The 72,089-nt window shown below is 37.8% G+C and overlaps 2 protein-coding genes and 1 pseudogene across 5 annotated transcripts; 1 reads left to right on the top strand and 2 right to left on the bottom strand.

Moving 5' to 3' along the window:
• Window positions 1–29,352: 29,352 nt before the first annotated feature.
• On the bottom strand, window positions 29,353–32,790 carry LOC113287671 (neuroguidin-like). 3 transcript variants are annotated; one of them, XM_026536488.1, is made up of 9 exons: window positions 32,645–32,790; window positions 31,785–31,848; window positions 31,574–31,661; window positions 31,292–31,471; window positions 30,577–30,756; window positions 30,308–30,478; window positions 30,040–30,194; window positions 29,790–29,916; window positions 29,353–29,714 (listed from the first exon to the last, which is right to left on the bottom strand). In XM_026536488.1, exons 2-9 carry the CDS (start codon window positions 31,829–31,831, stop codon window positions 29,703–29,705), a joined length of 960 nt encoding a protein of 319 aa, XP_026392273.1. In that variant the 5' UTR covers window positions 31,832–31,848; window positions 32,645–32,790; the 3' UTR covers window positions 29,353–29,702. The 3 variants fall into 3 exon arrangements, with proteins under 3 accessions (XP_026392273.1, XP_026392272.1, XP_026392274.1); XM_026536487.1 differs by having other exon boundaries at window positions 31,785–31,854; window positions 32,645–32,763; XM_026536489.1 differs by lacking the exon at window positions 31,785–31,848 and having other exon boundaries at window positions 32,645–32,706.
• Window positions 32,791–32,883: 93 nt separating this feature from the next.
• Window positions 32,884–35,878, top strand: LOC113287670 (probable polyol transporter 4). Of its 2 annotated transcripts, XR_003330233.1 has the most exons (3): window positions 32,884–33,445; window positions 33,790–35,343; window positions 35,553–35,878. XR_003330233.1 is itself a non-coding variant. In XM_026536486.1 (2 exons), exons 1-2 carry the CDS (start codon window positions 33,235–33,237, stop codon window positions 35,148–35,150), a joined length of 1,572 nt encoding a protein of 523 aa, XP_026392271.1. In that variant the 5' UTR covers window positions 32,884–33,234; the 3' UTR covers window positions 35,151–35,413. The 2 variants fall into 2 exon arrangements, 1 of the variants encoding a protein (XP_026392271.1); XM_026536486.1 differs by lacking the exon at window positions 35,553–35,878 and having other exon boundaries at window positions 33,790–35,413.
• On the bottom strand, window positions 35,577–37,396 carry LOC113287672 (annotated as a pseudogene).
• Between the last annotated feature and the right edge of the window lie 34,693 nt (window positions 37,397–72,089).

The raw sequence follows: 72,089 nt of genomic DNA, 5'->3' as shown, positions 1-72,089 counted from the left end.
GATACATGAAAAATATTACCCCTTAGCCCGGCTAGTGTGCCCTCAAAAGGGAGGCCAACCCAACATGAGACATGGGGACTAAAGCCCAAGTCCGCCAAGAAAGTATCCACAAGATGGAAAGGACAAGGGAGGAATTAAGAGGAAAGAAAGAGGTTTTATTAGAGAATGAATGGCATTAGAAGTAATTAAAGGAGTTTAGGATACATGGCATGATGTCATAAAAGGAAGGGGCTTTTGGAAAGTCTATATGAAGAAGGATAAGGTACAATGGAAGGACAACTCTCTCTCTTACAATTCTTGGTAAAGTGAGGTCACTTGGCTAGCTAGGACGGGTAGAACCTCAAACCTAAATACACCTCTCAACATTTGGCGACCACAACTGGAGGCTCGTGCCTAGCTAACCATGACACGCATAGGAGGCGCTAACCCTGGTACAGTAGAGAATCAAGTAACTGACTGACCCATCAATTGGTAGGAAGTAGCATAGAGGATGACAACGAGGAAGAAACACCGATCCAAGCGTTATCAAACGACCGACAGGATATGGGTCCCAAAACAGAGAGGCGACAACAACACAAGGAAAAAACACGCAAGTAACCCAACCTCCAAAACCCATATCGCCAACTCTGCAAAACATGCAAAAGGAACTAAAAGAGCGTTCACGCAGAAGGCGGGAGCTTGAAGACTGGATCGCACAAGAAGTAATAGCAGGATAAGACACTCCTAGAGAAAAGACAAAGGGAGAGGAGTACAAAAGACGATGAGACAATGGAGATGTCACATGAAGAAATGGCGAGGTACTTGGAGAAAAATTATCATGTGGTGAAACAAGACAATCACTATCGCGTAAGTAGCCCATATCTGATGGATATCCGAAAATAACAATACCCCGAAGACTATACATATCCAAAATTCAAGACATATGACGGACAGGGAAAAACCCGAGAACATCTTAGACGATTCCTATAAGCAATGATTGATAGGGCCTTCGATGGAAAATTATGCCTAAAAGAATTTGCTAAATCGCTCATAGGCACGACATTCACTTGGTATGACAACCTGAAGGCATAAAGTGTAGATTCTTGGTAAACCATGTCCACGCTCTTTCTTCGGAAATTCTACTCAGCTAAGAGGAAAATCACGATGATAGATTTAAGCAAGAATGAACGGCGTATGGGGGAAGAAATAGGAAAGTATATCTTACGGTTCCGGCGCCTGGCGCTAGACTGTCATGAAGAAATTAATGAGGAGACACTCGTTGAAATTTGTGTAAGAGGAATGATCCCAGCCTTCAAGGGGAATTTGATCAACTTCAGATTCCAAACCTCTGTCGAGCTAGAGGAAGAAGCCGAAAGGATCGCCGACTGTGTAGAAGAAATACACACAGAATCTACTTGGCCCCATACTGTCAGTGTCGTATCCGAGGGATCGCGCAACGTAAGACCCAACACTAACAGAGAAAGAAGAGATCAATTCCGAGCTAGCGAAGGGGGCCAATGAAGGAACAGAGGGATTAGACGCGATTTTAACCCACCGCCTCCTCTTCCTTGCAGTAAAGAGCGCGCAATCGACTTGCTAAACCAGTGGGTCATCAGAGGAGAAATCCAACTCCCCCCGACGGAAGTCGACGTCAACAAGATTGATCAGAACTCTGCCAGGTACTTCCACTATCATCGAATACTAGGACACCCAACAGAATAATGTCTTGCTATAAGAAGTATATTTGAACGTAAGCGTGCCTCTGGAGAACTCGGGCCAGCCAAGCAGACAATCGAGCATGACCCTTTCCCTCGCCACTGATGTGAAATAAAGGAAAATAGGGAGAATGTGAATGGTAACACCAAAATTGTAAACAACCTCTTTTGTGGTAAGAACGATTTTCCCTGTCAACAACGAGTAGATATCTACAAAAGGTCTCAGGTCAGCCAAGGGCGCCTGATTGACTGACAACTTTACAAAAGGTCTCAGGTAAGACAAGGGCGCCTGATTGACTCGCCTGATTGACTGACAAATCTAAAAAATGTGTCAGGTCAACCAAGGGAACCTGATTGACTGATAAATCTACAAAAGGTCTCAGGTCAGCCAAGGGTGCCTGATCGACTGACAAATCTACAAAAAGTCTCAGGTCAGCCAAGGGCGCCTGATTGACTCATAAATTTACAAAAGGTCTCAGGTCAGCCAAGGGCGCCTGATCGACTGAAAAATCTACAAAAGGTCTCAGGTCATCCAAGGGCGCCTGATCGACTGACAAATTTACAAAAGGTCTCAGGTCAACCAAGGGCGCCTGATCAAATGACAAATCTACAAAAGGTCTCAGGTCATCCAAGGGCGCCTAATCGACTGACAAATCTACAAAAGGTCTCAGGTCATCCAAGGATGCCCGATTGACTGACAAATCTACAAAAAGTCTCAGGTCAGCCAAAGGCGCCTGATTGACTGAAAAATCTACAAAAGGTCTCAGGTCAGCCAAAGGTGCCTGACTGACAAATCTACCAAAGGACTCAGGAAATCCAAAGGCGCTCTATTTGACCGACAAATTCAAGAATAGGATACCAAGGGTAATCTACCCTTTCAATAAAAAGAGGGGGGGCGCGTTTCACTAACGCCAACCCCACCCGATACCCTCTCCATAAAAAGAGGGGGGAGTAGGCACGTTTCACTAACGTCCACCCCACCCGATACCCTCTCAGTTAAAAAAAGAAGGAGAGTAGGCGCGTCTAATCAACACCCGTCCACGCCACACTTCTCAATATAAAAAAATCATGAAGAAAGGGATAGGCATAGTCGACCAACACCCCCAAGAGAAATGGACGTGTTTGATCAAACGGCTGCCTACCTCATACATCCGTGAAGAGCAAAATAAGAGGATTATGAAGAAGAGAATAAGGAAAAACATCAAAATTAAACTAATAATTAACAACCACCATGTCAATATCCCAAAACAACAATACTGAATAAAACAAACAACAAGTCCATAAAACAAAGTTCAACCCAACCAAAGGAAGACAAGAGAACACGAAGGAAGCGTTTTAAACCAGCTAAAGCTTAGACAACTGCTGACGCTTTCCCTCAAGCTCCGCGCGAACAGAGGCTTCCGAGGTTTCGGCTCGTAGCACCTCGTCATTGGATACCCCAACATCAGCAAGCAGTTGATTCAACACTTTCTTCTTACTGAAAGTCTCCTCAGAACGCATGTACAGCTCATCCTCCAGCTCAGAAATTTGACCCACAAGCCGTACACGAGGGTCATTACGACCCTTCACCTTTTCCAACAATTCTGCCAACCAAGTTATAGGAAATTAAACATAGAGAGCGGACTGCACAGTGGCCTCCCAGTTATGCATCGTTGTAGCATCGTCAAGATCATCCCCTACACGGGTGAGTTTATCAGCGACCTCCAAGAGATTCCTAGTCATGTAATATAGAACGCGAACGTCCAGCAGAACCGCCTTTGCCATATGACCACCACCACGCTCCACAACGTCTCTATAAGTAGCGGAAAAAACGGTCGGAACTGTTAGAGCATTGCTCGGTCGAACTCGCATGTGTTGCTATCTCAAGCATGTTTGTCAATATTAGTGATCAAAACTATATGTCTTGATTTCTAGTTTACTTATGACTAAGTCTCGGCCTAGGATAATTAAGTGTAGTTGTACTTCAGACTCCATGGCGATCATCTTACGAAGACGAAGAACTACTCGAGGAACATGTGGAACTTCATCCGACTAAAAGGTATATGGAGACTTGATCTTATCTATCACTCAAAAGTCTATTTTATCTCCTACTCTTGAGACAAAGTCGTATAACTATGATAGTTTTCATAATACACATTTATTATTTCGAGCCGAGTTTACTCGCCTATCTTTTTCTCAAAATACGTGTTGGTAAGCTTTCGCTTTAACCATTTTCATCTTTACCCGTGACGAAAGTCATGATGATGTTTCAATATTGAAAATAGCTTTGATGACGATAGTCGTGAATAAAGATTGTTATAACATTATAGAAGAATGTTTCAATCATTGGAATGTAGAGTTGAGATTACCATCTATGGATATAAGCATATACAGTGTGTTCGCACATTAGTATATAAATCCATGTGCCGGAAACCTAGTGCGTGCATATGTGTGCATGCGGTATTAGTGAAGGAGACAGGTTGAGTACGTGTACCCGTACGCGTACCAGCGGAAGTTTTCATACCGAAAATTTCTGCTGAGTTTGTAGTTTGCAAACTAGTAAACCAGTCAGCTTAGGTACGCATACCCGTACGCGTACCCACAGAAGTTTTCATACCCGAAAATTTCTGCTGAGTTTGGAAACCAAAGCCAACTCAAACCTGATATCTAAGGTACGCATACCCGTACGCGTACCCAAGCTGGTTATTTCTCAAATCGGTAGTTCATGAACTTAAAACAATAAATTATAAGGAATGCAATTTTTGCAAACCGTGGGTATATTGTTCATGAATTGATTCAAGTGGATCAATCCGATTTTGTTTCAATTGTGTCTATGAATAAAGAGCTAACAATTGAACAACTCTATCAACTAGTTCTTATGAGTCATTTGAACTAGTTATGAGAAAGATGAATACGGTTAATATGAAAGTGCTCATATGGCTAACCATTGGTTAACTATTTTTGAACCAACTAAGTGGACACGTTTAGGTACGGCTACTCAAACCTAAATGAATACATTTCATTTGTATGTGACAAGCTAAGTTTCTATCTAACGGTTGAAAGATATATTAGCTTGGTTGAATCAGGTTTTTCATCTAAAGGTGAATATTGAATGCTTTGTTACCAAGGTAACTTAGATTGCAAACCCTGATTTGAAAACTATATAAAGGAGACATCTAACAATTGGAAAAAACTAATCCCCACACCTCCTATGTGATACTAGTTAGTTTGCTAGAGTCGATTCTCCTTTAACCTTAGGTTTCTTCTCGAGACCCTGTAGGTTAACGACTGAAAGACTTCATTGGGATTGTGAAGCCAGACGAAACTACTTCTCTTGAAGTTGAGCGATATGATCTTGCCATTTTCTATCGTACGAGTTCAATTGACTTGAGATTATATCTCCGATAGGGCAAGATAAAAAGAAATCACAAACATCTTCGTCTCATCATTTGTGATTCCACAATATCTAGTTTCGATACCATACGATTGGCAGGCCCGGATTGGTGTATAAAATGAAGAGCAAAGATAAAGATGGCAGGGCCTGCGGTTATACCGCAAGTGCACGGTGTCGATTGTAGTATGTGTGTGCAAATACGGGTCACTCCACAGGGACTAGGGTGTGTGTTGAAATCTTCCTAAGCTAAAGTTATCTAAACAAGTAACTAAGTGGCAGTGAGATAGTGAACCAAGGAATAACTGTGAAACAATGGCATTGAGCCAAAGGCAGTGAACTAGTGTAGTGAATAAAAGAAGATGAAAGTAAACAGTTGTGGGAACACTACTAGGGTTTTTGAATCCACCACCTAATCTTAGCTAAGTAATTCAGTTACGGTGATGTTCTTGTCCCTTGTAATGGATGTTGGACAAGATACAAGTCTGCCATTTATCCAGGGTGATCTGAAGATGGATAATTAATCACAATTGAAGTGTTTATCCTAAGCATTAATTGTCTGATTAAAGCACAACTAATCAAATAATAAATCTATTCATTTAAGCTTGAATTGCAGCACAGCAACATAGAAGTATTCCAACTACCTGGGTTGCATATAACAAACAAGGTGAAAGTAATATGTTGTAGTACAAAGATTAAATCTACCCTTAAGCAATTAAGCACAGCAAGAACACTGCCATGAACATGAATCAAATTAGCAGAAGATTAAGGGTTTAATCTCCACCCCAGCAAACCAAATTAGAACATGCTGAACATAATTAACATTTGAAATTGAAATTAACTGAATTAAGAACTATAATTGAAATTCACAGAACATGGATAATTGAGGAACTGGCTAGTCCAGTCCTCTTGGTGGTGCACTGGCTAGTCCAGGCATGCCTCAATTCGTCACCCAAGCATTCAATTTATACATGCAAGCTCAAAAAATCAAAAAACCCCAAATCAGTGAAACTAGGGTTTCACCAAATACGAAATTCACTCACCTAACTCTCTGATTTCTTCTCTTTCGTCGACCCATGCTTCCATATCTTCTTCTCTATCTTCCCATACCTTTGATTTCTTCTCTAACTAACCTATATCATCAACCCCTAAAACTAGGGTTTCAGAGAGAAAGAAAGATCGAGAGGTTGATGTAATAGGTAGGTAGAGTGATGGGTTTGGTTGTTATACATGGTGGGTATGGTGGTGATTGAGGTGGAGTTGGTGGGGGAGCAAGTGGTAGTGATGGCGACAGTGCAGTGGAGTTGGTGGAGGCGCTGTGAAGAAGAAGAAGGAGGAGACGAAGAAAACCCGATATAATGAATTAGGTGTTGTTTGTTTTGGGAAAATATGTTAGGGTTCTAAGGTGTGTATCGGGAACATCAAGATTTGATGTCTTGCAAAGCTGAGCCGTGGGATAACATCTTCTGGAACGGATCTAACGGCGATATGGAGACAGATCATGAGCGACCGTTGGATGCAAAAATACAACGAAACTGACGGCTCAAGATCGAGTAAGGTGCTGTGGTGTGAAGCGGTTGTAGCAAATTTGATGTACTGGCGATGAAGCGACCGTTGGATTCAGATGAGGATCCAATCTGACGGCTACAGGAGAAGTGGTTGTGAATTTGGGTTTTGGTGTGGGAGATAAGTTGGGCTTGGGGTAATTCCGAGCCCATTTCTTCTTTAAGATCAATTTCCTCCTTGTTGAGCCCATTTCTAACCTTTTGGTCTTGCGCACAACATTCTTCACAGCTTCCTTGCGTAATTCTTCTCGGCTTCCACCACTTTTCTGCTCTTTTCGCTCCGTAATTCCATCCAAACTTTATTTAGTACCTAAAAATGCAAAATTAATTAATAAAAATATTTATTCTTGAAAACAAAGAAAATACAGAATATGGGATAAAATGTAGAATTAATGCACAAAAGATGAGTTAATTGCCAAGAAAAATATAAAGAAATATGCACTTTTTAGCACTCATCAACGATTTAGATTATTGTGAGGTGATTGATAATACTAGGTTGTTCTTCGGGAATATAAGTCCGATTTATCAATTAGTTCCTGTGCACCTTGATTTATCAAAAGACGAAACAAAAACTCATAGGTTTATCTGTGGGAGATAGATTTATCTATCATCATATACTTTTCTGTGTGATATAGATTTGTTTATTAAATTCTTCGACTTTGGATCGTAGTAACTCTTATATGTGGGTGAGATCAGCTAAGGGAATCTTGTACGTAGTATCCTGCTGGGATCAGAGACGTAAGGAGCACAACTGTACCTTGAATCAGTGTGAGATTTATTGGGGTTCAACCACAGTCCAAACCGAAGTTAGTTTGTAGTAGGCTAGTGTCTGTAGCGGCTTAATACAGTGTGGTGTTCAATCTGGACTAGGTCCCGGGGTTTTTATGCATTTGCGGTTTCCTCGTTAACAAAATTTCTGGTGTCTGTGTTATTTCTATTCCGCATTATATTTTGTTATATAATTGAAATATCACAGGTTGTGCGTTACGATCAATCAATTAGAATATCCAAACTTTGGTTGTTGATTTAAATTGATTGACACTTGAATATTGTTCTTTGGTACCATCCAAGTTATCTCTCTAGTATTTGATAAAGATTCGTAGATTTCTATTTGCTTGAGTATAGATGAAATCGAGAGAACGAGATATTAACTCTTTGATATACTTTTATCTAGATTGAGTCTGACTGTCTAGTTGATTCTCTAGAAAGTATATTAGAGTTAGTCCATACAGATTGCTAATCGAAATATTGGGTGATGTTGTTGTACCCCCGCATTTTCAATTGGTATTAGAGCAGGTAAACAGGTTTAAAGACCTTGCAAGTCTGTGTTTGTAGCGATCTGACTCTATGGACAAAGGTGCTATCTCTATTAACGTACCACCAGTCTTCGACGACTCTAATTACTTATGGTGGAAAATTGTTATGCGAGATTTTCTTCAAGAACGTGATTTTCAATCATGGGTATATGTTGTTAATGGATATGATGCTCCCGTTGTGGCAATAGGTAATTCTACCGTTCTAAAGAATATTGGCGAATACGATGTTGCTGAGATACTTGCTGCAAAGCAAAACTTCGACGGTTTGAATGCCATCATACATGCCATTACCCCAAATCTTCAGCACCATGTGTCAAATTACACTAGGTTTAAAGATGCGTGGGATATCTTGGAAACCGTATTCGAAGGTAATACTAGTGAAAAGGAAGTCAGGCTTCAAAAGCTTAATTCCGATTGGGAAAACCTTCGTATGGAAGATGAAGATTCATTTGATGAGTTTAATCACAAAATGTCTGAAATTGTTAATGCATATTTTGCATTGGGTAAGACTATTCCTGAAAAGGACATTGTGATGAAAATTCTCAGATTGTTGCCATCTAGATACGACTATAATAAGCATTCCATCGTTGAGGGAAATAACCTTGATAATCTCTCCAAAAATACGCTGGTTGGGAAGCTTAATATCTTTGATCACGAGCATTCATCCAAATCTAATGATGTTGCGTTCAAAGCACTAAAAGATACAAAATTACTTGATAAAAGTAAAAATGTGTATATCTTTGAAGATGGTCACTCTGAGACGGATGCATCATATGAAGATCTTGACAAATCAGTCTAGATGATCACAAGACAGTTTAGAGATCTTCTGTTGAAGAGAAGTAATAGATAAGCCAAAAGCATCAGTCAAACCTCATAATCGTATTCCTCCTAAAAACAGGGACACAGATGAAACTGGTGACGAGGATATGCCTCAGTGCTTTAAGTGTAAAGGTTTTGGTCATTTTGCAAACGAGTGCCCAAACCGTAGAAAATACATTGGGAACAAAGGTCTTGCTGCGACAGTTGATGAGATGTCTGACAATTATGATTCTGGTGAAGACAAAAAATCAAGTGTTGCTCTTCTATGTGAAAATATTTATTTTGATAATTGTATCAATACATACATCAATCTTGATAATATTTTAGAAGAGAGCCCAATCAAGATGGAAGAATCAATTGACCCTTCTTTTGGAAACCCTTTGTTTAATGTTTCAGGATCTACCTTGTGCCTAGCAGCTTGCATTTCAAAGGCTCCTGAACGATCTTTTGCGTTGACATGATCCTATTGTTCTCTCAAGGGACATGAGTTTTCAAAGTGTTTCAAATACAAACACAAGATGATTTATGTCAACAAGCTTCAACGAAGAGCAGATTGTCTAGCCACCAAGCTTAAACTCGCGGAGAAAACAGCTGAGGTATGTAAGATCTTATCTTCATCGAAGAGATTAGTTTCCAAAGATAGATATAGGACATTAGAGAAGAAAACATGGTCTAAACATATGGAAAGGCAGGATTCCATGAATTTCAACCAAAAGGGTCATGGTGGACAAATTGTTGGTCACCACAACACAACTTGATTGTGTTGTCATGTGCATCTTGTCTCATGTCCCTGTTCAAAAGAGACAAGATTTTGCACACCTCTGGATTTAAAAATATTTTTTTTAGCTTTGTGTTGATTGGTTTTTGGAATTCCTCCATATCACTGTTGATATTGGAAGAGACTGTTTTGTCAAAAGAAGAGGGTTATTATCGACAATTCTACTCTTTATAGGGTTGTGAGTTGAACGTGTACGAACCTGTTTAAAGGTTTCAAAACCCTACATTCCTTTTTCCTTCTCTGATACTTCTTATATCTTAAGACTGCTTGTTGAGGTTTGATTGTGAACTCCTCTCACAAAACTGTGATTTCATGGATACTCCAAGCACCATGTCTTCTGATGGGAAAGATATCAATATGATTGTTAAGCCATCAATCACTGAAAAAGATAAATCTCAATTGCCTCCAACTTTAAAAAGAAAAAGAAGGAATGCGAGGAAGCCAAGAGCTGTTCCTTCAAACTCTCAGAAGTTTTCTGATGTTCTTGAAGAGTTGAAGCTGGCAAGAAAAGAGATTCAGCAAATAAAGGCGTGTGTCTTAAGATCATTGGAAATTCAGAAGGCCCTGGTTCGACATCATCAGCCAAGAAGTTTTATTGGTATTGACTCCTTCCTCCATGAACCATATGTTTCAATGGCTGTTGACGACAAGGAGTTCGGGGATGACAAAGAATTTTTCAAAGATCTTAATGTCTAGTAAAACTTCTTAAGAGAATTTTTATTCTTGTTTTTTTGCTTAAGAAGGATAACTAGGGTTTGGAATAGCCATTATTGTGAGTACACATAGCTATGTCCAACGTTTTCATCTTCATGTTTTTAGATTTATTTGTTTAAATTTTAAAGTTGGTCTGGAAGATGATTTTTGCAGTATTAATCTTTATGGTTTTATATATTGCAATATGTTATGGGATATGTGTGTTTGCGTCTGTGAACTATTATTGTCCCTTACGATGTCAAAAGTTATCTCATTTATATGTCAATATGCATGTATTGATACAAGATCGATGAACTTTTGACAAACAAAAGTTAATCCTATTATGTCAATTCTTTGATGGAAGGTAGGTTAGAATCTTTGTTTACAAGGATTATGTCTATTGTATGTCATTGTGCAAATAATGATGGAAAATAGAATGAATCCTTGTATATTCCGCAGTATTCATCTTCCCTGATCCATATTTTATGTATATATTGTGCGGCTCCATAATTCTTCTTGTGTGAGCATTTCCAATTAAACTAATCATAGATTCGTTTGTGGTTATTTTGGTTGCGTATTCCGATTAAATAAATCATGGGTTCTCTTGTGATTAGTTTAATTGATAATTTTTGGATAACAAAATCATTTTGTGGTTTTTGATGTCCAAAGAAATCCTTTTTTTTCATAAAAGTAAGGTCGCTCTTGTTGTTCTTTCGGGAATGACATCAAATGGGGGAGAGTTCTTTTGAACTTGCACTTAATTTCCATATATTTGTGGGGAGTGCGGCTGCAGAATATTTGAAGAGTTATCTTGTATCTTTATAAACTCCGTGATGAATGCATTTAGCTTCGGCTTTATGATTGCATCTAAACAAAGTTGATATGTACTTTTTTTTGTTCTTGAAATGTCTCCATGAAAATTTTATTAGGATCCTGTTTTCATACCTTTGCAAATTTTATTGAAAAAAAAGGGGAGAATTAATATGTAGTTCACACTACAAATACATATGGTTTTCGGATCATTATGTAAGGGGGAGTGGTTTTCATGTTGAGACGAAGTATTGAATAAGGGGGAGTGATACATATCACCATAATATTGTTGTCGAAGTTGTGATATGAGAACTTTGATGCTGTGTAATAATACTATGACATTGTATAACAATGATTGAGAGCTTATGTTTTCTCATTTTTATGGCTACGGATCTTCAATAACTATGATGCTGAACTGAACATCTAGGGAATCATGGGAGTACTTGGAAAAGACGAAGTTTTCGAGTAATGTTGAAGCACCAAGGAGATCAAGCATGTGGACGAGAAGCTACAAAGTTTTATCTATTTTGTAATCCATATGTATTGATAGTTTTGTCATTAAAATTGACAAGGGGGAGATTGTTAGAGCATTGCTCGGTCGAACTCGCATGCGTTTCTATCTCAAGCATGTTTTTCAATATTAGTGATCAAAACTATATGTCTTGATTTCTAGTTTACCTATGACTAAGTCTCGGTCTAGGATAGTTAAGTGTAATTGAACTTCAGAATCCATGGAGATCATCTTACGAAGACGAAGAACTACTCGAGGAACAGGTGGAACTTCATCCGACTAAAAGGTATGTGGAGACTTGAACTTATATATCACTCAAAAGTCTATTCTATCTCCAACTCTTGAGACAAAAGTCGTATAAGTATGATAGTTTTCATACATACACATTTGCTATTTCGAGCCGAGTTTACTCGCCTATCTTTTTCTCGAAATACGTGTTGGTAAGCTTTCTCTTTAACCATTTTCATCTTTACCCATGACTAAAGTCATGATGACGTTTCAATCTTGAAAATAGCTTTCATGACGATAGTCGTGAATAACGATTGTTATAACATAATAGAAGAATGTTTCAATGATTGAAATGTAGAGTTGAGATTACCATATATGGATATAAGCATATATAGTGTGTTCGCACATTAGTGTATAAATCCATGTGCCGGAAACCAAGTGCGTGCATATGTGTGCATGCGGTATTGGTGAAGGAGACAGGTTGAGTACGCGTACCCGTACCCATACACGTACCGGCAGAAGTTTTCGGCTGAGTTTGTAGTTTGCAAACTAGTAAACCAGTCACCTTAGGTACGTATACCCGTACGCGTACCCAGGAAGTATTCATACCCGAAAATTTCTGCTGAGTTTGGAAACCAAAGCCAACTAAAACCCGGTATCTACGGTACGCGTACCCAAGATGGTTATTTATCAAATTGGTAGTTCATGAACTTAAAACAGTAAATTATAAGGAATACAATCTTTGCAAACAGTGGGTATATTGTTCATGAATTGATTCAAGTGGATCAATCCGATTTTGTTTCAATTGTGTCTATGAATAAAGACCTAAGCAATTGAACAACTCTATCAACTAGTTCTTATGAGTCATTTGAACTAGTTATGAGAAAGATGAATACGGTTAATATGAAAGTGCTCATATGGCTAACCAATGGTTAACTATTTGTGAACCAACTAAGTGTACACGTTTAGGTACGGTTACTCAAACCTAAATGAATACATTTCATTTCTATGTGACAAGCTAAGTTTCTATCTAACGGTTGAAAGATATTAGCTTGGTTGAATCAGTTTTTCATCTAAAGGTGAATATTGAATGCTTTGTTACCAAGGTAACTTAGATTGCAAACCCTGATTTGAAAACTATATAAAGGAGACATCTAGCAATTGGAAAAAACTAATCCCCACACCTCCTTTGTGATACTAGTTAGTTTACTAGAGTCGATTCTCCTTTAACCTTAGGTTTCTTCTCGAGACCCTGTAGGTTAACGACTGAAAGACTTCATTGGGATTGTGAAGCCAGACGAAACTACTTCTCTTGTAGCTGAGCGATCTGATCTTGACATTTTCTATCGTACGAGTTCAATTGACTTGAGATTATATCTCCGATAGGGAAAGATAAAAAGAAATCACAAACATCTTCGTCTCATCGTTTGTGATTCCACAATATCTAGTTTCGCTACCATACGATTTAGATTATTGTGAAGTGATTGATAATACTAGGCTGTTCTTCGGGACTATAAGTCCGGTTTATCAATTAGTTCTTGTTCACCTTGATTTATCAAAAGACGGAACAAAAACTCATAGGTTTATTTGTGGGAGACATATTTATCTATCATCATAGACTTTTCTGTGTGATACAGATTTGTTTATTAAAGTCTTCGACTTTGGGTCGTAGCAACTCTTAGTTGTGGGTGAGATCAGCTAAGGGAATCAAGTGCGTAGTATCCTGCTGGGATCAGAGACGTAAGGAGCGCAACTATACCTTGAATCAGTGTGATATTGATTAGGGTTCAACTACAGTATAAACCGAAGTTAGTTTGTAGTAGGATAGTGTCTGCAACGGCTTAATACAGTGTGGTGTTCAATCTGGACTAGGTCCCGAGGTTTTTCTGCATTTGCGATTTCCTCGTTAACAAAATTTCTGGTGTCTATGTTATTTCTATTCCGCATTATATTTTGTTATATAATTGAAATATCATAGGTTGTGCGTTAATATCAATCAATTAGAATATCCAACCTTTGGTTGTTGATTTAAATTGATTGACACTTGGATATTGGTCTTTGGTACCATCCAAGTTATCCCTCTAGTATTTGATAAAGACTCGCAGGTATTTATTTGCTTGAGTATTGATAAAACCGAGAGGACCAGATATTAACTCTTTGATATACTTTTATCTGGATTGAGTCTGACTGTCTAGTTGATTTTCTAGAAAGTATATTAGAGTTAGTCCATACAGATTGCTAATCGAAATATTGGGTGAGGTTGTTGTACCCCCGCATTTTCAGGAACCCAAAAGCCGTGAACAAGAGCATGAGTGGCGGGATCTAAGCCAGCCTCGGAGGCACTCACTACCATAGGGAAACGAAGTTGAACGTCTTCAGAATCTTCTGAAACAACATAGATATTTGGCGCATTAGTAACAGGAACGTCATTCTACATTTTCGAAAGAACAGAGGAACCGCTACCGTCATCCGAGCGCGCTTGGAGGATACATCACCGCCAGGAACCATGCGCCTGGTGCCATCCATATCGGGCTTAACAGTCTCCTTGTGCTTTTTACCCGTATCCTAGAGCTGACGATAAAGTCTTAGCCAAAAAAAAAGGCCGAGGAAAAAGGAGAGAAAAGACTAATCTCGGGTATTGATGAATCAAGCGGAATATCAACAGGCTTAGGAAGAGGCGCAGAGGAACTAGAAGACGACTCAGAATCACTAGTGGAGCCTGAAAAACGAGAGATGAATACCATTGCAAAAAATGACTTGGATTTATAAAAAAAAAAGGGAGAGGAAGAGAGAGGAAATAAGAATGATAAAGAAAAAGACACGTAATAAATAGGAAGTTACCTGCAGGATCATTAACGGTTAGTGCCACATGGGATGATGACCCACCAAAAACTGATCGACTGGACCCAGAAGGACTCATAGATTACAAAACAACACTAGGGGATACAGGAGGTTCGCTCCTGGAACGAACAGTCTCAGCTCGAAGAGCATGAAATGACAACACGTGAAGACGCGAAGATACCCAACTAGTACCTTTGGGAAGCCTAACCCCAAGATCCCTCAACTGGTCCACAAACGAGGGAGTTGGACTGCTACTCACATCCCCAGGAGGCTGTGACGCGCTCCTCCGATGACCCTGCTGAGACTGAAAAGATGAGACATTGGCGGAGGAGCAAGGGCGCGGGGCAGATAACTTAGCTGCCTCCAGTTTGGCCTTCTTTTTAAGGCTCCTCTCAGTCCAGCCGCTCTCAGGCATATTCAGATATTCCTTCATCACATAAGAAAAAGGTTTCCACCCCACACGATTGGAAGGGGAAGCTTCATGTGAAAGCAAGTCCCGTCATTTATTTCCTCAAAAAAAAGGGGTGGGGGGGGGGGGGGGGGGGGGGGGCGGTAATAAACAACCAGAATGCAAAACAAAGGAAATAACAAGTACGTGTGATGCTAAAATACTAGCGGAAGATTTCACCTATATCCGCGGAGGCTTACGTTCGGAAAACGACTTGGACTCTTTCTTCAGCTTCGCGGGTTCGTGATCCTCAGGGGAAGCCCAAGAAGTCACCAGAGGCTCAAAGGGGCGACCCTTATTGGCTGAAATAAGATTGTGCACAGCGGCTACGGCATCATCAAGTTTGATCCGTCCGGATGCATGAATCGCCCGAAGGTCTTGAGAAGATCAGTCACGTGGGGGAGACGCTTCGCGTAAAAGAAAATTCAAAGCCATGCGACGTAAGAAATCCTGGTACTCATGAGCTCTCTCAGTAACTGCCAAAGGACGCGCGGGGACGGGTTGCTTTAAAGAAAAATTAATTCCTCAATCAGAGAGACGTGTTGGTCCCTTAAAGATGAAACGATTGAAACTGGTGACAATGTCCCCAATATCATATTTTTATTGAGGAGGGAACCTACTAGGGACTCCTTGATCGAATCCAACTTGCCGAGCAGTACGATCAGGGTTGTAAGACATAACGATGAACTTACCAGCATGAAAACCAGGAAGATAACCAAGCAACACAGCCAGCGCTAAATCAAAATCCGCCCCTGTTAAAATCTTTGTCGAATCTAGCTCTGTGTCGAAAGGCATGGTGAAGTCATAATGAGTTGGGCCTGATCGACCATTCTGATAAGGAAATGGTTCGAAATCTTTAGCCACACCCAAGTGCTTGGCGATATCCACCTTGGGAATTTTCCCTTTGAGGTTCCAAAGAGCCATTCGCGGGTAGCCATAAACGACCGGAGCCTTCCTAATCGAACCATCTTCTTGTCTAACATCTTCCTCGCGATGAATCGCTAATATATTGGGATTAGGCGCGTAAGGGGGAACATGCTCCCAAGACCATGCTAGCATGAAAGAGGCCGGGATGTACGTCTCAATCTTGTGGGATGAACCTACCGTCTGGAGGTCCTTGCAAAACAAATCTAGATGGCGATATAAACCGCCTAAGAACATTGGTGCAAGTGGAAAATAAATGCCGCGAGATAACAACACCGCTATCGGCACGAGCTTGCTCTTGATGGTATCCTGGGGACTGTACTCGAACACGTCATGACAAAGCCAAAACAGGATTAAAGCGACTAGTTCCGCACGGGGATTTTTCTCTTTTCTCTTAGGAGAAATAACTTTTCCATACACTAATCGCAGAGCCCAATACTTGAGCCAGAGAGGGAAGGAAGCACGACGGTTGGTTTAGAGAACCTACTCAGGCTCAGTCTCTGATGGAGGAACCGATGAGCCATGGATCGTTTCATATGCATGAATAGAACTAGACAACAACCGCTCACCGACTGGGCATGTCGAAGGAGCCTTCCTTTCCTCAACCAATTTATCTTTCCCCTTCTTGGCGGAAGAGGATGCCCCATTTTTTGACGCGCCATATACCTTCTTATCCTCGCCCTTCTTCAATGGCACCTTATCTTTCCGCACCAATTCGTGTCGAGAAATGTCTATACAACTCAACAAATACTTGCACAACTTTTTGTCCTCGTCATTCAGCGCTCCATAGACGTCCGCCTCGTCGTATGAGTGGCTGTCGTGAAGAGGTAACCCTGTAAGAGCGACTACATCCTGTAGAACAATGGTTGCTTCCCCCCACGCTGTAAGAAGGGTATGAACAGGGATGGTCCGGCGGAAAAAAAACCCGCATTAAGTCGCGCCTACATCTCTGCACTTATCGTTTGAGGGACGAGTCTATGGCTTCGATAAAGCCTGCCCTTCGAGTAGTGTCCATGTGTTCAGGATTGGAACGTATATGGTATGCCCAGTGTGGCCATACCGGATGGGTCTTCGACCTAGAGTGGATATCGATAACAAGAAGCTCATAGTCTCCACGATGAATAGCCATCCGCATCACCGTTTTAAAAGAAAAAGCATCCATGGTCTTTGACTCGGGTTGCATCAGCCAACCGGGAATGGAAGGATAAGGCAGTACAGACGGGTTTAGAAGACGAGGAACCAAAATATCGTCAAGAGGGTAAATACGTTTACCTCTACGGAACTCCCTCAGCTTCAGTGCGCGCTTTAGAACAGGTCCGCCGATGAACTCTGCAGTAGTATATAATCTGCCATCCGCCGGAGGAGGCAAGATGATTTCATCTTGTTTCGAGTAGTTAGTCTCTCGGAACCGTTACTCATGAGCTCTTCAGACTCCTCAGATTCTCCAGACGAACTGCTGGTGGAGCTGCTAGACATGGCGAGCGTATGGGTGCATTTGAAGGGAAAGAAGAAAGAACGATATGAAGGAAGAATAAATTGACAGGTCTATATATAGGGAATCCCAAATCCCAAACGTGGTGGTTATGTAAGGGGAATGGTAACCGGCAGAAACCGAAAAGAGGGAAGTTGGCATGATGGGAGAAAACCGAACGTCTCCCACAATCGTGGAATGAGTAAAGAGGAAGGGGGGTCTTCACTTCGGCTCCCTGCAAAAATGTAAAACGTGCAGAGTGATTTGACTACTGGGTCATTTAACAATTGACCCAATAGTCAGGGGACTAATGTTGATACATGAAAATATTACCCCTTAGTCGCGCTAGTGTACCCTCAAAAGTGAGGCAAACCCAACATGAGACATGGGGATTAAATCCCAAGTCCGCCAAGAAAGTATCCACAGGATGGAAAGGACAAGGGAGGAATTAAGAGGAAAGAAAGAGGTTTTATTATAGAAGGAATGTCATTAGAAGTAATTAAAGGAGTTAGGACACATGGTATGATGTCATAAAAGGAAGGGGATTTTGGAAAGTCTATATAAAGAAGGACAAGGTACAATGGAAGAAAAACTCTCTCTCTTACTATTCTTGGTAAAGTGAGGTCACTTGGCTAGCTAGGACGGGAACCTCAAACCTAAATTCACCTCTCAACAATCCTATTAGTCTTCTTTGGATATACATAACCCTTTCTCTTGTGGCTATTGTTCTCCTTGTATACCCCACTTCTCTCGCAATCCATCTCAAAACGAATCTTTGAACCTTGGGTATTCCTCACCAATGCACACATGTTCTTAAGAGCCGTCTCTTTAGCCCAACTAATTGCTTCCTTTTTAGATTTATTCCCTACATAAGAACAACAATGGGAGATTATAAGGTTCATTACAAGCAATCCATTAGTAAAGTTCAAGATACTAGGTGAAAAGTATTCTTTGGTAACATACCAGAGGCATTTTATAGTATTCCCACGTATCCCGACCAAGCGGTCTTGCATTTGTTGGATCAATATATGTCACAAAATAAGGATCGAATGAAAAGAAAAATAAATTAGTTCCAAAAAAAATAAAAATACTATGCCGGACCACAGTTCCGACATGCTCAACCAAGGTTCCGGCATGGTCGAATTGAACCGAAACTGAAGACCAAATTTGGAATGCTTCCGGAATAAATATTTCATTTGAAATCATCACCGGAAACACAGGTGCCGGCATGCTCGTTATCTATGGTTCCACGTAGGTACATTGTGCCGGCGTGGCCGATAATAATCCATGCCGGTATTTAGCTTTGGAAGACATTGCTTCATGTATGTTTTTTTAGCGGTACCGGCATGTTAACATTAGGATTGAACCATGACAGTAGCATATTTCGTAGAATATTCCGTGTAAGTAAAAAGTAAATTTTGTACCGGCATGTTTTTTCGGTTGAATACAATGTCGGCTTGCATTTCAAAATGGGGGATATTGTTGGCCGACATGGACGTAGTATGAATACTATGCCGGGAATGTTGCTGCCAACATTGTATTCATACTACGTCCATGCCAGCACCGAGCTATTTCAGTTGCAACAATGGTGGATTCAAAGAAAAAAAAAATCAATTTTTCAAAATATTGCACCTTTACCTGAGTATTTGGAGTGCTTGTATGTTGAACTAGTTTACTCTCTTGGGTTGGTTCTTCAAGAAACACTTCATGCTCATAAAAATCATGATCCAAGGGTATTGGTTCCACAAAAACTTGCACTTGTGAGTTGTTGTCATTAGCAGAAGATTGAAAATATGCTCCTTGTTGTAGTTGAGCTAAAGATTCAACAGCAATCCTCTCTTCACAATCATCCTCCATTTTCACCAAAAAAAGTTCCATCGCAATTTTTTTCCCTCCTTCTACTCTCACTTCACTCACCCAAATACAAATAAAAATACACACTAATCATTTAACAAATACTTATGAATTTTCATAATTATAATTAAACACTAAACCTGATTAGTGAGGGGTAGATTAGGAATTAGGTAAAATACATAGATAAGGGGTGACCCTGACTTGATATTTAAATTCATGTTTTTTCCTTTTCCTCAATCCCCAATTAATATAAGTATCCCCAATCGCGCGTTCTTCCATAATGCTAAAACTGTTCAGCAGAAGATTACGCATTTGGTTGGTAAATTAGTTTCCATTTTTCTTCCTTCGTTGTTGTTTACAATTTTAATTACAATGTGGTTTTTCATGGTTATGCTCAATAGTTACGAATATATGAAGTTAATTACCCTCAAAACTATTATGTGTTTCAGAAAAGTAGACGAACTTTTAAAATTTAGAACCTTATATATTTATGGAAGGGCCTAAGACTAAGTCCTATGTGCTAGATTAGCAGAAAAATGTCGCAGTTCAAAAAAAAAGTGTAGTTTAATTGTTAACACTAGTTCTCTCTCCTAGCATGTGCTCGCAGGTGAAGTAGCAGCGAGATTGAAACGCTGAATGGTTCAGCGCCACAAAAATCAACTTTACACTGAATGGTTCAGCGCTCACAAAAGTCACACGGACCACAAAAATCACAAAATTTGATCTGACGGCTGAAATTAGTTGTGCTGAACCAAACAACGCTGGACTGTGGTCCCAGCTGACGTGGGCTACTAATCTAATTGCTAGATTAGCACTCCCATAGGACTTGGGAAGTAATCCTGGCTGACGTGAACTGCAAATCTAGCTGGTAGATTAGCACCCATAGGACTAAGCCTAAGAGAAATGGTGTTTATGTTTTCTTCTACACCTGGGGTACCTGAGGCAGTTAGGAATGAAGTAGGAGAGTGTGAAAGACAATAATATCAATTACTGATTTTTGTAACTCATTTGAATCTGTTTTTGAGAATTCAATTATACAAGGTTATTTCATGAAACTAAACGGTGCGAGAAAAGAAGAAAAAATATAATGGACATGGGACTGAATGGAATGGAATGGATTTAGTTTCTTTTAGGAGCTCAAATGATAATTTGCATTTTTTTATATGTGTCCTTTCCAGTGTAGAAAAAATATAATGGACATGGAACTATAAATGAAGAAGAGTAAGTTCTCTGAGCTCCATCAAAGTCATAGACTAATCGAGCTACCGCTCCTTCGTCAATTGAGTGATGCAGAACATGTTAAAGGGAAGCAATTTAGAATCTCCTTAAAGCTATATAACTTACAGTCCATCTGTTATAACGGAGCACTCGATTGACAATTGATTAGGATTTTGTTCAAGTGTTTGTTTTGAGTTAGGTTCTTAAACTACATAGCATACGATGTTGATATAGAACACTAAAAGTCCAATCTATGTGCAATCTCTTATTTTTAAAGGGATTTGGATACACATTTTGGCCGCAAAAATAGGGATGAGTTTTGGTTGCTGCCATGAAGGATTGTGATCAATGGAGATTAAAATTTGATAAACCTGTCTATGACGAAGTCAGAAGAGTTTACAAAGGATGGTTCTTCTCGAATTTGAGATTTGAGCGAGAATTGAGTAAAGTTTCTTCAAGCTACTGTTGTGTAATCTGAGTTTGTATGAATTGGGTATAATAGTAACTTAAGATATGACTTAATATATCATTTAGATGGTAACTTAAGATATGAGTTTGTCTGTATCTATTTTTTTTTTTGGTTTCCTGCTAACTTAATGCTCAATCATAATTTTCTTCCTTGATCATACATAAATTTTCTTTGCAATTTAGTATTTACAAGTCAGTTGCATTGTGGTTTATTCCATTTGGTGAATTTAATTTCAGCTGATGTTGTGGTGGCGAATTGTTTGACTGGGTTTAACTTTGACAGTAAGACGCGGGTTTAACTTGGTTTAAAATTGTACGTTAAATTTGATTTATGTTACTTACAGATGAAATAGCGATCGATCGTAGTCGTCAAAATAGGGAGTCGAATAATCTGAGAAATATAGAGTTTAGCTTCAAATTTTAAGCTTGCTCATTTATTCCTCCATAGTTTCAAGGTATCCTCAAACCTGTATAAACCTTTCAATTGAAGTATAAATTTAGACTGTTACATTGACTGTTTCTTTTAGGGTAGTTCAAGAGTGAACATAAATAAAAACGCACATACAATTTTTTTGGGTTTAAGAGGGCAGTTGGTAAAGATGTGTGTGGGATTAGGCTTCAAAATTGGGATATTATGTGACTGTGAACGATTGCGTAAGATATAAGTTATGATAGAAATCGCATTTTCTATCGCAGTAATTCTGTAAGCAGTGCTTCCTTAAGTAAGCCTATGTGGAACCATTACAGGTATAGTAGGACTGCAGTGGGATTGATAAAAATCAAACTTTAAGAGTTTCTGAATCCTTTTTAGCACATTTTCTCAAGTATTTTTTTGATGATAATGTGCCTATCACCATATGTTAAGAACATGCATATGTTAGTAGTTATGATGATAACGTCTACTATGATGTTCGGTAGACACTGATTCTGGATGAGTATTCGTTTTTGTTTGCTTCTGTGAGGTCGTCATTCGTCAAAGTGCTTTGTCATTTTTAAGTTTCGGTGGATATATTTCACTTACAAATAGTGTAGAGAAATGATGCAATTCATATATTAGAGAAATTAATGGATTTTCCTCTTTTTTTTTTTTTTTTTTTTTTGGTGATTTTGTTGATTCTAATGAATTTGAGCACTACTTAAAAATGGAATCCACTTTGGTAGATCCTGTGAGTCTGTCTCACTTTTTGAGCGGAGAAAATGGTCTGAAGATCCCAAGGACCGGAGATATTTTATGTGTACTGCCACAAAGTATTAGGGTCTAATCATCTGTAACTGGAGATAAATGATACCCAAGGCTGTCTACCCCCAATCCGTGGTTTATTTCAACCTATCTTCTATAATCAATGATGTTGAGTCATAAAAATCTTAATAGGTCACCTTTGCTCTTTGCATGTTCCTTATGAGTTAGAAGAAATGGAATCGCCTAATACAAAATCTGACCGTAAATTAAATGCCAGGTTGTCGGATAAAGAATATGATAAGCTTCCTATGTATGTTGAAGCATCATCTACTGTGTTGGTGGGGAATAAGAAGAAGAAATTTGTATACCCATGGAAAGCTGTTGTTGTGAATTATGACAGACACTTGAACGATAAGGCGATTAAAGAGAAGTTGACTGAGTTTAATCCGGTGAAGGTACGTAGTTTGTGGGCTCCTAATGATGGGTTTACTAGCCAGGCGATTGTGGAGTTTACAGAAGATTGGTCCGGCTTAACTGATGCAATGTCTTTAGAGATTGAGTTTAATAGTAACCAATTTGGGAAAAAACATTATGGTGTGGATAACCGTGGTGGTTTGGTAAAGGAATGTATGTGCTGATGGGTTGCAAAGGATGATGATTATAATTCTGAATGTCTTATGGGGCAAAAGTTGAGGAGAACTAGTTCCTTGGAATCGGTGCCAACTTTAACCATGCTTCAATCTCGGGGCATTCCAGTGGCAGGCGAAAAAAAAAACATAATCTCAATCACGGTATAGAATAGTCTATGGAGCATATATTTTTGTCATTGCAGTATTTTTTGGGGAGGTTTGGATGTATTTTTTGAGAATCTTATGCAGCTACTCGTAAAATGGGTTTTTTCAGCTCAGTGTTGAAAAAGAATTTGGCATGGAGGATGAACAATCTTAAAGAGAAGAAGAGGGAAATAAAGACTTTTCTTCCTTATGCAGTTTGTTGGATCCTACGGAAAGAGAGGAACAAGAGAAATTTCAGATAAAGAAGAAGAACTGTGGCGGAGACCACTTTTACAACCAAATCTGCTCTAATTTTATGTGTCCAACTTGGAGATTTGTATTTCTATTCCGGTTGATCATGTTCTTCTATTCAACTGGAAAACTTTCATTAGATGATAATTCTTTGTATATATTTTTTTTTTTGGTCAATCAACAATTTCAATTTATTCAAATCAAAATGTAATCTAGGAATTACTAGGTAGTCCAGGAAACCCACTACCGGTTACTCTCTAATCCACCCCTAGAATAAAATTATCCGCTGACCAGAATATTTATTCCCTAATCCAAAACGTGCGGGTCACACAAGACAAGTTTTTCAAAAGTACCAAAAATACCCTTTCTGCAACTCCACGAACAAATCAAATTCAGTTTCTTTCTCTTTTTTTCATCTCAGATTTGTTTCTCTTTGGTTTTCTCTGCTCCTGCGTTTTGGTTCATCACAGTATCTGGTAGCGTCTTTCAATTAGGCTCATCACAGCTATTATCTCGTAAATCATCTGTGCTTCGAAATCAGATTCGAACAAGGTATTTATCTCGTAAATCATCTTCCTATGCTGTTGTTCTTAGAATGTTGATGAATAATTAGGTTTATTCTGATCCGATTTCTATCAGAATAGTTGTCTATGATGTACATTGTTATCTTTCTTTTATGATTTCAGTTTTGTGATGATTTACATTGTTCAATTCAGTTTCCGTTCGATTTACATTGTGATTTTTGTGTGTTTCAATTAGGTATCTTAAAATCAAATTAGGTTAATCTCAGATTCGAACAAGGTATGTTACTATAATCACCTTTTCTCTGCTGCTGTTCTGTTTTACTTTCTTTGTAATCTGATATAGGTTTGTTTTACTGTATTTTTTTGATATAGGTTTGTTTTGTTAGATAGATCGTGTAGTAATTTTGTATTCTCTTTTTGATATGGCTGTAGTTCTTCTATTTATAGAAGATGAAACTCAAAACATATTGATATGTTGTGAAATATATTCTACATGTTACATACCAATACGTACTGCATATAGCCTGCAAATATATCTTACTAAAATACAGTAGATGCCAATACATATCAATATGTATAACGTATAGGAATTCAGAGACTTAGTTATTCTACATGTTACATACCAATACGTACTACATATAGCCTGCGCTCTTAGTATGTATCGTGCAATACAGTACATATCTTTGATTTTGATTTTGTCAATACATATCTTTGATTTTGTCAGTACCAACTGAATTTGGTTAATAAGCATTTCATTTACAGTACATACATTACAAGTGTACTGAAAATACTGTTTTTGTTGTTTCTTAGAACATCTTTTGGTTTTTGAAACATTATAAGTCTATCAAAATGTAGTTATTTTCGAATAATGAAATATGTTGTTAAGTCTATCAAAATGTCAGTATCTATCACCAGTAGTGAAGTATTTACATATTGAAGTATTTTCTGGTTATGCATCATTTTTTTTTAGATGCATAATACATTATGCATTATTTTTGTTTTAGCTGCATAATGTCTTATGCATTACTTTTTTTTCACTTTTCTGGTTATGCGTCAGTTTTTTTTAGATGCATAAGACATTATGCATTATTTTGTTTTAGCTGCATAATGTCTTATGCATTACTTTTCTCACTTTTCTGGTTATGCATCAGTTTTTTTTAGATGCATAAGACATTATGCATTAATTTTTTTTTTGCTGCATAATGTCTTATGCATTACTTTTCTCACTTTTTCTGGTTATGCATCAGTTTTTTTAGATGCATAAGACATTATGCATTATTTTGTTTTAGCTGCATATTGTCTTATGCATTACTTTTTTCACTTTTCTGATTTATGGATTTTTATGCACGTGCATAATGTGTTCTGCATCATTTTGTTTAGTGCATAAGACATTATGCATTATTTTGTTTTAGCTAATGCATAATGTCTTATGCATTACTTTTTTTTCACTTTTCTGGTTATGCATCAGTTTTTTTTAGATGCATAATACATTATGCATTATTTTTGTTTTAGCTGCATAATGTCTTATGCATTACTTTTTTTCACTTTTCTGGTTATGCATCAGTTTTTTTAGATGCATAAGACATTATGCATTATTTTGTTTTAGCTGCATAATGTCTTATGCATTACTTTTCTCACTTTTCTGGTTATGCATCAGTTTTTTTTAGATGCATAAGACATTATGCATTATTTTGTTTTAGCTGCACAAGACATTATGCATTATTTTGTTTTATTTTGTTCCCCTTTGCTGGTGGTGAAGGAGTAGCAGCCTTTGTCACTTTTTTTCCTTTTGCTTTAGTAGTTTCCGCTGCTGTTTTTCTTTTTCTTTTTGCTTCAGGAGCATCATCTGCTTTCTTTCCCTTGGTTTTTGCTGTTTTTGTAAACCAAAAGTTTTGTACACATTACATATCAGTATGGTACAACATATAACTTGTAAAAATGAAGTACAAATTGCAGACAACATATTGATATGTAGTACACATATAAATTGACATACTAAATTTTAGTATGTATTAGTTAAACAACAATACATTTCAATATGTAACAGTACATATTTTAGGTTTTGGGAATATTGCATGTCAATATGAAGTACATATTAGGCTTTGTTTTTGATTTGATTTACTTTTTTTCTGAGGAACCTTACTCATATAACTTGTCAAAATGAAGTACAAATTGCAGACTACATATCAAAAAGTTTTGTACACATTACATATCAGTATGGTACAACATATAACTTGTCAAAATGAAGTACAAATTGCAGACAACATATTGATATGTAGTACACATATAAATTGACATACTAAATTTTAGTATGTATTAGTTAAACAACACTACATTTCAATATGTAACAGTACATATTTTAGGTTTTGGGAATATTGCATGTCAATATGAAGTACATGTTTGGCTTTGTTTTTGATTTGATTTACCTTTTTCCTGAGGAACCTTACTCATACTTCTTGTTGTTGGAGATTTAGCAGTAGGGGAGGTTCCTGTTGGTGAATCATCGGTAGACTTCCTTCTTATTTTCACTGGTGTACGAGATTTAGCAGTAGGGGAGGTTTCTGTTGCTGAATCATCGACAGATTTGCTTCTTCTTTTCAATAGTGTAGGAGATTTAGAAGCAGGGGACGCTTCTGTTGGTGAATCATCGTCATATTTCTTTCTTCTTTTCACTGGTGATGGAGATACTTCAGTAATTTCTTATGTAATCGTCCTCTTAATTTTTCTACTTGTACCCATTTCTTCTTCAATTGAATTTAATGAAAATTAGGTCAGATACTGAAAGAAGAAGCAGTTTCTGTTTCTGATAATGGTGATTTTTCGATCTTTTTCTGATAATGGTGATTAATTGAGTTAGGTTGCAGAAGAGAGACGGAAGCAGTTTTCTGAATGTGAAGAAAGACGAAGCAGTTTGCGTTTTTCAATTGAGAGTTAGGTTGCAGAAGAGATAGAGAATGCAACTGGAAAAAAAATGAAAAGAAAACGGACGGAAACTGTACACATCACGTGGTCCAGGGCATATAGGTAAAATAACATGTTTTTAAACTTTATTGGACTAGCCATTAATTGTTATATCCCGCTGGACCAGCCAGTAATCCGGGTCGGGTTTTCTGGACTAAATAGTAAAGATCTCAAATGTAATTACATGATCGCTTACAAGAATAAAAAAAACATCAAAATACAAGATAATAAGAACCCTAATACAAATGAAGATATCAATTACAAGTACATCGCGAAGAGAAAGAGCCATATACCGTAAAGATACCCGATTTTTGTAAATGTAGTAGGGAAGGATGATGGTATAATCCGGAATCGATTCCGACCATTTAATATGATTTCTTCTTCTTCTTCAATAAGAGATACTCCTATAAGAGATGAATTATTTTCCCAAAATCTTGTAAAACTAAATGAATCCGGATGCCTGAATCCTTTGGATTGAATATGGATTCTAAGAAATACCGTGTTAGATTGTCGATGTTCTTGCATCGAGAATAACAAGTCACGAACCAGCGATCAAGATTTGAATAAATCGCCCTCAAAACGAAGAGAAACCCGCCCCAAATAGCGAAGAAAAATCGCTTCAAATAGCGGAGAAATATGTTAAACGACATCAAAAAAAAATAAAAAATAACTACTTGTATTTGATTAAAACTTAAAAAGAAAAAGAAATCTTGCTCAGATCTGGTTCAAAACAGACCAAATCTGAGCAAGAAATTAATGGCGGGTAAGGTTTTTTTTTTAGAGAGAAGACGAAAAGAGAGAAGAGAGGAAGATGAGCGTTTCTTTTCTGATGATAATTCTTTGTAAACACTATACGAGGGTGTTGATGTCAAACAGCCGATGTCAAAAGGAACCTTAATTATAGGACTTCATGTGCATCAATTTTGGGATTATAAAAACTTCAATTATAGGACTTTGTGTGCATCAGCTATGGAATAAGAAATCGTCATTTCAAGGGGCAGGCGCACCGTGCATGCGATTTTACTAGTTTAAAAAAAATAAATGTGTAGGCCTCCATTGCAACTCCTTATTTCCCAAAGTGGCATGTCGGTTCGCCATAATCCAGTGAGATTGCAGTTAGTTGACATGGTTTGGTTCATATTTCTTCATTACTCAAGAGAGCTCGGTTTGATTCATATGTCTTCATTACCCTCATTTGTTAATGTCGCATATGGTCTGCGGCTTTGTTACGTATGTGACAAAAGGAAAGAAGGTTAGGGACTCGGGGAAAGAAGGTTAACATGTTAATTATTCCCTTGGAATAGAGCCAGATGAAAAGTGTTATCCAATTTTAGCTGTTGTGTATCGTTTTAATACTCCGCCATTTGAAAATGTTGTTTTCATTATTTTCACTATTACACGGAGCAAAAGCCTAGCAATGTCTGGGTTGAAGATGTAATTCTTAAACCTCAACTAGAATCAAACTTTACCGATACGTTTATAGATTTCTCTAATGAGGAGAAGTCTATGGATTTCTATGTGGAGGACACTAACATCGACTTTGTTTTAGTAGTAGGATTTTCTACACCTACAAAGCATACACTAAAGAAGTACACTTGTAGTAACATATGTGGTAATTAAGCTAGTTGGAATTATTATGGAAGCTGACTAGTGACCATGCTTAAAGCTGCAACGTTCGACTGTTAGCTCTCATATGTTCGTGCTCAAGAATAACTGTTTGGTTGTGAACAGTAAGAGCTGTATCTGAGGTGGAGAAGACTCGATTGACGAGTTTGTCAGTTGGATTGGGCAACAATGGTCAGTCTAGGTCTGCAACAGCAACAACAAAAAGTAGTTTGTGAACAACAACTATATAACATCCTCTGAAAGTTTTAATGATTGAAATGAGAGTTTAGAATATATAATCATGATTGGATATAAACATTATATGTAAACTCATATTTGTGTAAGTCCAAAATCTTTGAACCAAAGTATGCGTACTTTACTGGTTTAGGATGTCCGGAGCTAAGTCCACGTACCTGTACGCATACTATATACAACCTTATCCAAGTTAGACACCTTTGGGCAAGACTTAACTTGTATAAATTATACACTCTTGAGGTGATCATCCATATATATAACCGACTAAAGGATAAACTTTTCTTTACTGTTAGCTACGTTTAGAAACATGCTTTACTTCATCACAAGAACTACAAAAACATAAATGTATTTTAGTTTATATAAATCTTTGTAATCGCAAAAATGAAAAAACATCACATTGTATGGTATAAAATGCACTCAGAGTTTTTTATATATTTTTTTTTATATTATTTTTTTGTGTTGGGCGAAATTTATCTAGAGCCTTTGTCCAACTCATATCACTTGGTTGAAGAGAGTTGATACCAAACAGATTTGTTATTCATTTACTGTTTGGAATACGAACCAAAGGGCTCCAAGTACATGACTTATTCATAAGACGGAACGGAACTTGACTTATTCATAAAACGGAACTTGGTGAACTATAGATTTAGTTGCTTGGTCTCAACTATACGAAGTTACGTTATTAATCTTGGTAGAGAAGAATCCCCAAAGTATCTCACCCAAACAGACCCAAACATGAATGATTCCGGATGAAGACTGATATCATCACCACTGCAATTGGAAACTAGGGTTTGAAGGTCTGAAGTGGCTCAGAAAGGATGGGTTGTCAGTTTTATTAACAAATTTCATAACTCATTCATCATAAATATGGTGATGTCCGCATTGATGTAAGGTAAACCACCATACTCTCAACTGGACTAAGCAGGGCGGATCAAAATAGAGTTCCACTAAATCTGGTAGTTCTTTCGTTTTGCCATCTCTAAACCAATTGAATAAAATTAATATACCTCAGAAAGAAAAGCCCTTTGACTAGCAAAATGAATAGAAGCAAAATTGAGGCACTGTTGTTCTCAAGATTTGTTCATAACCATTTGGGGTTGCTTTGTGAGCTGGTAAAGATACACTTGCTTCCGTTGACCTTACATCAATGCCTCCTCTGCAAGTGTGAAAACCATTGTCAGAGAGAGAGGGAGGGAGGAGGGAGGGAGAGTGAATAAGAATATATACATACCTTGCGCTTAAACTGTTTTTTCCCTCCCCTATTCGAACTACTGAAGCTTGAAGGACCTTCATCGCCATCCCCATTCAAAGGTAAACTACTAACATCACCGTAGAAATCTTCCGACAAACCAACCAATCTGGTGTTGCCAAGTAAAGTAGGGGATTTATCATAATGAACACAGATAAATACATAATTTAACATCAAGATGACTAACAGGTAGTGTTTAACAATATACAAGTGCAATACTTATTACTCATACCCGTTTCTCGACTTCTTCAAATGCTTTCCTTGCTTTTTCTCCGCCTTCGTAAGTGGTATTCGAGTGAAAATTTCCTCTTCTTGTCTTGCACGTTTGTTCATCTTTTCCCTATACTGAATAGCTTCCCTGCTTTCGGCTCCAACAACTTCCCGTACCTGTATTTGAAGATAGCAAATTAGAGATGAACAGAAGATTGACCACAAGTCCTCTCAGAAAGAGAAGTAATCCATTAATTAACTTAATTACATGGCATAAATACACAACTGACCTCTTCAGGTTTCCCTTCCATATCATTCAGAATATCTCTCATAACGGTACTTTGATTAGCCTGCCGTAATATTTGCTTGTCCCTTCTCTGGGCCAACTTTTCACTCTTAGACACCTTTTCTTCGTCCATAGCAGTGGGAGCAAACTTGGGTAGCACGTATTTATCACCCCCCTACACATAAGGTAATTTTCTCAGGGAAAATGATCCGGGCAGTTTAAATCAGTAAAAGTTACTGACTGAAACTTTCGTGTTTGTCTAGATGTACAAACCTCGTGATAGGTCGATTTGGGTGTAATCATGTCAGGATGTGGTCGATATCTCAGTAAGTCATCTGGCTTGTTAGAGGTATCTGCTTGCTCTTTATTGGCATCTTCTTTCTCTTCTGTATTCACACTGCCTCTAATGTACTTCTGAATTTGGTAATCTTGCTTTTTATCGATAGTACGAATCTGCAATATTTGAGAGAAGAGGAGGAATAAAGGAAAAAGAATATAATAAGTATTAAGTAAATATCGTGACACAAACAACATTTAGCACACTCAGTAAGTATACCATGGCTACTGGGTCTTTTTTTTATATGAGAAAATACCATGCCTACTAGGTCCTGAGTCCCGATTCCAGGAAATAAGATAAGAAATATGTAAGCCTGTACATATTGGCATCTATAGTAGATAACAGTGGACTTTGCAGCATTATACTATAAAGATACATTTAGAAGACCAAAAAGAGGATTGACAAGTGAATCATCCATTATTTGTTAACCAATTTTATTTGGATAGATTCAACAGAATAGGCTTACTAAAATAACAAACAACATGAAAGAGTACTTTGGTAAAAGATTGAAAAGACTCCATAATGAAAACAAAAGATCCTAATGTTAGATAACTTAGACGTTGAGACAGAAGTCATTTTCATGCTTGACCTGGTTTTCAGTATTAGGCGCTAATATTTTATGTGACGACAACAATAGAAACATGTACAAACCTTCTCTAAGAATAATCTTATCTCTACAAGGCTCCGAACAACTGGGTGTCCCTCGATAGAAAGACCTTTTGCCTTACGGAGTAAATAGTAAACAACACACTGGCAATAGCTAAGAAGAAGGAAATTCTTGGCGTCAAGATAGCTCAACCCATGTGCTGTTGGAAATTGATTTTCTTTCACCTGAAAATATTTTCACCCATCAATGTGCTATTCATCAATGAGAAACGCAGTTCATAACACCTGCAATAACCAATATAATGCATGTTTTCAGTACCCACTTACCTTCAATGTTAAAGCTTGCACTTTGCTCCTCACTAAATCCAATCCATCTTTCATTTCTTTTAACAATGCACATAATTGAGAAGCTTCTCTGAAATGGAAACATAGTAATTAGAACAACAAAGAAAAACAGCACCCGAAATAACACAGGACTTTAAGGTGTACATCACTGAGCTGAAATGTACAAACAATCGCTTTTTTCAGTTAAACTTACTTGCTTGTTGTTTCATTCTGATCTGAAGAGTTAACCATAACAGCCATGATTTTGGGTCTGTCGGCTACAGCTTTGCGAATCAAATAAAAACTAAATCAATTACATCAAAGTCTAACTTGAGTTAAAGTACTAGCAAAGAGTCAGGTTTTGCAGATAGAGAATGTTTCTATGACCTAACAACATATATCAAATTCAAGTACCAACACATAAATAACTGGTCTAATCTCAGCAAACTAAAATCCCATAACTGATCAATATTTCAGACGTGACAAAACCACGAAATTCTATTCCTATAAAGCTTAACTTTATGTATCCCAATTGTCAATAACATTAAAAAAAAATTGTCTTCCTGGCGGATGGATAATACTAATATTACAGATACCAAATCTTTGCTCAGCAAAATTTTCCAGAAGCCTTTGAGTCTGTGTAAATTATCCTACACAAACCTAAGAAATCAAAACTTATAATATTGAAAGGGAAAAAATGAAAAAAAAACTAATCTAAATGGAAAACAAGACTAATTCCTTGTTACGGAATACAATAACACCAATCGATGTATAGACCTCTAAACAAATTCCTGGTTGCAGCCACAGGTTACTTAACATTGATTTCTCGAGTTCTACGTTGTTACGGGAAAATCCAAGACTGAATAAAATCACAAAGCAATCCACAAGGTTAAGGAGAAGAAGAGGCTAACAGCAAACCTAATGAATGAATAAACTTGGAATCGTTACTCAGAGACGAAATAAAGACCTAATAGTTCACAAATGGTAATTAAGACGAAATAACAGCCCTAACAGTTCAACAAATCGTTTCAGAAACACCCTGAAAATCTTAAGCAGCGATAAAATCAGACTCACCTTCTTTAGTTTCCTCTGATAAGCAGACGGCAGCCTCTCTTCTCTTGTATGAAGCGGCCGTCTTTCAATATACCTGGTTAGACGAAGAGACGAAGACGAATACGATTGTGTTGTTGGGCCTAAACCCGGGCCTATTATCTTGTATCAAAATGCGGTGCCCTTATTATCCAGTTATTACCATTACATCCTTTTTATTACCACGGTATTTCTTGTGTACAGGACGCCATGAAGGATAATATCTCCTCCAAAATTTCCGGAGTTGCTGTCAAAAATAATAAATTTCGTTTTGATTTCTCTAAAATGCAACATTTTTACTTTGTTTGAATTCTTCGGTAAACATTTGAATTGTTTCAACTTTCAAAGTTTCCATTTGTGCACCCAACAAAGTTTACCTTAAAAGCAACATCTAAAACAAAAGAACCAATTTATGATGTTCTTCTCTGTTATCTATCATTCCCTACATTATCAATTAGATCTTGAACAATGGGTTTCTTTTTGTACGGATGCTCTGAAATGTAAGAGGTGACATTCTCAGAAACAATATCTATTGATCTAATTGTCTCACCACCCACCTTCAGAGAAAGAAAGAGATGGGGTTGCAAGATAACGGGGAAGGAGACGGGTTGTCTAATATCTCATTGGTAGATAGAAACAAGTACCATAGGATGGATGGAAAGCTTATACAAAATGATGGTGATAGACCCTCAGTTTATCTTCGATGTGCCCGGAAAACAAATACAAAGAGATTCGTTATTACGTGTGCTATATTCGCCTCTCTCAATACCATTCTTGTTGGCTATGGTAAACAAAATTTTCTGTCCTTGCTATTTCTCTATTTATATTTGTCTATTCCTAGAATGAAATGACCAAATACGATCCCTCTTGTGTGTTTAGGAAATTATCCATTTATGTGCAGCGGCCTCCTAGTTTAATACTGTATTTCTTATAGTGTCTATGTATTTATCAATTTCTGAAAATTGAACCCTAGAGTTGAACTTGAAGGCTGGAAAAAGCATGTCAGATGTGTTTGATCAACCTTTATCTCTTGCACTTAAATTGATGAACATTCATTATCATGCTTTATTAGGTAGACGGGAAGATTGAATTCATGGTTTAAAAAGGTGCGCTCTTTGTTTATTCTGCAGATATAGGTGTTATGAGTGGAGCAATTTTGTTCATTCAAGAGGACCTACAAATAACGGAAGTGCAAGTAGAAGTTCTCGTAGGTTGTTTGAGCATTATGTCACTTTTTGGTAGTTTAGGTGGTGGGAAAGCCTCGGATGCAATTGGAAGAAAATGGACCATGGGTTTTGCAGCTGTTGTCTTTCAAACAGGTGCATGTATAATGGCTGTTGCACCTTCATTTTTTGTACTCATGATAGGCAGAATCTTGGCCGGGATAGGAATAGGTTTTGGAGTCATGATCGCACCCGTTTATATTGCTGAAATTTCCCCTACTTCTGCCAGAGGATCTCTTACTTCTTACCCTGAAATCTTCGTGAATTTTGGTATCCTGCTCGGTTATGTCTCAAACTACGCATTCTCAGGCCTTCCTGTACATTACAGCTGGAGGGTTATGCTTGCTGTGGGGATTTTTCCATCAGTGTTTATTGGATTTGCACTATTCATAATCCCCGAGTCCCCGAGATGGCTAGTTATGCAGAACCGTATTGAAGATGCAAGAGCTGTCATGATAAAAACTAATGAAAGTGAAACTGAAGTAGAAGAGAGATTAGCTGAAATTCAGAAAGCAGCTGTAACTGCTAATTTGGAAATAGAAGAGAAAGCTGTTTGGCGTGAGATGCTGAATCCTAATCCTTCACTTCGCCGAATGCTAATTTCCGGTATGGGAATACAACTTTTTCAGCAGATTACTGGTATTGATGCTACTGTATGTTACGGCCCAACAATATTTAGAGAAGCTGGGATCAAGAATAAAACTTCTCTTCTCGCTGCTACTGTTGCTATCGGATTCTCCAAGACTATTTTCATCTTGATTGCAATATTTCTCATTGACCGAGTCGGAAGAAAGCCGTTGTTGTATATTAGCACAATTGGGATGACAACTTGCTTGTTTGGATTAGTCATTTCTCTTTGCTTTTCTGGTCATGGAACCTTTGGGATCTCCATTGCAATTTTGTTGGTGTGCTCAAATGTAGCATTTTTCTCAGTAGGAATTGGTCCGATTTGCTGGGTTTTGACATCAGAAATCTTTCCTCTAAAATATAGAGCTCAGGCAGCAGCTCTTGGAGCAGTTGCTAACAGAGTGAGCAGTGGCTTCATTTCCATGTCTTTTCTCTCAGTAGCACGTGCAATTACGGTGGCGGGAACATTCTTCATCTTTTCTGTGATTTCAGCTCTCTCAGTTGCTTTTGTTCACATTTGTGTCCCTGAAACAAAAGGAAAATCTCTGGAGCAGATTGAAGTAATGTTTCAGAAAGGGCACGAATTTTATATACGTGAGTTAGAGCTAGCAGATACCGAGCATTTGGTGCAGAAAGAGTGACTGGTTGGTTTCATCAATTACACTGATACGTTCTGGATAGCTTGCAGTTGCAACCGCTAACGAGTTTCCAATGTATAAAATACGATACACATCAATTATATCAACTAAAAGATTTGAGTCTTACATGCTCAAATGAAAAACAGCGTTGTTTATGAATAATTACATAAGATGGTAGTGTTGCTTTGACAGGAAGGTAATCGACTTTGTTCAGCTTATTTATTTATCTATCTCTTCCTTAATAATGTTATAAAATTTTTAGCTAATAGAAATTGAGTTTAGACTTCACATATTGCAGTCAGAGGAAGCAATCTTGTTTCCCTTTGGACTTGGCCAAGAAAACACTTAACAATTTTCAGAGCATCACCCAGAAAGTCTAATCATAAATGAGCTATTCTTGTGCAGACGAACTGATTCTGCTCACATCTGTTAGTGGCTGAATAAGAACTTGACAAGCCTCAAAATCAGAGAAGAATCTGAACATATACAGTATAATAAAATCAACTAAACGTTGCTCACTCATTTTCAAGTTTCAACAACATCTTTTGAGACAATCTGACCTGATATTTGTGATTTGTGAAGAGTCAAGTGCTCAGACGAAGATATGTGCACTACAAGAAAAGAAAAAAAGTATTTTTTTTCCTTTGAATTCTGTATTTGAAAATTTAAGTAAACCACAGACTAAGACATTATTCTTTACATTCTTGTCTGACCTGTTGGATTAACTTCAACATAGAAGTCACTAGCAAGTTGGTTAGGACAAGATTAGGAAATTGATGTAATCCTAAGAGAATTAGAAGTCATCTAGTTCTAAGAAAAGAAAAGACATGTAATAAGGTAATAGGACTAGGAAAAGGAATTCATAGTTCTATATATATATATGATCATCAAAGTTGTGGTTGATCATATGAGCAAGATTAGAGCTTGTGTTTAGTTTTGAGAGATTTTCTAAACATCGCTAAGTTTCATCTTGCAGTTGCCATTATGACCTTTATCGCATACTTAGAAAGCTGACACCGAAGAATAATTGCAAAAAATGCAGCAATCCATTAGTATTTGATCGATGATGCTCCCATTTTCAATCTTCAAACTTCTACTTTGTTTGTTCCACAAATGAACTGCCAAACTCTTTTGCCGTATCTGGTTTAGCTTCCCAGTATACCATTTAGAATCAGCCCCTGCACCAAAACTTCTGAACAACCTCCGGATCCTACTCCAATCCACCGGATAAAACGCTAAAGGTGGCAAAACAGTGTAATTGAACCCTGGAATTGAATTTGCATCCAACTTTGAAACAACTCTTGAAACCAGATAAGGTCCATTGTGTCCCCACCTATTTCCATTAAAGGTCAAAGCAAATTCTTCAATGAACTTTTCAAGCAAAGGGTATTTCTTATCAAAGATTAAAACAGCATTGTTCAATCTACTCCAATTTCTTGTTTCAAGATCCATTGTTTGAGCTCCAATAGTGTTTCTCAACTTGGACAAGTTCTTCAGTACCAGTACATCAGTATCTATATAAATTCCACCAAATTTATACAAAATTGCAAGTCTGAGCAAATTTGAAATATTCTGGCCTAAAGAAACTTCACCAGGATCAACACTTCCTTTCCTAAGCCTATCAAACCAAGCTTCCGCAAATGTATTCTTAAAAATATAATCAAAATTCGGAGAAATCGCTAAAGCCCGGTACCCTTTATCAGTAAAGGGTCTTAACAATTCAAGACCTTGCTTTGAATCCATTGAAGCTGATATTATAAGTAAACAAGCATTTGGGTGTGATTTGAAAACACTCTCAATAGACAGTAATTCACGATCACCAAATGAATCTAGAGATGAAATCCAAGTCATAAAAAAACGTAACTTACAGTACGAGGAGGAATTTGAAGAGGAAGAAGAAGAAGAAGAATTTGTCCCATGAAAGAATTCCTTTGCTCTTACTGAAAACTGTCTAGACAAAGGATTATGCTTGAAATCTCGAATACGGGTTTGTTAGACCCCTTTCCCAACACTTGAAGAAGAAGATGATGATTTTTGTAAAAGTGGGAGATGGGTTTTTAATTTTGATGGTGGAATTTCCTCTTTCAATGAATACATGAGAGGAGAAGTTGATGATGAAGAAGAAGTGATTGTCATTTCAGGAGAAAATAAAGTATCAGATTCAAGTAAAGTTTTAGTTGGAAAAGGTATGTTTGGACAAAAGGTTCTAGAACCATTATATGAAAGAAGAAGGAGAAGAAGAAGAGCAAGAACTGAAGTAGGAAATGAAAAAGTTAAAGAGAGAATTACTCTTTTTATTCTTTGGAATGAATGTAACCTTAGAGATAATTGAAGGGAGATTATGTTTTCGTTGTTACCCATATTGATTGATTTCTCTGCTGCTTCTTTTTAGTACTGCTTCTTAATTGATGATGATGATGATTTCATGTCCAAGTTTGGGATTCTTCTTGTTTGAGAAGATGGTTGATTTAGTAGTAGCAGAGAAGAAGCTTGCAAAACATTTTAATGGCGGCAAAAATATTATAAGGTTTATTGGGCGTTAATTTCTTAAACTAAAAAAAAAAGAAGTAGTGTATGTTTATTTTTGAGGCAGTTATTATAACTTGATTAAGCATTTATCACACTACTGTTAGTTTGATATGCTTCGAAAAAGAAAAAAAAGTGTCAATATTTTCAAGCCAAGCCACATTTAAGCCGAGCCGGAAAAAGCTTACCCCCAGGCCCCCACCCACTATCCAAAAGATTAAAGTCCTCCTTTTGTGCCCTTTGACAAACCCATGAAACAGGAGAGGGGAAGTGATGAAACAATCAAAAACTGCTTTTGATCGTGGGATGGATGGAATAAGGGACACTCTGTTGTTCCCATAAAATTGAGATTCCCTTGTGTGTTTGCAATGGCACTTTCATTCATGATTTGAGTGGTTGATGCGTGGCCCTTATAACATTCTTCTACGTTCATTTTTTGTCGATTTTTTTTCCCGGTCTAACGGGATTAGACCAAACCTAGTAGGAGAACCAAAATCATGATCAGCAGCATGGTGGGTTTGTACGTGGTGAAAGGACAATTGCATTCATCACTGAATGTTTTAATCTTTTCAGCCAGTTAGGAATAACAGGTAAGATGCATGTGTTTAATTGTTAAAGAGTGGGGTTGAATATGGAAAATATTAGCGACAGGGAAGGAAGGGCATGGTGAAGATGAATAATTGTGTGATTACTATCAATGAACAGTTAGAAGGTTCAATCAACATGATTGAGATGTGCACTTGTTTCTTTTTTCTGCAAGGTTCTCTCTATACACGTAACTTTAATAGTTTTTAGTAGACTTTTTTTCTAGACCTTCTCCGTTTGCGTTAATTTGACGGTTTCATTGAGTTCATATGATGTGAGCCGAGCATAACTAAGCTTTGTTACAAGCTGAGTTCCAGTGACATTCCCGACCTAAATGACATTTGTCGTATGGGATTTAACGCCTCTTTCCATTTTTAGGCCATTTAGTCTTAATTGGAAGGGGCTACTGGTGGCAGAAACAAATCGTAATCAGAGGTAGATGTATACATTGAAGTGTATGAGTTAGACGAAGTCTAATTTTAGTATACATGGCAGAGGGCTGCTGCATCCAAGTTTAGAGATGGCGACATTGAGTCATGGTCCTCGTGGTTGACTAGTAGCTACGGATAATGATAGTTGGCTGCTGCCTGTTTGGTCTCACTTTTTCAATCGAAATCTTGAATCATTCTTATGATTTATCAAAACTCAAGCATATAGCCCTATAAACGTATACTAGTACAGTACATATGATTTTTGTTTGGATCCATAGAAGTCTGGATTTTTTTTTTTTTTTAAGATAAAGGCCTTCAACAAGGTTAATGATCCCCTCAACTGTTGGAATGATCCAAAGGTAAGAAGAAAATGAATTTGGTTAAGTGGCCTGCTATTAGTAGAAGAAGAAAATATGGTGGTCTTGGTGTTAAAAACTTAAAAAAAATGAATAAGGCTCTTCTTACTAAGTGCCTTTGGAGATTTGCAACTGAAGACAATGTCTTATGGAAAGATATCATTGCTGAGAAATATGAAATTGAACAGCTGAGTTGGATAACAAAATCTCCAAAAATGACTTATGGAAGATGTCTATGGAAAGGAATTATGAAGTGCAGTACAATTTTTAAAAGTTATATCAAATTCAAAGTTAACTCTGGTAGTAAAACCAGATTTTGGAGGGATAAATGGCTTTTTGATTCTCCTCTATGCACTAAGTTTCCTAACCTGTTTGCAATCTTTAGAACTAAAGATTTAACAGTGGCAGATGTTTTTGATGTCAGTGCAGATGATTGGAATTTACTTTTACCAAGAAGAATGTCACCTGCTGCTAGATTGGAACTCTCAAGTCTGCAAAATAGTTTGCAAGGTTTTGTGCTTAACATTAATGCTTCAGATGAAATTTTATGGAACACTACCAGTAAAGGTCAGTTCTCAGTAAAGACAACATATGATACTCTTGCCAATGATGATTTTGATCCAGCACAACAACACATTTTTCAGTTCATTTGGGGATAAAATCTTTCACCAAAAATATGCTTCTTTCTTTGGACTTTATCCCATAATAGTTTGCCAACCAGAGATATGCTCAGGAGAAGGAGAATTGAAGTCACTCCAACATGTTTATTCTGCAATCATCATGAAACAGTCAAACATGTTTTTCTACATTGCAGCTTTGCAGGCACCATTTGGAATCATTTCAAAGATAAGATGAAATGGAATTTCACAATGCCAGATGACCTTTTCACCATGCTGCTCTCTTGGGGTAATTCTCTGCTCCATGCTCAACAACTTCAAATATGGAACATGATATCTATTGCTATTATATGGTGCATTTGGAAAGAAAGGAATGCAAGAGCCTTTCAGAGCAAAGAAAGCAATGTGATTGTTGTTCAAAATAGAATCAAGTACACTTTATTTACTTGGTGTTTAGGGTTCAAGAATTTTGAAGATAAAAGTTTCAAAGATGTAATGTCTAGTTGCCCTAGGATGCACTTTGATTGAAGAGGTTTTTGTTTTCCTCTTCGATCTCCTCTTCCTCTTTTCTCTATTCTCTTTCACTCTTATACTCTCTGAGGGTGGTACAAACCTTTTGTACCCTCTCCTTTTTGATCAACGAATTCATCTTTACCGATAAAAAAAACAATTGAATGTCTTTGAAAATACCATCAGTACGCGAATTACCATCAAACAGTCCAGTAAAAAATTGATCAAAGAGAGCTTTAGCATCGCTTTCAACAATAACATGAGTTAGCTTCTGCTAAATGGCTTTTTTCAGAACTGCCTAGATGGCCCTGGCTTCAGCTTCTTCAGCAAACAATACTTCAAAGGTCAAGGCAGCACAAAACGAGGCTTTTCTGGTGAAATCCCTCATCACATATCCTTCACCATTTGCTCCCGAAATGACATCAAAAGCACCATCAATATTACATTTAATCCATCATACAGAGGGGGGTATCCATCTATCATAAATTATGACAGGGAAGGTTGAAGAGGGAACAAGACAGAACTTCCTAGTGAGAAGCATGGCTTTAGCTCTATCTAGGACTTCTACATGAGACTCTTTGAGATTTTGAAAAATGAAATTATTCCTACTAGTCCAGAGGGACCAAAGGATGGTAATAAAAAAGACATTGAGCTTCATCAGAAAACTTAGTTAAAGGATCAATTAACCAGAAAGAGAGCCAATCAAGAATAGATTTGTTTAAAGAAAAGAGAATTTATACTAAACTCAGACAGGAACCACACTCTGCTAGCAAAGGGGCAAAGAACCAGAGCATGCATAATAGTTTCTTGAGGATCTTGACATCTAGCATAGTCGATAGAGTGCATAGGAATTCTAGTGTGCAAGACAGTCCTTGAAGACATAGCATTTCTAGCTGCTCTCCAAACAAAGATCTGAAATCTGTAAGGTACTCTAATTTTCCAAATACGCTTCCAAAGGTTTTTACAAGGGGAAGGCCTCAGCCCTCTTAGTCCCATGTAGGCAGATTTACAGGAAAAATTGCCATTCTTTGAAATATCCCAAGCCCTCCTATCAGAAGTGCAAATCTGTCTTAAGGGAATAGAGACAATCTTCTGAACAGAAGCATTATCAAAATGGGTGTTAAGTCTAGATAAATTCCAACTCTTAGTTTGAGTATCAATAAAATAAGAGACTTTAATACTGGGATCAGGTGGGACTAAGGGGTTGGGTGTGGCAGACCCCGAAGTGGGTATCCATTTATCAAACCAGGAGTCAATAAATTGACCATCCCCCACAATCCAAGAGATAAAAGGTTTGATGAGTTCTTTGATGGCATGTAAACACTTCCAGGTCCAAGAACTCTTGGCAGGACACTTAGCATTCAGAAAATCAGTATTAGAAAAATACTTAGCTTTTAGAACAGTAGTTAGAAGGCAATAAGGATGTTCTAAAATCCTCCAATCATTCCTAGCCAGCATAGCCAGGTTGTTCAGCTCAGCCTTTCTAAAGCCTAAACCACCTTCAGCCTTAAAGGAGCATAGGATGTCCCAGCCCAAAAGGTGTAGCTTTCTATCCTTGGGGTCTAAAGTTTCCCCCCACCAAAACTTGCATAAGTGAGGATCCATTAGCTTACAAAGGTGTTTAGGAATAAGAAAGGCCCCCATTTGAAAGAGGGGAATGGCTTGGCCAATGTGTTTAATCAGAGTAGTTCTAGCAGCTTGAGATAGAAGCTTATGCAACCAGATGGCAATTCTGGCATCAACATCTTGGAGAATACACATATGGGTTTGTACTTTTGAAGCTTGAAACACAGTAGGAGTGCCAAGGTATTTTTCTCCTAAATCTCTGCTCTGAATGTCAAGAATATTGGCCAAAGTGGTCTTCTTATGCTCTGGTATCCTTCTACTATATAAAATTCCAGATTTTTCAAAATTTATTTCTTGACCAGAGGCCAGACAGTATTTTTGAAGATAACTTTTTATAACTTTAAAATTTTGAGTAGTAGCTTTGGAAAACAAAAGAGAATCATCAGCAAATAGCAGAGGTGTCATAACTGGAGCATCTCTACACATTTTGATGCCTTCCAGGATACCTTTATTATGAAGGTTGTCTATGTAAGAAGAAAGAGCTTCAGATCAAATGATATAAAGATATGGGGATAGAGGATCCCCCTGTCTCATACCTCTTTCAGGATGGAAGAAACCAGTGGGGCTACCATTTAGGAGAACAGAATAAGAAACAGTAGACACACACTAATTGATTAGCTTAATCCAATATGTGGACATGCCCATTTTTTTCAAAACACTCTCAATAAAAGACCATTCCAATTTATCATAAGCCTTAGAAATGTCTAATTTTATGGCAACAATACCCTCAACTTTGTCATTATGGTTGACATCATATATAACTTCATTTTCCAGAAGGATATTATCAGAAATACTCCTCTTAGGAATGAAAGCACTTTGATTTTGGGATATAATTTTGTTCATAAAAGGTTTTAGTCTATTGGCTAAAGTTTTAGAAAGAATTTTATAGATAAAATTACAAAGACCTATAGGTCTATATTGGGAAACAAGCTCAGCTAGAAGAACTTTAGGAATTAGGGCAATATTAGTATGGTTAAAAACCTTAGCAATATCCCCTCTTCTAAAGCAGGTTCGAGTCATATCAATGACAGCTTCACCTACGATGTCCCAGTTTTTTTGATAGAAAAGGACTGTAAAACCGTCAGGACCTGGAGCTCCCTACCCCCCCCCCCCCCCAATTTGGAAAACCGTATTTTTATCTCTTCAGCAGTAGGAGGGAGATTTAAAAGAGCATTATCTTCAGCAGTAAACTTTATGGGGAGGTCAGCCAGAATTTCATCATGAAATTGTTGGGGTTGGGAAGAATACATGTTTTTGAAGTAATTTATGAAGGAATTACCAATACTATCTCTATCAGTTAGAATAATATTAGAGGCATCCTTTATCCAACTTATGGCATTTTTCTTTCTCCTAAAGAGGGTGACCCTATGGAAATATGGTGAATTTATATCACCTTCCAAGAGACAAACCTCTCTGGACTTATCCTTCCAGTATAGTTCTTCTAGATTGTAGAGATATTCCAATCTAGCTTTCAGTCTGGAAGTTAAAGTAGTTTCAGTTGGATTATTGCATTGGAGGTCAGCCAAATCCTTCCTGATGGTAGATATATTGGTTTAAATATTACCAAAGGAGGTTTTGTTCCAATCTTTAAGGCCTTTTTTTGTACTTAAAAGCTCAGCTTTTAGTTTATAAGAAGGATAGCCTACCACATTAACATACCAAGAATTAGCAATGATATCTCTACAAGTAGGATCTTCCATCCACATGGCCATAAAATGAAAGGGTCAAGGCATACAAATATCCTCATAATTGAAACCAATATGCATAGGACAATGGTCAGAAGAATCTCTAGGCATATTATTGACACAAAATTTGGGACAAAGGTCTTCAACAATTTGATTGATAAAACATATATCTAATATCTCAAGAATCAAATCAGAACCTTGTTGCATGTTGGACCAAGTGAATCTAGGGCATGAGAAGCCAGGATCACGCAGATTAAACACTGAACAGAAATTCTAAGATTTAAAAAATCAGAATCATCAACCTCTAGACCTCCATTTTTATCTTCAGTACCTAAGAGAGCATTAAAGTCTCCTATAAAAAACACAAGTTCATCTAAATGAACGGTGGACTGTAGGCATTGTTGATCCCAAAAAGCCTATCTTAAGCTATTATTTGGTTCACCATACATGAAATGAATGTGACAAGTTTTAGTGTGAATAATGTCTGTAGATGTGACATGGATACCCCTCGAGCTAGATGAAATAATGTTAACATTAATTTCTTTTTTCCAAGCCAAGACCAAACCACCATTCCTACCAATACTGGATACATTAAACATGCAGGGGAAACCCATATTTTTTAACTTCCTAGCAGCCATATCTTTGTTCATTTTTGTTTCAGATAGAAAAATAATGTCAGGATTGACATTTTTGCATAATAAACTAAGTTCCTTGTTGGTAGATTTTTTCCCTAAACCTCTTATGTTCCAGGCTATAAGATTAACATTGTTAACAGGGGATTGGTTTATTGGGTTAACAGAAACATGATCAATTAAAGAGGGGAGGGGGTAGAATTTACCTGAGTGGTAGAGTCAGATCCACCACCAAGAGAGGCACTGTCATCACCACTTTGAGAAGCAATTTGGGAGGAATCGAGACTAGAAGTAGCAACATTGAGAAGAGAATTATTGCGGACACCATTGTTGTTTGGGGAATTGTCAGCAGGTACACTGTAGTTCCCAAAGGAATTAAACACTGTTTGGGTATTGAGAGAACAGGTAGAAAGGTCAATGGCTGGTAAATCCCCAATTTGGTAATTGGAGGACACAATTTGGCATAATCAGGTTCAGTAGTGATATGTTCTTCAGGGATAACCACTATGCTAGCCAAACTAGAATTAACTCTTGTATGTTTCCTCAAATCAGCCCTTGGATTAATCTTTCTTTTGAGGTTTGGTAGAGCATCTTGTTTAATTGAGTTAAATGATCCTCTAGTGATGATTGGGTTGGTATTTGGGACAACAACGGTCTTGAACCTTCTTGAGAATCGGTAGTACGAATCGGACCACTAGGGGTTGGCTCGGAACCAAAAATAGAAGCTTCAACAGTAACATTTTGAGTGGTGACCTATTTGAGAATGATTGGTAAGCCATTCTCCAGTTGAGTCGATTGTTGCTGAACAGGACCAACATCAAAGATCTTCAGAGTAGTGGATCTGTTTACAAAAGGACCCATCTGAAAAGTGTTTGATAAACCCTTCTGAATAGTATTTTCCATTGTCTGATCAATGTCCTTTTTTTTCCCTCTGTTGCACATTTCAAGAGTAGGAGATTCAATTTATGTTTCTGGTACCGTTTCAGTTTTTTGCATGATGGTATATGTAATGACAGTAGAGGAAGTGTCTACTTGCTTGGTTATCATTGTATGAGGTATCATTACCCTTGAGACAGCTGGGAGAACATACTTGCTGCTAGAAGCATCAAATTCTTTGATTTTTTTCTGCTTTAATTTCCAAGCAGGACAGTTTTAATCTTTATGATCAAGGATGTGACAAGAGGTGCAGAAATATCTTGGAACTACGATGTGTCTACATTCAATCATGAATGGTTGAGTTCTACCACTTGTAAAGAGAAGGATACATGTTGGTAAAGCTTTCTGTACTGGGATTCTAATGCACACTTTAACATTCTTCATTAGAGGGTGTTTACCAAAAGGATTTTGAGCTTCGATGAGCTCCCCCATGCTGAGAGTAAGTTTCTGAAGATCCTCAAATTCTATGCATTCGTTTGGTATGTTGCACAAAATGAACCACAAAATTTCTTCATCAAACAAGAGTTGATGGTTAGCAGGCCATCCTTGAACCAGTACCATTTTTAACACCATTATAGCCACAGACGAACCAAGGTTTCTGGGAATTGATTCTGTTGAAGTCCTCTTCTAATAGGTAACGAATAAGAACTTTGTTTCGCTGACCATTAAAGGTGATGATAGTAGGATGTTGAGCTAAAGGCAAATTATTGCATATGTAAAAACGGATTGAATAAGTTGGAATCAAAGTTTCACAGCATACATATCCCGCCATACACCATTTCCAGTTACTATCAGCTTCAGCTAGAACAACTTTTTTGTCAATGAAAACTGGTTTGGCAAGTGTAGATGGTAAAGTTAATTTCTCAGCCATGAGGAAAAAGGGTTTGAATATCTTGGTCCAAGTTTTGAGTGTTTTCTGTTGAGTTTGGGGTTTCCATCAGGTAAGAGATATGGATATATATATATATATATATGAATATAGTTTGATTGAGATCAGTGTTCCAAGTAACAATTATAAAATGGGCCATTTACATAATGGTCATACTTTTTGTAGTTGGGTCACAAAATGGTCACACTTTTGTAATTCTTTCACAGAAGAGTCATACTTCCATCCAATTTAACACTTTTGAATAAAACAATGTTATCTTTTCCAAAAATACCCTCCTTCAAAATACCCTTCCCATTTAACTAATTAGTTGAAGTGGTGGTGATGAATCGGTGGCGGTGGTGGTGGAAGCTTAGAAATCTTCACTGAACCTCAGAGGGGAAGTGGTGAACCCTTTGGGTGAATGCGGTGTAACGAATTTGAATGCGATGTAACGAACCTGAATGTGGTGTAACGATCCTGAATGCGGTGTAACGGTGTGTAAATGGCGGCACCACCACTTACAAATAACACTACCATCAAAACAGTTACAATGAAGGCAAAATTTAAAATTGTGTATGGAGGGATGAGTAGGGAGGACACATAGGTAATTTGGTTAACATATTTAACTGTGGGTCACCACTTACTCTCATTTTAACAGAAGTGTGACCATTTTGTTAATAGTTTGTAACAGTATGATGGTTTTGTGAATCGGGTCCTAATACTAGGACTATTTTTTACATTTTCCTTATAAAATACAGTTGTAGAGAAAAGAATCTCTTGTTGGTACTGTACTGATATTGATCACAGATAATATGAATGAAGGAAAGGCATAAGGTGTTTATTTTTTTATGTATTTGAACCTTAAAAAAGGAATGAGAAGACTGTTGACCATTATCTGGTAAGGTTTCAGGAGAAAATTGGTGTAAGGTAGTTGTTGGTGTATTGCAAAGACTGTGTTGGGATGGAGGTTTACCATATGGGATGTCACTTTCATATCCCTGCTTTTTGGACACCAACAGATTTGTGATGTTCACGTGAGTTCGATGATAAGAAATACAAGTGATGACAAACCCAATAATACATTGTTGGATTTCCTGGGATAGAGGAGGGAGGTGAGGTATAATGTAGTATGTGGTAGGTGGATAATTAATGGGTTTGTCTTTTATTAGATGGACATAGGTATGGTAGTACAAACTGCCAAAGGTAATAATGGAAGTGGGGAAGTATAATGGATAGCAAAGATGGGAATGGGGGGGGGGGGGATTTAGGTTGAAGTTGATGGATCTGAAGGGTTTGTTGTGGTTCAATAGATGTCATAGAATTGGTTTTAGGACTAGTAACCCATCTACCAGACATGCCCCAGACCGCAAAGGTGCCTCTCAACTGATACTGCATTCTTCTAATCTGCATAAAACATAAAGTCTTAATTAGGCCCCAAATATGCATATCAATGTTATATGACCTACCATATACTCCCTTAATAGCAGTTCCATAAGAATTAATGATAAAGGATGGAATTAGGTGTTGAAAATAGGGCTGTATAGGGTAATTATGGTATGTAGGGATTAAACCATACGCATGGCCTTGAATAGGCGTGGTAAACAAAGCGACATGACGCTTAACCAAGTGCCATAAATGGCAACGAATAGGCATTATGGGTTCTTTAAAAAGGGTTTTGTGGGAAAAATTAGTATATTCAGAGCAAAAAATTTTGTTGTTTATATCAGAAGAGGAAATAATTAGGAAAAATATAACAAGTTTAAGAGATGGATGATCAAGGTAATGAAAATGTTCAAAACAATGGTGTTGCCAATAATCCTGAAAATCCCCCTTCTTCAAACGCTTTTGAACATGCGAAGAATCTTGTTTCAATAATGAGTACCAGTGATCTTCAGAGTTTGAGAGATCACATTCAAGCGGAGATAGATCGTCGCAGTCGAGAATTAGCCAGTCAACGAGAAGAGGAAGAACAGAGGCATCAGATGGAGGAGGAGAAATATGAATGAAAATTTGCTGCATGGAAGCCAAAATTCATGGCTTATGATCAGAGGAAGGGGGAAGAGTGGGAGGAGAAGCATTCGAAGTGCAAAAGGTATGTTAGTGCAACAGATGAGGATTCTGAAGCTTCAGGAGATGATATGGAATATGAGGTGGAGTAGGTAAATACCAGTGATCTGGATTTAGATGCTGCAGCGGATAAGGCAAGGATGGATGAGTCATGACAGGAGGTTAAGAAGCATATTTGATTTCGAACTAGCTAATCCCAAAATTTATGCCAGAACCATGCGAGAAGGGGAGAGTAGCAGTGACAGTGAAGAGACCCTAGAAGATGAATCCGATGAAGATCAGGATGGAAGTGATGCTGATGATATTAAGAGTACTCCATCATCTATAACACATCTCCCGCATCTTCTGAAAGTGCTGATGAGTGGTTCCGAGAAGAGGAAGATTGGGAATCTGACAAAGATGATTATTAGTCATCTCTTCACGGGTATTGGAATTAGCCAAATATTCAGAATTTGAGCAGATCTTGAAGGCAGTCAACAAGTTTTTTGCACAATGGTAATTCCAATACTCTCTCCTATTCCTCTTAATCTTCATTCAGGTGGTGGTAGTAGTCTGTAAATTAGTTTTTCTTTCTTTTCGGGTGTTGTTTGCTTTCCTTTGAGAATACAGTCGCTGTGAATATGAAGAAGTATCAAGGGTATTTTCCTGGTAGGTTCTAGGTTTCTGAAGCTTGTAAGAATGGTTGTGAATGTAGTGCAATTGGTAGTGACAAGCAGTACACAACTATGAAGAATTTAGTTTGGTGTGTCTTTTTGTTAATTCAAAATTGCAATGTTTGGACTGGTTATTTTGGTTATTTTGAACTTTGAATGTGTAATGATTTAAATGGGTATGTGAGTTGTTCAACTTGGTATTGATGGGGTTGTAATGAACTTCAGCAGTGCTGATTTTGTTTAGTAACGACAAGATGGAATGAAACAACTTGGTTTTAGTCGGAAAATTTTTCTTGGTGATGTTTTTTGAGATTATGAGGTTACAAATGTTGCATATGAACTTGTAAATGCAGAGAATGCTAGTAATAACGTTGCAGACGCGCACGTTAGGATGACAAAAGTCTGGCTTGAAAACCCCGGAAGAAGATAATGATTTATTAGACTTAAATTAAAATCTGAGTTATAAGAAACGCTGAAACATGCTAGCGGTATCCAATAAGATGACACAATGAGATATGTCATAGAACTGATAAGTCGATCTATATCGAGACACAAACACCATTTTATGCTTAACTGACACATCGTGTCCTTTTTGAACCACTAACCTTAACACAGTTGACTACATGAGAAGTTGGGTGTAAAATAATGTCATGTTTCCTATGTTTGTTCATGGAACTAAACTAGCAATGATTCTCAAACTGAAAGTCATACTACAAAATATACTTTCTCGGTCTTTCTACACATGCCAGAAATCTCCAGATGTCCAAGTTTCATATCCTGAAACCTAATATCATCCAGAAATCATTTTCTAATATTTCTTCTCCCAACTTAATGGATAGGATACCAAAAGAGATGTTGCTGTCTTTTAGAAAGAAGTCTGTTAAAGGGTATTTTTGTATATTTAATATAGATTAGTTCCCTCCTCATCCACACTTAGAACATTTGAATCCATAAGAGCCCTCGCAACCAAACTCTTGGAGCTCCTATAATAGGCTTCTTTAGAAAACATGGATCATGGATGCCTCGTCCCAGTTCGTGTTTGATTCTTGGGTACACGTTTCTGCTTTTCATGTGCCTCTCTTTCTAGTCAAAATTCTAGATTTTTATAAGATTTTCTAGTATTATATAGAATTATGTAACTAGGAAATGTGAAATTTATGTAAAACCAAGTGATGACATCTCTCATAATCAATGCTTTCTAAAGTACTAGATGTGTCACATACCCTCCCATTATGCTTCTTAAATAATAAAGCATGTCACTTATTTTACAAAGTCTTTTTTTAGTAAACTAGATCGAGACCATTCCAAGATGCAAATATTCTTTTAAACGAAACATGGTGATATTTGTGGACATATTCATGCAGATTTCAAACTATTCAAGTGATTTATGGACCTAACGGATGATTTGAAGTGCTGAATTAGTTATTGTTCACAAGAAATAATGTGAACAATCCTAGCACATATTACACAATTTAAAGTCTCACCATCCTTATTAATGCTAGAGAGTTTACATCAAACGAGCTTGATTATTATTGCATGATTAATAGGATCCATGTAGAGCATCTTATACCACATAGTCTCGCAGAGGCTACCATCAAAGGTTATAGATGGTGTCTAAGGCATAATCTATGCATATCAACCCTTTCTATATATAACTACTTGTGGGATATGCAATACTATACACATCTTCACTTATTCGTTATAAAACTCACAATTAGTCAACCATTTCCGAGTACTGTTGATACATGAAAAATAACTATCCCCTTAGTATGGCTGGGAGGACCTTAAGAGGAGGCTAAGCCTATAAGGTGAAATGTGGACTCGGGGACTAAGGTCGAAATCCCCATGAATAGGTTCGTGAAATAGGAAGGATAAGAAATGAGTAAAAAGGAAGTTAACGATTATATTAGGGGGAGTGACAATATTTGTAAATAAGAAAATTCTAAGGACATGAGGCATGAAGGGAAAACTTTAGGAAAGCATATAAAAGGAGAAAGTAAGTACAATGGAAAGGGGACTCTCTCTCTTATCATTCTTAGAAAATATGTTGTTATTGTTGTGACCTGGACGTGTAGACCTAGTAAGAAATTACCCCTTCAAAATTTGGCGACCACAGTGGGAGGCTCGTCTCTCGTCCAACATGACACACCCGACAAAAACCAATGCAAATGCAATGGGGAATCAACTGACCGATCGTCTAATCAATCTCAACGAGGTAACGTTAGAAGACACACCCGAATATAGTGAAGAGGAAGTATTGATAAGAGGTGTAGTCACGAACCTGATCGTAAAAAGACCATGGAAAGGAAGGACGGAAGTCGTACGGGAGAAGAACAAATAACATGCGGCTGGAGATACACGTTCAACACCACTAACTTTACAAGACATGCCGAAAGAATTGGAAAGTCACGTCCAAAGAAAACAGGAATTGAGGAAGCTCATGAAGCATGCGATAGAAACATGGCAAAACGCTATCAAGGAAACGGCAAAAAGCAATGAAGGTAGGAAAGACGCAACCTGATGAGTGCCAAATATTGTATATATTTATCCCTTTTTGTTGGCATTTAACTCATCTTTTATGCATTAATTCTACATTTTATCCCATATTCTGTATTTTCATTGTTTTCAAGAATAAATATTTTTATTAATTAATTTTGCATTTTTAGGTAATAAATAAAGTCTGGATGACTTGCGGAGCAAAAAGAGCAGAAAAGTAGTGAAAAGCCGGGAGAAATCACGCAAGGAAGCCGCGAAGAATGGTGCGCACAACCTCATTTTCTACACACAAAAACACCTCCGTTCTCAGCCATCAGATCAGTTCTCAGAAGCATCCGACGGTCGCTCCTTCATAGAGCATCAAAATCTGAAGTCTCTGCCAAGCACCACAGCGCTGAAATTCCAAGCCTTCAGATTAGATGGTAGTTGAATCCAACGGTTGCTCCCTTGCTGTTCATCAAAGTTTGATATCTCCGCCTTACACTACAGCACCTAACCTAATCTAGCACCGTTCGTTTCGTTGTATCCCTTCATCCGACGGTCGCTCCTCGCTTGCCTCCGCATCACCGTCCGATCTACCTACCAGCTCCACATCTCACGGCTTAGTCACAAAACATCAAAAGTTGATGAAGCCGCCACACACTGGAGTACCAAACCCTATACCAGCTACCCAAACGCACCCTCCTTCTTTCCATCGACTTCTTTCTCCCTCACCCTCTGCAGAGAAACTACCACCACCATACCTCACCTGCTACTTCTACTCCATCATCCATCGCTCCTGTCACCACCATTTCTACCACCAACTCCTCTGTCTCAATCACCTATACATCCCCCTACTCTCTAGCCATCTATTACATCAGCCCATCACCCCTCTTTCTCGCTGGAACCCTAGGCGTGAAGAGTTGATGAGATAGATGAGGCTATAGATTGAAATTGAGGGCAGAGAAGGATCGAGAGAGAAGAGAAGAGGCATGGGTCACCACCAATTCAGCGGATTTGGTGAGTAAATTTCGGATTTTCAAAACCCTAATTTCAAAATTAGGGTTCACAAAAATTGGGTATTTTGTATGTTATAAATAGAGAGTGTGTAGAGCAATTTAAGGGTGTTCTTGGACTAGCCAAGTAACCACCCAATTTGGGTTAGGTTCACTTTTAATTTCAATTTCAACTGTTTAATTTTAGGGTTTCTTATAATTTGATGTTCTAATTTCTCATTCAGTTTAAAGTTAATGTTAATGTTTAAATTTGCTGTTTTCTTTAATTTCATGTCATGTTTAATGCTTATTGTTTTGATTAATCCATGCTGTTATAGTCCAATTCTAGGTTTATGTTAGTTTTAATTTCATGTTAATGTTCATTTCATTTTATGTTCACATTCGGTTTTGTGAGTCCCTGTTAGTGTTAGTTTATCATGTTAGGTTAATGTTGTTCACTGTTAATGTGCTTGGTTTCATATCCTGTTAATTTGTTATGTTCCTGTTGATGTTTGTGTAATGTTATGTTTAATTCACTGTTAGTTTGATGGAATGCTAGGCTAGATACCTTTGAAGCATTGAACTGATTGTGTAATGGAAGAAATCAGTGCTCATAGCAAGCTGATTATCTTGCCATTCCTTTTGTATGCTTAGGTTGCACTGATTTGATTGAGTAGTGGGGAGAAACTAGTGCTCACTAGTGACAATGAGCAAGCTAGTTCTCTTCCCACTCTAGAAGAATGCCTTAGCTTTGCTCTGTTAGCTTCTCCACATCCCTCCCTGCCTTGGCCTTAGGCCTTGGTTTTCGTTTTTTGTTGTTTCTTTCTTGGCTTGTTGCGCTTTGTTTAGTTCTTGCATTGTTCTCTGCTTGTTTTCTTTATTGTCTTCACTGTTTTGTTCACTGCCATCTTTTTCACTTGCCTTGCACTGCTTCTGTGCACTTGCCTTGCTGCATTGCACTGCTGCATTGTGCTGCCTTTTCTTCCCCTGTTGCTACTTCTTTTCCTGTTAACTGCCTTTCCTTCTTCTTGGCCTTGTGCTGTTGTGCACTGCTTGTGCAGCTGCTGCATTGCCTTCTCTGCCACTTCTGCTGCTGTTGCTGTTGCTTTTGCCCTGCAGCTGCTGTGCAGTCTTAATTGCTTATGCTGCTACTGTTTTCTGCTGCTTGCTGCATTCTGTTGCTTGTGCATTCATCTTGCACTGTTTTCTGTTGCTTGCTGATTGCACTGTTTTCTGCTTCTTATTGCTTGTGCATTCTGTTGCTTGCTGCATTCATTGCTTATGCTGCTACTGTTTTCTGCTGTTTTCTTCCTCTTGCCTTTCCAAAGCCCATTGAGCCCAAAAGCCCAAAACAAGGTTTAAGACTCAAAGCCCAATTCAATCAACTGTGGGCTTAATCAAAAGCCTAAGTTTAAGGCCAAAGCCCATTTACACTTCAAAGATAACTGAGCCCAAGCTCAGTTCATTTTATTGTTATCAAACCCATTAGTACTCAAAGCCCAATTTAAGCCAAAAGGCTTCATAGCCCAATAGCAATTTAGGAACCCAATTAGCTAGAAAACACTCCAAAACACACCCGATCTCTGTGGATCGACCCGTATTTGCACGAGCTACAACCGACAACCGTGCACTTGCGGTATTACTGTAGGCCCCCGTTTTTATTGCGCTTAATTTTATACACTTTCCCGAGGCCTACCAAGTTTTTGGCGCCGCTGCCGGGGATTGGTGCTGTGTTTTTCTTGTTGTTTTATTAGCTATTTTTGTATTTCATTTCATAGCATTTGCATCTGCATCTGCTTCACTTCATTTGCTGTTGGACCTGCTGTTCTGAACCTGTTTTTCCTCTGCTGGGACGCCACCAAGGAAAAGAACCAAAACCCAACTGGGTTTTTGCAACAATATCAGAGCAGCTGGGCTGTGCTAAAAAGGTAAGCCTAAACCCATTCCATTAAGAGAACCCAACCTGTGGGCTTCCAAATTTCTTTAATTGTGGGCTTGTAATAATTAACCCAATTTTTTGGGCTTTTTATTTCTCTATTTTGGGTTTGTAATTAATTATTTTTGGGCTTGTTTGTTTAATTTGTGGGCTTGTATTTATTTTGTGTGGGCTTGTTTAAATTCTTCCATTGGACTTGTATTTTGGACTCTGGGTTTAAACCCAGCTGAGCTTGTAACCGATTGTGGGCTTGTTTCCACTCAAGAGTGGACCTCGAAACCAAAGTTTTAAAACAAACGTCGGGCCTTAACCAACTGGGCCAAATTAAACTTTCAAAATTAAAACTTAGTGTTTCGTGGGCTGCAGCCTTCCTTCCATTCCATTAGAGGACAACAGTGGGCGTGCTCCCAATTCAAAAACCAAATTTTATTTTCTTTTTCTAAAAAAAAAAAAAAAAAAAAAAAAAAACCAAAATTTTCTCTGCTCCCATTCAAAAACCAAATTTTATTTTCTTTGTTAAAAAAAAAAATAAAAAAAAATAAAAAAAAAATTCTCTCATTTCAGTCCAATTTTAGTGTTTTGAAACTTTCTATGTCTTTACACTTTTTCTTCTGGGTTGATCGTCAACTCTTTAGATTGTTAGTGTATGGTGAATTTTTTGTATATAATCCAGTAGATAAAATTTCTTAAAAACCCTTTTGTTCCTTTTTTATATATTTTGCTAATCCAATATGATCTCGGCTGAAATATGTTGGATTTTTGCCTTGAATAACGGAGTTTTAATCCTGCTTTCGCCGAAATCGGGTATTCTCTCTCCTTTTACTCTACTCAGCATGTCCCTTTCCATATGTTGCATTTTAATTCTTTCCATATTTTGAAACATTGAAGACAATGTTTAGTTTAGGTTTGGGGGTATAGAGTAGATACCACGATAATATGCTATAATTGAAAACAAAACTCCATCTTTTTGAAAAAAATTGAAAAATTCCAAAAAAAATTAAAAAATCAAAATTCAAAAAAAAAAAAAAAAAAAAAAAAATTGAAATAAAAATCATAAAAAATGGAGCTCATTTACCTTGAAATGTTGACTCTTGTGCAAATATGTATTTTTATTAGGAGTCTTAGTCTAGATATTTAGGCACCCTGATTCTAGCACAATTCACATTGTGATAAGAAATTTGCACGCGCACGATCTACCAATACATGTATGGCCTCGATCTTCAAGGTGTTTGATAGGAAGTTACGATTGCCAATCACTTTAGAATACTGAACGAAACTTGACTAGCTTGTTCTTTGGTTGGTTGGGATAGAAGGTGGAGGTTACATTAAGAAAGACAACCATCGAATTAACTGGGTGCATCAAAAAGGGCTACCTCTTGCAAAGTGTCATGTAATTTTTGTTTCCTTTTGTATATGTATCAAAAGTGTTTCTATGTTAAAAAAAAAAAAAAAAAAAAAAAAATTTCTCTCATTTCAGTCCAATTTTAGTGTTTTGAAACTTTCTATGTCTTTACACTTTTTCTTCTGGGTTGATCCTCAACTCTTTAGATTGTTAGTGTATGGTGAATTTTTTGTATATAATCCAGTAGATAAAATTTCTTAAAAACCCTTTTGTTCCTTTTGTATATATTTTGCTAATCCAATATGATCTCGGCTGAAATATGTTGGATTTTTGCCTTGAATAACGGAGTTTTAATCCTGCTTTCGCCGAAATCGGGTATTCTCTCTCCTTTTACTCTACTCAGCATGTCCCTTTCCATATGTTGCATTTTAATTCTTTCCATATTTTGAAACATTGAAGACAATGTTTAGTTTAGGTTTGGGGGTATAGAGTAGATACCACGATAATATGCTATAATTGAAAACAAAACTCCATCTTTTTGAAAAAAATTGAAAAATTCCAAAAAAATTAAAAAATCAAAATTCAAAATTCAAAAAAAAAAAAAAAAAAATTGAAATAAAAATCATAAAAATGGAGCTCATTTACCTTGAAATGTTGACTCTTGTGCAAATATGTTTTTATTAGGAGTCTTAGTCTAGATATTTAGGCACCCTGATTCTAGCACAATTCACATTGTGATAAGAAATTTGCACGCGCACGATCTACCAATACATGTATGGCCTCGATCTTCAAGGTGTTTGATAGGAAGTTACGATTGCCAATCACTTTAGAATACTGAACGAAACTTGACTAGCTTGTTCTTTGGTTGGTTGGGATAGAAGGTGGAGGTTACATTAAGAAAGACAACCATCGAATTAACTGGGTGCATCAAAAAGGGCTACCTCTTGCAAAGTGTCATGTAATTTTTGTTTCCTTTTGTATATGTATCAAAAGTGTTTCTATGTTAAAAAAAAAAAAAAAAAAAAAAAAAAAAAAAAAAAAACGATGTATATATTCAGAAAAAAAAAAAAGAAAAAAATATCAAAAAAATACAAAAAAATCAAGTATTTATCAATTCCATCATCTCTTGTTCCAAAAATAAAAAGAGAATAGTCAATGTAAATAAGAGTCATGTAAAGAGTTATTTTGTTGTTTTTTGTAATAAGCAAGGAAGGGTGTATGCCATTGATGTACAACGCGAGTAATTGTGAAATACCTCCAACTCATTCACAATTCTCGTAAAGTCCGGACAGCTAGCTAGATTTCGACCTCAGTTCTTAGCCTGAGAAACTATCTCTTGGTGATTAGTAGTCATGACTTCAGATCTTTCTTTACACATGTGTAGATACACTTTACACTCTTATCACATGTCTTTTTTTGTTATCAGTGCTAGGATTGTGCCTTTGATAGCTAGATTGACATCTCCATTTTGCTGTGAGCTTAAACTGTTTTGCACATGTCACATTTGATGGAATCTGAGCTCATATTTTGTCCTTAGGTTTTGTAGGCACACCTCTGGTAAACCTTCACGAGACTTCACTCGTCCACTAGGGACACTTAGTGGTTTAAAAGGCTTAGTGCATACGCTAAATGCATTCGAGAGACCAGCGACAGTGGTATAGTTAGGATTTCCTTAGTTTTGTTTTACTTGAGGACAAGTAAAATTCAGGTTTGGGGGTATTTGATGAGTGCCAAATATTGTATATATTTATCCCTTTTTGTTGGCATTTAACTCATCTTTTATGCATTAATTCTACATTTTATCCCATATTCTGTATTTTCATTGTTTTCAAGAATAAATATTTTTATTAATTAATTTTGCATTTTTAGGTAATAAATAAAGTCTGGATGACTTGCGGAGCAAAAAGAGCAGAAAAGTAGTGAAAAGCCGGGAGAAATCACGCAAGGAAGCCGCGAAGAATGGTGCGCACAACCTCATTTTCTACACACAAAAACACCTCCGTTCTCAGCCATCATATCAGTTCTCAGAAGCATCCGACGGTCGCTCCTTCATAGAGCATCAAAATCTGAAGTCTCTGCCAAGCACCACAGCGCTGAAATTCCAAGCCTTCAGATTAGATGGTAGTTGAATCCAACGGTGGCTCCCTTGCTGTTCATCAAAGTTTGATATCTCCGCCTTACACTACAGCACCTAACCTAATCTAGCACCGTTCGTTTCGTTGTATCCCTTCATCCGACGGTCGCTCCTCGCTTGCCTCCGCATCACCGTCCGATCTACCTACCAGCTCCACATCTCACGGCTTAGTCACAAAACATCAAAAGTTGATGAAGCCGCCACACACTGGAGTACCAAACCCTATACCAGCTACCCAAACGCACCCTCCTTCTTTCCATCGACTTCTTTCTCCCTCACCCTCTGCAGAGAAACTACCACCACCACCATACCTCACCTGCTACTTCCATCATCCATCGCTCCTGTCACCACCATTTCTACCACCAACTCCTCTGTCTCAATCACCTATACATACCCCTACTCTCTAGCCATCTATTACATCAGCCCATCACCCCTCTTTCTCGCTGGAACCCTAGGCGTGAAGAGTTGATGAGATAGATGAGGCTATAGATTGAAATTGAGGGCAGAGAAGGATCGAGAGAGAAGAGAAGAGGCATGGGTCACCACCAATTCAGCGGATTTGGTGAGTAAATTTCGGATTTTCAAAACCCTAATTTCAAAATTAGGGTTCACAAAAATTGGGTATTTTGTATGTTATAAATAGAGAGTGTGTAGAGCAATTTAAGGGTGTTCTTGGACTAGCCAAGTAACCACCCAATTTGGGTTAGGTTCACTTTTAATTTCAATTTCAACTGTTTAATTTTAGGGTTTCTTATAATTTGATGTTCTAATTTCTCATTCAGTTTAAAGTTAATGTTAATGTTTAAATTTGCTGTTTTCTTTAATTTCATGTCATGTTTAATGCTTATTGTTTTGATTAATCCATGCTGTTATAGTCCAATTCTAGGTTTATGTTAGTTTTAATTTCATGTTAATTTCATTTTCAATTTTATGTTACATTCTGTTTTGTGAGTCCCTGTTAGTGTTAGTTTATCATGTTAGGTTAATGTTGTTCACTGTTAATGTGCTTGATTTCATATCCTGTTAATTTGTTATGTTCCTGTTGATGTTTGTGTAATGTTATGTTTAATTCACTGTTAGTTTGATGGAATGCTAGGCTAGATACCTTTGAAGCATTGAACTGATTGTGTAATGGAAGAAATCAGTGCTCATAGCAAGCTGATTATCTTGCCATTCCTTTTGTATGCTTAGGTTGCACTGATTTGATTGAGTAGTGGGGAGAAACTAGTGCTCACTAGTGACAATGAGCAAGCTAGTTCTCTTCCCACTCTAGAAGAATGCCTTAGCTTTGCTCTGTTAGCTTCTCCACATCCCTGCCCTTGGCCTTAGGCCTTGGTTTGTTTTGTTATCTTTCTTTGCTGTCTAGTATTCGCTTTGTTTAGTTCTTGCATTGTTCTCTGCTTGTTTTCTTTATTGTCTTCACTGTTTTGTTCACTGCCATCTTTTTCACTTGCCTTGCACTGCTTCTGTGCACTTGCCTTGCTGCATTGCACTGCTGCATTGTGCTGCCTTTTCTTCCCCTGTTGCTACTTCTTTCCTGTTAACTGCCTTTCCTTCTTCTTGGCCTTGTGCTGTTGTGCACTGCTTGTGCAGCTGCTGCATTGCCTTCTCTGCCACTTCTGCTGCTGTTGCTGTTGCTTTTGCCCTGCAGCTGCTGTGCAGTCTTAATTGCTTATGCTGCTACTGTTTTCTGCTGCTTGCTGCATTCTGTTGTGCATTCATCTTGCACTGTTTTCTGTTGCTTGCTGATTGCACTGTTTTCTGCTTCTTATTGCTTGTGCATTCTGTTGCTTGCTGCATTCATTGCTTATGCTGCTACTGTTTTGCTGTTTTCTTCCTCTTGCCTTTCCAAAGCCCATTGAGCCCAAAAGCCCAAAACAAGGTTTAAGACTCAAAGCCCAATTCAATCAACTGTGGGCTTAATCAAAAGCCTAAGTTTAAGGCCAAAGCCCATTTACACTTCAAAGATAACTGAGCCCAAGCTCAGTTCATTTTATTGTTATCAAACCCATTAGTACTCAAAGCCCAATTTAAGCCAAAAGGCTTCATAGCCCAATAGCAATTTAGGAACCCAATTAGCTAGAAACACTCCAAAACACACCCGATCTCTGTGGATCGACCCGTATTTGCACGAGCTACAACCGACAACCGTGCACTTGCGGTATTACTGTAGGCCCCCGTTTTTATTGCGCTTAATTTTATACACTTTCCCGAGGCCTACCACAACCTCGGTAACATCACAAGAAGTAATAGAGGAATATCTAAAGACGAATTTTCGTACGGTGAAGCAGAACAACTATGATTTTATGAACAGTTCATACTCTACTGAAGTCTTCGAGTATCAGTACCCGGAGGAATATACTTTTCCAAAGTTTAAAGCACACAATGGGCAAGGGAATGCCCGAGAGCATCTTAGTCGATTCCTATCAACCATGAACGACCACCCTCCTGAAAAAGCGGGGGTCTAACAACCTCACCAATATTTCGTTTTAGGAAATCTATATGGACTAACTCCAATATAATTCTGAGAGCACCAACTAATAAAGCGAGCTCAGTCAAGAAATATATCCAAGAGTTATATCTCTGTTTCTTAATGTAATCAGCAAATCAAACAGATAGAAATCTGTGATCTTGATTATTATAAGAAACAACTTGGATGGTATCAAAAACCAATATTCAAGTGTCAATCAATTCAATCAACAACATTAGGTTGGATTCACAATTGATTTAATTTACGCACAAGCTGTGATATGTCAATTATATAAACAAATATAATGCGGAAAAGAAATAACACAGACGCCAGAAGTTTTGTTAACGAGAAAACCGCAAATGCGGAAAAATCCTGGGACCTAGTCCATATTTTAACACCACATGATGAGTGCCAAATATTGTATATATTTATCCCTTTTTGTTGGCATTTAACTCATCTTTTATGCATTAATTCTACATTTTATCCCATATTCTGTATTTTCATTGTTTTCAAGAATAAATATTTTTATTAATTAATTTTGCATTTTTAGGTAATAAATAAAGTCTGGATGACTTGCGGAGCGAAAAGAGCAGAAAAGTAGTAAAAAGCCGGGAGAAATTACGCAAGGAAGCCGCGAAGAATGGTGCGCACAACCTCATTTTCTACACACAAAAGCGCCTCCGTTCTCAGCCATCAGATCAGTTCTCAGAATCATCCGACGGTCGCTCCTTCATAGAGCATCAAAATCTGATGTCTCTGCCGAGCACCACAGCGCTGAAATTCCAAGCCTTCAGATTAGATGGTAGTTGAATCCAACGGTCGCTCCCTTGCTGTGCATCAAAGTTTGATATCTCCGCCTAACACTACAACACCTAACTCCATCTGGCATCGTTGATTTCGTTGTATCAAAAAATCTGACGGTCGCTACAAGCTTCACTTCACATCACCGTCCGATCTACCTACCAGCTTCGCATCCAGTGACTCAGCGACGCAGAACATCAAACTCGATACGCCCGACTAACACCCTATCACCCGAGCCCTACCACCTAACCAAACAACCCCCTTCTCCCATTCTATCGAACCCATCTACCACCATCACCCCCTCTCTGCAGAACCACCTCCTTCCCTGCCGCACCACCATCATCACCACCACTCCCTGACGCCACCAAACACCACCAACTCTCCACAACAACCCTAACCCACATCATTATTTCCCCTTTCACCAACTCTATGTCCTCCTAATCACTCAATTTCACGCCTCTCCCATGTCAGGAACCCTAGAGGTGAAATTGACAAATTAGGTGAAATAGGGTTGCAATTGGAGGCGTGGATAACATCAGGAGAGTCAGAGAAAGGATGGGTCGACGTCAATTTGAAGATTAGGTGAGTTAATTTCACTGTTGGAATTTGGGGATTTTTCTATAAACCCTAATTGTATAATTTAGGGGAATTGTGTTTGTGAGCTATAAAGAGAGAATGGGTGTAGTGTGAGAAACTTATGCTTGGAATAGCCAGCATCCAGGACTTTCATGTCCTGTTAATTGTTATGTTTGTGTTTATTGTTAATGTTTGTGTTAATTGTTATGTATGTTTGGATTAGCCTACATCCAGAACTTCCAAGTTCTGTTAATTTTCAATTTTCAGTTACAGCTCAATTTCAGTTCATGTTGTGTTTAATTCCTGTTATGCTTATGTCCTGTCATGTTAGTATCCTGTTAAATGTATCTTGTTATGTGCTTGTTTAATTTCATGTTTTGATTCCCATTTCATTCCTGTTGATGTTTGTTACATGTTCACTGTTGTGTTTAATGTGCTGTTACATTTGAAGGAATGCTAGGCTAGATACATCTGTGAAGCTTTGAACTAATTGTGCAATGGAAGAAATCAGTGCTTATAGCAAGCTGATTTTCTTGCCATTCCTTGTGTATGCTTGTATGCAATGTGCTGATTGAGCATTGGGAGAAACTAGTGCTCATAGCAAGCTAGTTTTCTTCCCATTCTATTTGTGATTGCCTGTATTCTTGCCTTAGCCTAGCCTTGCTTCATTTCAGTTTCTTTATCACCCCTGCCCTTGGCCTTAGGCCTTGGTTCATTCTTGTTTTGTTTTGCTTTTGTTTTGTTTTTGCTGTTTAGTTCTTCCATTGCTTTTGCCTTGTTGTTTCTTCCCTGCCCTGCAACTCTGTTGCTTCTCTGGTTTGCTTCCAATTTGGCCTAGAGCCACTGTTTACCACTCCTTGTGCTGCTGTTGCTGTTGCACTTGCCCTGCAGCACTTCTCCTTTTGCTGTTGCTTTTGGCCTTGCTGTGCAGCTCTTGCTCCTGCTGCTGCTACTACCTGCTGTGCAGCTGCCCTGCTGCTACTGGTGCCTGCTGCTTCTTTGCCTCTGCCAAGGCTTCTGCCAAGCTGCTGCTGCTGTTGTTGCTGCCAAGCCTGCTGCCAAGCTGCTGCCACTTCTTCTCCTGCAGCTGCTGTGCAGAACTTGCTTCCTGCAGCCAAGCAAAGGCCAATCCAACTGAGCCCAATTCACTTCAGTGAAGCCTAAGACCCAGTCCTCAGTAACCAAGCCCAGTTTCTAAAACCAAAAGCCCAGAGCACAACTTGGGCTCATCAGAAGACCAAAACCAAAGCCCAAGTTCATTATTAAGGCCCAATCCAATTCAGGCTTAATCAAAAGCCTAAGTTTAAGGCCTAAGCCCATTTGCATTTCAAAGACTAACTGAGCCCAAGCTCAGTTCATTTTATTGTGAACAAACCCATTAGTACTCAAGCCCAATTTAAGCCAAAAGGCTTCTAAGCCCAAAGCAAATCTAGGAACCCAATTAGCTAAATCACTTCCAAAACACACCCGATCTCTGTGGATCGACCCGTACTTGCACGAGCTACAACCGACGACCGTGCACTTGCGGTATTACTGTAGGCCCCCGTTTTCTTGCGCTTAATTTTATACACCCCTTCGGGCCTACCAAGTTTTTGGCGCCGCTGCCGGGGACCATTTTGCATTTAAATATAATATCTTTGAGGTCTACCAAGTTTTTGGCGCCGTTGCCGGGGAATGTTTTGCATTTAAATATAATATCTTTTAGAAGCCTAACAAGTTTTTGGCGCCGTTGCCGGGGATTGGTGCTGTGTTTTATCTGTGTTTTTCGTAGCTATTTTGTATTTCATTGCATAGCATTTGCATCTGCATCTGCTTCATTTCATTTGTTGTTGGACCTGCCGTTCTGAACCTGTTTTTCCTCTGCTGGGACGCCACCAAGGAAAAGAATCAAAACCCAACTGGGTTTTTGCAACAATATCAGAGCAGCTGGGCTGTGCTATAAAGGTAAGCCTAAACCCATTTCATTGAGAGAACCCAACCTGTGGGCTTCCAATTTTTTTAATTGTGGGCTTGTAATAATTAACCCAATTTTTTTGGGCTTTTTATTTTTCTATTTTGGGTTTGTAATAATTTATTTGTGGGCTTGTTTGTTTAATTTTTGGGCTTGTATTTATTTTGTGTGGGCTTGTTTAAATTCTTCCATTGGACTTGTATTTTGTACTCTGGGTTTAAACCCAGCTGAGCTTGTAACCGATTGTGGGCTTGTTTCCACTCAACAGTGGACCTCGAAACCAAAGTTTTAAAACAAACGTCGGGCCTTAACCAACTGGGCCAAATTAAACTTTCAAAATTAAAACTTAGTGTTTCGTGGGCCGCAGCCTTCCTTCCATTCCATTAGAGGACAAACAGTGGGCTTGCTCCCATTCAAAAACCAAATTTTATTTTCTTTTTTTTTTTTTAAAAAAAAAAAAAAAAAAGTTTTATTTTCTCCCATTTAAGTCCAATTTTAGTGTTTTGAAACTTTCCATGTCTCTACACTTTTTCTTTTGGGTTGATCCTCAACTCTTTAGACTTTTGGTGTATGGTGAATTTTTTGTATATAACCCAGTAGATAAAATTTCTTAAAAAACCTTTTGTTCCTTTTGTATATATTTTGCTAATCCAATATGATCTCGGCTGAAATATGTTGGATTTTTGCCTTGAATAACGGAGTTTTAATTCTGCTTTCGCCGAAATCGGGTATTCTCTCTCCTTTTACTCTACTCAGCATGTCCCTTTCCATATGTTGCATTTTAATTCTTTCCATATTTTGAAACATTGAGGACAATGTTTAGTTTAGGTTTGGGGGTATAGAGTAGATACCACGATAATATGCCATAATTGAAAACGAACTCCTTCTTCTTTTTGAAAAAAATTGAAAAATTCCAAAAAAATTGAAAAATCAAAATTCAAAAAAAAAATTAAAAAAATGAATAATCATAAAAAAAAATGGAGCTCATTTACCTTGAAATGTTGACTCTTGTGCAAATATGTATTTTTATTAGGAGTCTTAGTCTAGATATTTAGGCACCCTGATTCTAGCACAATTCACATAGTGATAAGAAATTTGCACGCGCACGATCTACCAATACATGTATGGCCTCGATCTTCAAGGTGTTTGATAGGAAGTTACGATTGCCAATCACTTTAGAATACTGAACGAAACTTGACTAGCTTGTTCTTTGGTTGGTTGGGATAGAAGGTAGAGGTTACATTAAGAAAGACAACCATCGAATTTAACTGGGTGCATCAAAAAGGGCTACCTCTTGCAAAGTGTCATGTAATCTTTTGTTTCTTTTTGTCATGTATCAAAAGTGTTTACTCTTAAAAAAAAAAAAAAAAAAAAAAAAAAAAAAAAAAAAAAAAAACGATCTATATATTCAGAAAAAAAAATATATCAAAAAAAAAAAAAAAAAAAAAAATTCAAGTATTTATCAATTCCATCATCTCTTGTTCCAAAAATAAAAAGAGAATTGTCAATGTAAATAAGAGTCATGTAAATAGTCATCTTTGTGTTTTTGTGTTGTAAGCAAGGAGGGTGTATGCCATTGATGTACAACGCGAGTAATTGTGAAATACCTCCAACTCATTCACAATTCTCGTAAAGTCCGGACAGCTAGCTAGATTTCGACCTCAGTTCTTAGCCTGAGAAACTATCTCTTGGTGATTAGTAGTCATGACTTCAGATCTTTCTTTACACATGTGTAGATACACTTTACACTCTTATCACATGTCTTTTTTTGTTATCAGTGCTAGGATTGTGCCTTTGATAGCTAGATTGACATCTCCATTTTGCTGTGAGCTTAAACTGTTTTGCACATGTCACATTTGATGGACTATGAGCTTATATTTTGTCCTTAGGTTTTGTAGGCACACCTCTGGTAAACCTTCACGAGACTTCAACTCGTCCACTAGGGACACTTAGTGGTTTAAAAGGCTTAGTGCATACGCTAAATGCATTCGAGAGACCAGCGACAGTGGTATAGTTAGGATTTCCTTAGTTTTGTTTTACTTGAGGACAAGTAAAATTCAGGTTTGGGGGTATTTGATGAGTGCCAAATATTGTATATATTTATCCCTTTTTGTTGGCATTTAACTCATCTTTTATGCATTAATTCTACATTTTATCCCATATTCTGTATTTTCATTGTTTTCAAGAATAAATATTTTTATTAATTAATTTTGCATTTTTAGGTAATAAATAAAGTCTGGATGACTTGCGGAGCGAAAAGAGCAGAAAAGTAGTAAAAAGCCGGGAGAAATTACGCAAGGAAGCCGCGAAGAATGGTGCGCACAACCTCATTTTCTACACACAAAAGCGCCTCCGTTCTCAGCCATCAGATCAGTTCTCAGAATCATCCGACGGTCGCTCCTTCATAGAGCATCAAAATCTGATGTCTCTGCCGAGCACCACAGCGCTGAAATTCCAAGCCTTCAGATTAGATGGTAGTTGAATCCAACGGTCGCTCCCTTGCTGTGCATCAAAGTTTGATATCTCCGCCTAACACTAAACACCTAACTCCATCTGGCATCGTTGATTTCGTTGTATCAAAAAATCTGACGGTCGCTACAAGCTTCACTTCACATCACCGTCCGATCTACCTACCAGCTTCGCATCCAGTGACTCAGCGACGCAGAACATCAAACTCGATACGCCCGACTAACACCCTATCACCCGAGCCCTACCACCTAACCAAACAACCCCCTTCTCCCATTCTATCGAACCCATCTACCACCATCACCCCCCTCTCTGCAGAACCACCTCCTTCCCTGCCGCACCACCATCATCACCACCACTCCCTGACGCCACCAAACACCACCAACTCTCCACAACAACCCTAACCCACATCATTATTTCCCCTTTCACCAACTCTATGTCCTCCTAATCACTCAATTTCACGCCTCTCCCATGTCAGGAACCCTAGAGGTGAAATTGACAAATTAGGTGAAATAGAGTTGCAATTGGAGGCGTGGATAACATCAGGAGAGTCAGAGAAAGGATGGGTCGACGTCAATTTGAAGATTAGGTGAGTTAATTTCACTGTTGGAATTTGGGGATTTTTCTATAAACCCTAATTGTATAATTTAGGGGAATTGTGTTTGTGAGCTATAAATAGAGAATGGGTGTAGTGTGAGAAACTTTATGCTTGGAATAGCCAGCATCCAGGACTTTCATGTCCTGTTAATTGTTATGTTTGTGTTTATTGTTAATGTTTGTGTTAATTGTTATGTATGTTTGGATTAGCCTACATCCAGAACTTCCAAGTTCTGTTAATTTTCAATTTTCAGTTACAGCTCAATTTCAGTTCATGTTGTGTTTAATTCCTGTTATGCTTATGTCCTGTCATGTTAGTATCCTGTTAAATGTATCTTGTTATGTGCTTGTTTAATTTCATGTTTTGATTCCCATTTCATTCCTGTTGATGTTTGTTACATGTTCACTGTTGTGTTTAATGTGCTGTTACATTTGAAGGAATGCTAGGCTAGATACATCTGTGAAGCTTTGAACTAATTGTGCAATGGAAGAAATCAGTGCTTATAGCAAGCTGATTTTCTTGCCATTCCTTGTGTATGCTTGTATGCAATGTGCTGATTGAGCATTGGGAGAAACTAGTGCTCATAGCAAGCTAGTTTTCTTCCCATTCTATTTGTGATTGCCTGTATTCTTGCCTTAGCCTAGCCTTGCTTCATTTCAGTTTCTTTATCACCCCTGCCCTTGGCCTTAGGCCTTGGTTCATTCTTGTTTTGTTTTGCTTTTGTTTTGTTTTTGCTGTTTAGTTCTTCCATTGCTTTTGCCTTGTTGTTTCTTCCCTGCCCTGCAACTCTGTTGCTTCTCTGGTTTGCTTCCAATTTGGCCTAGAGCCACTGTTTACCACTCCTTGTGCTGCTGTTGCTGTTGCACTTGCCCTGCAGCACTTCTCCTTTTGCTGTTGCTTTTGGCCTTGCTGTGCAGCTCTTTCTCTTGCTGCTGCTACTACCTGCTGTGCAGCTGCCCTACTGCTGCTACTGGTGCCTGCTGCTTCTTTGCCTCTGCCAAGGCTTCTGCCAAGCTGCTGCTGCTGTTGTTGCTGCCAAGCCTGCTGCCAAGCTGCTGCCACTTCTTCTCCTGCAGCTGCTGTGCAGAACTTGCTGCTCCTGCAGCCAAGCAAAGGCCAATCCAACTGAGCCCAATTCACTTCAGTGAAGCCTAAGACCCAGTCCTCAGTAACCAAGCCCAGTTTCTAAAACCAAAAGCCCAGAGCACAACTTGGGCTCATCAGAAGACCAAAACCAAAGCCCAAGTTCATTATTAAGGCCCAATCCAATTCAGGCTTAATCAAAAGCCTAAGTTTAAGGCCTAAGCCCATTTGCATTTCAAAGACTAACTGAGCCCAAGCTCAGTTCATTTTATTGTGAACAAACCCATTAGTACTCAAGCCCAATTTAAGCCAAAAGGCTTCTAAGCCCAAAGCAAATCTAGGAACCCAATTAGCTAAATCACTTCCAAAACACACCCGATCTCTGTGGATCGACCCGTACTTGCACGAGCTACAACCGACGACCGTGCACTTGCGGTATTACTGTAGGCCCCCGTTTTCTTGCGCTTAATTTTATACACCCCTTCGGGCCTACCACCACACCCCCCGGACCTATTCCATATTTTAACACCACATTGTATTAAGCCACTACAAATACTATCCTACTCCAAGTTAACTTCGGACTAGAATGTAGTTGAGCCCTAACCAATCTCACACTGATCAAGGTACAGTCGCGTTCCTACGCCTCTGAATCCCAGCAGGACTCTGCGCACTTGATTCCCTTAGATGATATCACCCACAACTTAGAGCTGATACGACCCAAAATCGAAGACTTAAGAAACCAATCTGTCTCAGATAGAAAATTCTATTGAATAGATAACTATGTCTCCCACAGAAATACCTAAGAGTTGTGTTCCATATTTTGATAAACCAAGGTGAACAGGAACCAATTGATGCACTGGTCTTATATTCTCGAAGAACAACCTAGTAATATCAATAACCTCACACTAATCTTAATCGTACGGTAGCGAAACAAAATATTGCGGAATCACAAACGATGAGACGAAGCTGTTTGTGACTACTTTTTATCATGCCTATCGGAGATTAAATCTCGAGAAAATCTTAGAGAAGATAGTACTCAATACGATAGAAAATAGCAAGATCAGAATACACAACTACAGAAAAATATTTGGGTCTGGCTTCACAATCCCAATGAAGTCTTCAAGTCTTTAACCTATAGGGTTTTGGAAAAACCTAAGGTTAAAAGAAAATCGACTCTAGTCGCAACTAGTATCACACAGGAGGTGTGGGTATTGGGTTTACCAGTTGCTAGAGTTCTCCCTTATATAGTCTTCAAATCAGGGTTTGCAATCAATGCTACCTTGGTAACAAAGCATTCAATATTCACCGTTAGATGAAAACCTGATTAGACTCAAGCTAATATCTTTCAACCGTTAGATCGAACTTATCTTGTTACACACAAATGAAAAGTGACTTCATTTAGATATGAGTAACTGTACCTAAACGTGTGCACCTTCTTGGCTCAACAATAGTTAACCGAAGTTAGCCATATGAACACTTTCATATCAATTTTATTCATCTTAACCATAACTAGTTCAAATGACTCAAATGAAACTAGTTCTAGAGTTGTTAAATTGTTTATATTCTCATAGAAGTATACAATACACAATTGAAGCAAAATCGATTTTTATTCACTCGAATCAATTCATGAATATTATAGCCACGGTTTGCAAAATATTGCATTCCTTGATATATAAATGTATTAGTTCATGAACAAACCGGTTTTTGAACATAATCTACTCAAGTATGCAAACGGGTACGCATACCTAAGTGGCCGGAATAATTTTGGGTTCTCCAGTATGCAAATGGGTACGCATACCTCCAAACTAAGTTGAATTTCTGGACATGAACTTTACGCCAGTACGCATACTGGTATGCATACTAAGTTCTCGGACTTTCATTAACCAACCAATACATGTACGGGTATGCATACTTTGGTTCCCGGACTTGGAATAACATGCAACAGTTTAGCATAAAAGTACGCATATTGTGCTATATTCCATCATGGTTAATTATTCTAAACTCCCATTTCAATTATTGAAACATTCTTATAAGACGACAATAGCTGTCTCACACAAATTATTAGCTTCAAAGCAATTTTCAAGTGATCGAATGATCAATACGAAACATTCTAAGTCTACATCAAATGACTGTCTCACACAAATCATGTAAGACGTTACCAGGCGATTTTCACATGATTATGTTTTGACTTTCATCAAGAATATAAGATGAACTTGGTGAAAGTTGAAACCTTACCAACACATATTTCTAGAAATATGTAAGCGAGTTAAACTCGGCTCGAAATATCAAATGTGTATAATCGAAGTCTATATAGCTATACGAATTTTGTCTCAAATAGAAGATAGAGTAGATAGAATTTTGGGTGATAGATGAGTTCAAGTCTTCATATACCTTTTTTTGATAAAGTTCCACAAGCTCCCCTTAGTAGTTCTTCGTCTTCAATCGATGAACGCCCTAATGCTCAACTACACTTACTATCCTAATCCAAGACTTACCTATAAGTAGACTAGAAATCAAGACTTATAGTTTTGGCAACTAAACTTGACAAACAAGCTTGAAATAGCAACGCTTGAGAGTTCGACCGAGCAGTGCTCTAACAATCTCCCCCTTTGTAAATTTTAATGACAAAACTATCATTACATATAGATTAAAAAATAAATAAACTTTGTAGCTTCTCATACAAATGCTTGATTTCCTTGGTTCTTCAATATTACTCGAAATCTTCATCACTTTCAAGTACTCCAGTGATTCTGAACGTGTTCAACTCACCATCATAGTTGTTGAAGATCCGTAGCTATAACAATATATACAAACAAGATGTTTTCGTATTATTACACAGTGTCATAGTATTATTATACAACATTAAAGTCCAATTGTATCACAACTTTGACAACAATACTATGGTGATATATATCACCCCCCACCCCTTAGTCAATACTTCATCTCATATAAAAACCACTCCCCCTTACATAATGATCTGTAAACCATATGTATTTGTAGTGTGAACTACACATTAATTCTCCCCATATGTATTTGTAGTCGAAACTAAATGCATTCATCAAGGAGTTCATAAATATATAAGAAAACTCCTACAATATTCCACAGTCGCACTCCCCATAAAGATTTGACAATTAAGCACATGTTCAAATAAGAACTCTCCCCCATAAAATGTCATTCTCGAAAGAACAACAAGAGTGACCTTACTTTTGCAAGAAAATAAGGATTTCTTTGGACATTAACAAACTACATGAATTTGTATCCAAAAAAATCAATTAAATTAACCACAAGTGAACCTATGATTAATTTAATCGAAAATGCTCAACATAAGAGATCTTACGAAGCCGCACAGTATTTTCACATAGAAGTGGATCAGAAAAAGATCAATACTGCGGAATATTCAAAGATTCATTCTATTTTTATCAATATTTGCATAATGATATCATAGACTTAATATTGTAATCAAAAGTTCATCCTATCTTCCATCAATATTTGCATAATGACACAATAGGCTTAACTTTTGACAAATATGGGACAATCATAGTTAACGGACGCAAACACACATATCCTATAATAGTTTTTGCAATATATGAAACCAGTAAAGATTAATACTGCAAAAGCATCTTCTAAATAAACTTTAGAATTTAAATAAATAAATCTAAAAACATTGCAAGATGAAAATCGTTGGAAATAGCTATGTATGGTCACAATAATTGCTATTCCAAACCCTAGTTATCCTTCTTAAAAAATAAGAATAAATTCTCATAAGAAGTTTCCTAGACTTTAAGAAATATAACTCTTAGGAAGAACGCAACCGAAAGTCATCAGACATGACCAGTAACCAGAGATCGAACACAAACAAGTTCATCAGTTGCTTTGTTCAGTTCGTTTTTCAGAAATTCAAGATTCTTTATTGCAGTTCCAAGTTGTTCACGTACGACTTCAAAATTTCGAAGAAGATTTCCTTCCAATTGAGATGACATCTGAACTGGAAGTTTGTTTTCATGATCAACAACATGATATAAAGTTATGAAAACAAGGTTTTCATGATAGCATGATAACGTTTGTATCCGGAGAAGAGGACAACCATGATACATATATATGAGTGCTTCATAGGGAAACCCTGTGGTTACTCGTTTTCGTTCGGTAAGGGTCGGGTGCACAAACGTCTGTGATTATGAGCCAGGCTCAGAACCAAAAACCCAATGGAGTCTATTTAACAATATATTTTAAAGGAAACATATTTTAATGACAGAAAAACTTAGCTCAGAGGTGAGCATAAAGTAGTTGTTGAAATCAACAAATTAACTGTCATTAAGAAGACAAAACAAGAGTTTTCAAGGTAAGCAACAAAGAGACTATTCTCAAGAGTTATTGATCAAATATATCACAATATAATAATAAACCGGAGCAGGGATGTTGTCATTTTATTAAAAATAATAAAACAAAGACCACTTTCTCAAGACAAGAGAACTTCTTGAGAATTATGAGCATCCTCGTACTGTTTCAAAGAGGATGCTCACTTGAGCAGTCAAGTTGTAATTTGATGAGCATATTGCTCATCAAAAGTATTGACATTTTTCATTTTACTTTCTTGAAGATCTTCAGAAAAGTCAATAGGATTAT

Source organism: Papaver somniferum, chromosome 6 (genome assembly GCF_003573695.1).
Source record: "Papaver somniferum cultivar HN1 chromosome 6, ASM357369v1, whole genome shotgun sequence".
NCBI classification, from domain to species: Eukaryota; Viridiplantae; Streptophyta; class Magnoliopsida; order Ranunculales; family Papaveraceae; genus Papaver; species Papaver somniferum.
Note: the sequence above shows the minus strand (reverse complement) of the source record. Positions and strands in the feature narration are given on the sequence as shown.

Bases quoted from the DNA above. Each gene is read 5' to 3' on its own strand.
- LOC113287671 (XM_026536488.1), bottom strand. From the start codon at position 31,831: ATGGCTGTTATGGTTAACTCTTCAGATCAGAATGAAACAACAAGCAA. The intron at 31,662-31,784 runs GTAAGTTTAACT...TTTCCATTTCAG, and splicing joins CAGAATGAAACAACAAGCAA to AGAAGCTTCTCAATTATGTG. The intron at 29,917-30,039 runs GTATGAGTAATA...TGGCAACACCAG, and splicing joins TTGAAGAAGTCGAGAAACGG to ATTGGTTGGTTTGTCGGAAG.
- LOC113287670 (XM_026536486.1), top strand. From the start codon at position 33,235: ATGGGGTTGCAAGATAACGGGGAAGGAGACGGGTTGTCTAATATCTCA. The intron at 33,446-33,789 runs GTAAACAAAATT...TTTATTCTGCAG, and splicing joins TACCATTCTTGTTGGCTATG to ATATAGGTGTTATGAGTGGA.